The sequence below is a fragment of the Pinus tabuliformis genome, chromosome 2_2, assembly GCF_031772625.1.
Source record: "Pinus tabuliformis cultivar Carrire ecotype Pingquan chromosome 2_2, CPIR1, whole genome shotgun sequence".
Lineage (NCBI taxonomy): Eukaryota > Viridiplantae > Streptophyta > Pinopsida > Pinales > Pinaceae > Pinus > Pinus tabuliformis.
Genome location: NC_142300.1, coordinates 1,086,681,173 through 1,086,753,261, shown reverse-complemented (window position 1 = coordinate 1,086,753,261; position 72,089 = coordinate 1,086,681,173). Strand labels below are relative to the sequence as shown.

General features: G+C 37.2%; 2 pseudogenes; both read left to right on the top strand.

Annotated features, from left to right (window-relative positions):
• The first annotated feature begins 28,084 nt into the window (after positions 1 to 28,084).
• Positions 28,085 to 28,962, top strand: LOC149197166 (chaperonin 60 subunit alpha 1, chloroplastic pseudogene; annotated as a pseudogene).
• A 3,923-nt stretch (positions 28,963 to 32,885) lies between these two features.
• LOC149197165 (chaperonin 60 subunit alpha 1, chloroplastic pseudogene) lies at positions 32,886 to 33,500 on the top strand (annotated as a pseudogene).
• The last annotated feature ends 38,589 nt before the right edge of the window (positions 33,501 to 72,089 follow it).

Below are 72,089 nucleotides of genomic sequence, written 5' to 3'. Positions count from 1 at the left end.
ACACCCTCCTCCCACATCTACCCAAGTAATCGACCAAATACGTTAAACATGTGATGAGAGGCTAGTATGATCCAACTCAACTTTTAGGTCACCTAAAAGAAGTGGAATTGACAAAACACAACCAAACAGACCATCCACACATCCTACAAAACCTCGAGGAGCTACCCCACTTTTTCAGGTGACCAAACCTTGAGGAAACTCAACAATTCGAGGACCTAGAGCCCCAATCGCTCCCATGAAACTCCCTACGTGCAACTATAGCCTTTTTATACAAGCATTATGCCAATGAATATGATATTTAAGGCTAAATTCGAGGGCTACAACCCATTCATTGCCTAGAACTTCATGGAATTTACAGGAATGAAAAGAAACATAGAGACATTGATGCCAATACAAATTCTTGAACAAAGACTTGTCTTGAACCCTACAAGCCATGACAGAGATTTCATGAAACATATCAAAAATACACATTCTACAGGTCTTAATAATATATCTGAGCATAAGGGTATTATACTTATATGAGAATCGCTAACAAGCATTGATGCCTTATCCCATTAGCTGCATTATCATCTATTAGATGATAGATTCATTGCTCAATAATTTACAAATCAAAACATGATGAGAACCATACATTTTCACTATCATGAAACATATTCATAACCAGCATATTGATCTAGGTGGATTTCTGACACCAGTGGCATGGAAAAGGCTCAAAATTCAAAGTGGTGGCAATGTGATTAACTTAACATCATATTGAAGTGCTCGTCACCCTGATTCTAATGGTGTGAACGACACTCCAATTTGAGTCCAGATGAAGGAGATATAGGCAGTCAAAGTTGGGTCGCCTTTTTGCTCACTCGGCAGGATTAACAAAAACACAATTTGAACTTTTCCGGCGGATTGAATCCGGCCAACTCCGGTTAGATTCTGTGCGAAATTGTTGCCTGGTTAAAATGACTCGTTCGGTCAAAAATCCTATTTTTAGAAAAGGGCATATGGTTTCATATAACAAAAAAATATTAAAAAAGGAGTGGCGAGCCACCAATCCCACCACCCCAGCTCGTACGATGTCTAGTAGAGATGTGGGCCACTACCCCTGACCCCTCCCACAAAACCACCCCAAACCCCCGACTCTTCCCACAGGACTGTTGAAAACAAAATAACAACGAAGGCTTTTGGGTGGGACGACCCTTGGGGCCCGGACCTAATCCCGATATCTTAAGACCACATCCTTAAATGCAACAGAGCCAGTAGAGGAGGGGTGGGAGGGCCTCCCAAGGTGGGCCCAGCCCGACCCTTGTTAAAAATAAAGATTTGGTATGTAAAAAAAGGAGGAGGCGGGGTTTGACCGCTCGACCTCCTCTGTACCAAATGGATATTATACCAACTCAGCGAACAGATTTCTTGTGGAATATGTTAACACATTTTTTTATTTAACACTCAATTCATCAGTGCAGTGAGGGCAGAGGAGGGAGTGCACACAGTTTGAGGCAGATTCTTGTAGGAGGATCGAATTTTCACTTTATCAAATTTTGACAAAATTTTTATGGTTCTAGCATTTCTCGACACCACGAACAAAATGGTGCTATCCATTTCTCCATCAGAGTTCTGCATTTTTCGGCCATTTCTCAGTATGGAGGTATAAAACTCCTTTTTTGCAACTGATGCTTGTACTATTCTTTCTCATGCCATTTAATGAATGAAGGCATCCCCATTGATCAAGCAGGGCTTGGAGACATAGTCCAAGTCATACGAACTCCATTATCAAGTTTCTTGTCTTCTTTCATGCTTTATGTGTTCCTCCTCTTCTCTCATGTGCACATTAAATTTATATGTTAAGCTACAATTTATGCATGTAATTCTTTAACACATCTATAAGAAAAAGATCTTAGATCAAGTGGTACCAGAGCAGGTCTTTTAGATGTGAATTGCATGTTTGTATGGTAACAAGAAATAGGCTCCGAAGAGGTGAAGGGAAACTAAAGTCTTTTGATCCCGAAGCGAGGCATGCACATCGAAGGAGAAACATGGAAGATGAAGAGGCTCGTCATGAAGAGGAGCGCAATTTCTGCAAAACCTTCTATACAATGGCAGAAAATGTTGATCATTTGCTTTCAAGGTTGGAGAAAGAAGAAGAGAGAAATCTATAAGAACAAGGTTCAGTGCATGGAAATGGTGGAGAAGAACCCCTTCCTTCTCCTTCCACAAGTGAAAGTTCTTCTTCCTCTCACGACAATCATCATAAGAATTCAAGGGATGAATCTAAGAAACCTTTCCTTAAATTACATGTCAAATTTGATCTTCCCATGTTTAATGGTGAAAGTAATGCAGAAAATATTAATAATTGGATTAGGCATATTGAAATCTATTGTAGGATTTAGCAGATCAGAGAGGATGAGGCAAAGATTTAGTTGGCCTCTCTTCGGCTGAGTAGCACCACTCTCATTTGGTGGGAGAGAAAATTGCGAAGCAGTACAAGAGTATGGGTAATATTCTTTCCTCGTGGCCTAGTTTCATTTTTGCATTAAAGGAACAATTTTATCCCTTGGGTTACAAACAAAAAACCTTAATGGATTGGAAATACTGAAGGCAAGGTAGAGGTCAAGATGTTCAAAGATTTACAGAGGAATTTAGAAAACAGACACTTAATTTGGGCATTTCACTTGACTCATGTGAAGTAGTAACTAAGTATATTGGATTATTGCATAGTTAACTTAGAGATTCATTATTATTGTTTGAACCAACTACTATTGACTTAGAGAATGTAAAGGTCATTCATGTTGAGAACAGGGGCAAAAATGAAAGAGATGATCATTTCAAGAAACTGCCTTTCAAACCTCCAAATGGAAAACACAAAATGAGAGGAAAAGGAAAGGATAAGAGGATGACATAAACCAAGAAAGATGAAGGAGAAAGATCTTATTGTGCTCACTGCAAAAAGGAACTTCATGATGATGATCATTGTTGGAAAATGTACCTAGAAAAGACACCAAAGAAGTATGGAGGAAAAGGGAAGCAGAAGAGAGTGGAAACTATGTAGCAAGACCTTGGATCTAACTCCGGATATGAGGCATTGATCACAATAGTAGGAACAAAAGGTACTCTTACACCTCATGTTAATTCTGAATTAGATGAAGGCATTGGTTCAACAGATGAGTCTCTTCCTAATGAACGAAAGAGAATTGAGATATTTCATATTAGAGTTATCATAAATCATACAAAAGTGGAAACTCTATTTGATACCGGATCCAAAGCAAACTTAATTTTGAAGTCCTTGGTAAAGAAGCTAGGCTTGGAAACCAAACCGCATCCAAGACCTTACCCACTTGGATGGATACATGATAAAGAAAAACTAAATGTAACTACGTAGTGTAAGGTTAAATTTGTGATCGCTTCTAAGTTAGTGGATGAGGTAAAACTTCCATTGGATATATGTAGCATGGTGTTAGGGAGTCCATATCTATATGATAGAAAGGAAAACTTCTTCTGTCATGAAAACAAATACCAAATCACAAAATATGGGGTAGAATATATTTTAAGGGCTGCATGCTTATGGATGTAAGGGGGAAAGATGTAGTATTATATCATGTTTTCCAGGGTTTTGATCATGTGCATAAAAAGGAATTGCGTGAATTAATTTCTAACTATGGTGAGATGTTTCAGGAACCAAGGGGATTACCTCCGAAGAGGGAAATCCATCATGAGATCCATCTGCAGCATGAGGGCTCCTTCACCAAATATTCGCATGTACATGATGTCGACCATTGAGATGGAGGAGATTAGAAAGAGGTGCAAGAACTATTGAACCAATGGGTTATCAGAATGAGCACTTGTCCATGTGGCTCACCGATTGTCTTAGTGCTAAAGAAATATGGCACATGGAGGATGTGCATGGATTATCGAGCACTAAACAAAATCACAGTGCAAAATCGTTACCCTCTTCCCTGCATTGATGCCTTACTAGATCAGTTAAAGAATGCTATCTATTTCAAAAAATTGGATTTACCTAGTCGTTATCACCAGGTCTGAATTGTAGAGCAAGATGTGTGGAAAACCACCTTCAAGATCAAACACAGGTTTTTCGAGTGGATGGTGATGCCATTCAGACTTTGAAACACTCTGACCACTTTCATGAGGGTCATGAATGATCTATTTAGGCCTTCCATTGATGAATTTTCTCTTGTATATCTAGATGATATTCTTGTCTTTAGTAAAAGTTGGAACAAACATGTATGCCATGTGAAGAAGGTGCTTGATCTATTGAAAATGATGAACTCTATGTAAAATTGTCAAAGTGTGAGTTTGGCAAAACCTCTTTGGTTTACCTAGGTCATATTGTTGGTCATGGTCAGTTAAAAATTGATCCTTCTAAACTTGAAGCAATTGTAAATTTACCTAAGCCTACTAGTGTAACCGAGGTTCGCAACTTTTTGGGTGCAGTACAGTATTGGAGGAGATTTATTGCCAATTTCTCTATTATTGCAGCACCTTTACCTACATTGGCAAGTGTAATGTCAGTCTTTTAATGGGGAGGAAAGCAACAGAAGTCCTTCAGAACATTGAAAGAAAATATCAGCACCGCACTAGTCTTGGCCTTACCAGATCTCTAACAGGCATTCAAGATCGAGACAAACACCAACGAATGTGACACGAGAGTTGTACTAATGCAGCGAAAGAAGACAATTTATTACCATTCAGAGAAGTTCTCTCAGGCTATGATAAACTATCCCAGTTATGACAAGGAGTTATATGCCTTGGTCAAGAGTGTGAAAAAGTGGAAACATTACTTGAAAGGCAAAGAGACGATTATCCATACAGATCATCAGCCCTTGTAGTATCTTTAGTCACAGACCAAGTTGCAGCAATCTCATCATTTGAGGTGGATGGGTTTTCTTCAGCAGTTTCATCTGGTAGTAAAGTATAAGAAGGGCACTAGCAACAAAGTGGTTGATATTCCATCTCTCCCTCCTATTTCTGCTTCTATTATTTTGCATAATGCTTCATTATATTTTGAAAGTTATGCTGAACAATATGCTAACAATGATGACTTTATGGAGATCTATGCAAAACTAACCCATGGTTCACAGCTGGACAACTATCACTTGCAAGGGAAACTGTTGTATCACCTTAGAAATTTGTGCATACCCATAGGAGAAGGGTTAAATGTAATCGAGGAGGCCCACACCTCCATTGTGTCTGGTCATTTTGGTGTTGAAAAAACATTGTGTCATGTATAAAGATTTTGTTTTTGGGGTCATATGAGGAAAGTTGTGACTCGATATATAAAGGGGTGTGTGATGTCTTCTCTTTCAAAGCCCTCTAATAGAAAACTCGGGCTCTACACACCACTCCCTATTCCAAGTCGTCCATGGGAAAGTGTGTAAATGGATTTTGTAGTATGTTTTCCTTTGTCTAGAAAAAGTCACGACTAATTGTATGTCGTCGTTGACTGTTTTAGTAAGGTGTGTATTTTAATGCCTTGTAAAAAGTAGATCACTACAGAGTAGACTACTTATCTTTTCTTTCAGCATGTTTGGGTCCATTTTGGGTTGCCCACATCTATTGTGTGAGATCGAGACTCTCGTCTTCTTAGAGAGTTTTGGACCAGCTTATGGAAGACGATGGACACCAAGTTGAAAATAAGCACGACATTTCATACACGGACTGACGGATAGACAACGGTTGTCAACCGCACCGTGGTACACATGTTCCGAGGCTATTGTGGAAAACATCCTAAGTTGTGCGATGGGCATCTTCCATATGTGCAGCATTCCTGCAATCGAGCAGTACACTCATCTACGCATCATTCAACATTTGAGACATGTTTTGGCTACCTACCAAAAGATGCTTTTGATATGGTCTTTGGAAGGGAGGATGACTGCAGTGGATGTGATGACAAGGACAAAGCACAATGATTCATTCAGCGGATCCAGTTGATTCACCAAGCAGTACAGGAGCAGTTGGAGAAAAGTCAAGCTCGGTAGAAGGCTTGACATGAAAAGCACCAAGTCGACCATCAATTTCAAGTGGTCGACAAAGTGTGGTTCCACATCAGTAAAGAAAGGATCAAGGGAGAAGGGAAGAAGTTGCGACCAATCTAGTATGGTGGATTCACCATCTTGGAAAAGATTGGAAATAATTCATTTCATCTCGATTTGTCGATATATATGCAAATGTACTCTATAGTGAATATGGAAAACTTAAAGTTGTATGAGCCACCATTGATTATGGACACTGAAGAGGTGGGCACGTTTCGTACAGTTGACGAATTCGCACCAGAATATCTTGATGAGTTACCTAAAGACATCATCCTTGATAGAAGAACCAGGACTTTGTGACTGGGAGATGTGGAATACCTTAGAGTTGGTTTCAAGGGGATGCACCCTAGCAAGGAAAAATGGTTGGAAAAAGAAAGAGAGAGGGAAAAATTCCCTCACTTGCCAATTGACTGATAAAGCTTTTTGCAGTCCAAAATCTCCTCAATGGGTAGGATTGATTTAGGTGGATCTCTAGACACCAGTGGCAAGGAAAAGGCTCAAAATTCAAAGTGGTTGAAAGATGATTAATTTAACATTAAATCGAAGTGCTCGTCACCCTAATTCCAATGGTGTGAATGACACTCCAATCCGAGTCTGGATGAAGGAGATAGAGGCAATCAAAGTTGGGTTGAATTTTTGCTGACTCAGGAGGATTAACAAAAACACAATTTGAACTTTTTTGACAGACAAAATCTGGCCAACTCCGGCCAGATTTCGGGTGAAATTGTCGCCTCATTAAAATCACTCCTTCACTCAAAAAATCTGTTTTTTCAAAAAGGGCATATGGTTTCATATAACAAAAAAATTATTAAAAAAAGGGGTGGCAAGCCACCAACCCCGCCACCCCAACCCGTACCAACAACAATGTTTAGTAGAGGGGCGGGACACTACCCCCGACCCCTCCCACAAAACCACCCGCAACCATAACAATAATATATATAGGTGGAGGGCAGGCCACGGCTGCTGACCCCTCCCATGAGACCGTTGAAAATAAAATAACGGCGGATGTTTTTGGGTGGACCGACCCTTGGTGCCCGCACCCAATCTCAATAACCTAACACCACATCCTTAAATGCAACAGATCCAGTGGAGGTAGGGTGGGTGGGCCACCCAAGGTGGTCCGAGCTCGACCCTTTTTAAAAATAATGATTTTGTATGTAAAAAAAGGAGGAGGCGGGTTTGACCGCGCAACCTCCTCCATACAAAACGGATCTTAAACCAACTCAGCCAATGGATTTCTTGTGAAATACGTCAACACATTTTTTATTTAACACTCAATTCATCAGTGCACCTAGGGCAGAGGAGGGAGTGCACACAGTTCGAGGCTGATTTTTGTAGGAGGGTCGAATTTTCACTTTGTTAGATTTTGACAAATTTTATATGGTTTCAACATTTCTCGACAGTATGAACACAATGGCGTTGTCGATTTCTCTTTTAAATTTTTGCATTTTTCAACCATTTTTCAGTATGGCGGTATAAAACTCCTTTTTTGTAACTGATGCTTGTACTCTTCTTTCTCATGCCACTTAATGAATGAAGGCCTCCCCATTGATCGAGCGGGGCCCGGAGATGTAGTCCAAGTCGGACGAACTTCGTTATCAAGTTTCTTGTCTTCTTTAATGCTTTATGTAAAAGCCAACCCAGTATGGGACTACCATGTTCCACCCTACCATAGAATAGCTCAACCAAGTCTCTCTTCATCCAATCACCTCTATGCTATATTCCAAGCATGAGTGTGGGACTCAAACCAAAAGAACCAACTAGGGATTCTCAAGGTTAAACCAACTCACCCTCAACAATAGAACCAAACTTCACGACAATCCTCATCCAATCACTAGGCCATAAATAAGCATGGATGCCACCAGATTTCTCCACCTATGCCATGATGAATTTTCATATATTCTAGTCTCTAGGCTTTACCACAATCCATAGTCAAATCTAGGGATCACTATGCCATAATAGAGACACCACCCTCCAGGTTTTACCTCATATCCCACCCTTTACCGACAATGATTTTCAGACCTAATCAAGGGAAACCAACTTTAGAATTTATTGTATATCCATCAATTCACCAGTGGAGCATTCTTAGTCCCACCGAGGCACACAATATTTGGCTTTACCACAACCTATAGTATGGTTCAGGGGTAAATAGGTCATTGGATTTACTGCAATCCAAATTCTTATTTAGGGATCACTAAGCCATATGTTCTTTCATTCAGGGATCCACCTCAACCAGCATCGAATCCATCTGACAATCCAGCTCAACCAAAACATGAGAAATCCATCACACCATGGCTAATCGAAAATGGCAAGTCAAGGTTAAGGAACACTATCACACTTGGACAAACCCATGCCCATGACAAAAAGAGAACCAAGAACACACATGCATAACCATGCATACCAAATCTAGTACGGAAATCAGACATGCAAATCAACACCTTCAAAAAAACTCGTTGTAGTTGCTTGATCCAACTCTTCATCGCTTGATAATTTCTTCTTCTTTTCCTTATTTTCCCTTCTTAGTCCAATGTTGAAGTGCTCCAAGAAAACTCTATGTCTAAGAGTGTGAGAGAGAGAATAGAGAGAGAACTGCAAACCTGAAGTGACCAAAAGTTATAAATTGATCCTGAGAAAACCTTTTATTAATGTGGCATCTATTTTTCTTCATTTTCCTCCTCACATGCAACTTGTCACCTTTCACCTTCCCTTTCTCCTAATCTCCATTGTTTTCACAAATAAATTGCCAAAATTCCATTTTTCCTTTCCAAAGCCTTTGCCAATTTAAGCCATAATAAACCAAATGAACGTCCACACTAGGATGTCTTGCCAAACACTCATCTTGGAATAAGTGTTCCATAACCGTGGTTGTTATTTTTCCTTTATTAAATTTTATTACATGGTATTTTCACTAGGACTGTTATAGAACCCTCCCCCTTGGGGGAACACCGTCCTCAGTTTTCAATGACACCTATCACCAACAAGACTGTTGAAGGAGAAACATACTACCCATGGAGCTTTATAACTTATCTCCTTCTAGTATTTACAATGATCAGTCTACTCAAAAGAAAACCAACACGACAACCATAATGAAATGACCCTCATACTGCTTATTGTAGCTTTATAACACAACGCATGGTGGTATTTACATCCATATGTAGATAAACCAAAAAATCGCACCAACACATATACCAAAACATTATCTCAACCAGCGAATAAAGAAGTATACATATCCCACATTAGACATTCCATCTCCCATGTAGCTTCATCGGGACCAAATTGCTTCCACTACACTTTACCATGCTTGATTGCACCGTTTTGGAGCATGAACACCTTTCTCTATAATATACACTGAGGTTTTGGCTGGAATTCTCCATTTTGGCTCCACCAACAATCTAGACGAGCCAATCACATTATCAACATCTTTAACACACTTCTTAAGTAATGACACATGGAAAACATCATGGACTTTCACTATCGGAGGCAGTGCAAGTCGATATTCTAATGGTCCAATCCTTTCAAGAATCTTGAAAGGTCCACAAAACTAAGGTACTAGCTTGGCACATGATCCAATCCCCGGGGAGTTCTTCTTTGGCTTGATGCACAAGTACACATGTTCCCCAACCTGAAACTCCTTAAACAACCTATTTCGATATGCATAAATTTTATACCTCTCATGTGTTGCCTTCAGATTCCTCCTCATTACCTTCATTTCCTATTCCATTTCTTCTAATATTTATCGTCCAATCAATACCCTGTTGATCGGTTCACTCTAACTAATAGGAGTCTTATAACTTTTCCCATACAATGCCTCAAATGGAGTCATCCTCAGTGATTCCTGGTAACCATTATTCTAAACAAACTCAACCAACGGAAGGTAATCCTCCCATCTTCTTTGTTGATGCGTCACATACATCCTCAACATTTCCTCCAATATCATGTTGACCCTCTCTATTTGATAATCTGTTTGCACATGATAAGTTGTACTGAAGGCCAACTTTGTACCTAAACCTCCAAACAACTCCATAAAAAACTTGGAAGTGAAATTTTCATCCATGTTTGACATAATCTTGTTCAGAACACCATGCAATCTAACAACATCTATGATGAACATGTGTGCCACATCACTAGATTAGTATGTAGTCTTGACTAGAATGAAGTGTGCTACAGTATTCAACCTTTCCACCACAACCATGATGGAGTCACTTTTTCTAGATGTCCTAAGCAAATGTATAATGAAATCCATGGAAATAACCTCCTAGTTCCATTCTAGAACCATAATTGGTTGTAGTAGTCCACCTCGATGCCTACACTTTTCCTTTACCAGATGACAGTCCAAACATATAGCCACAAACCCTGCCACATCCTTCTTTAGGTTTGGCCAATAATAAAACTTCTTTACTAATGTCAATGCTTTTTGGTAGCTTGGGTGACTTGAATACAATTTTGTATGAAACTCCCTCAAGGTAATATTCTTGATCTCACTGTTGTTTGGAAGATATATCGTGTCCCTAAATCTAATCAATTCATCTGCTGAGAGATGATATTTTGCATCCTATGCACCTATACCTATTCTCCATTGTAACTTGTGCATAAGCTATCTATACCTATCATTTTGCTGATCTACCTGTAAAATTTGATGCTGTAAGTCCGTCCCATATTAACTCATAGTTGCAATGTGATTTACCTCTATTTACATGCGAAGAGATCTACAATGTTTTTCTCTTTACCCTTGATGTACTTGATCTCAAAGTAAAACTCATTGACCATGGCCAACCATCTAGATTTCCTGCCATTCATATTTGGCTGGTCAAACAAGTATCTCAACCCATTGTGATCACTCATCAACACAAACCTATTGCCAAGACGATATGACCTCCACATCTTGAAGGCATGGATGACCGATTTCAACTCAAGAACATGCGTCAGATAGTTCTACTCATGCTCATTAAGTTTCTGCGACTCATAAAATACTACACGTTCCTCTTGCATAAGGACTCCACCAAGTCGTATCTTACAAGAATGTGTACACACTACAAACTCTTTGTTTGAGTCCGGAATCTTTAATACTAGATTGTTTGTCAACAATTGCTTTAACTGCTAAAACCTTATTTCACATTCCTCTTTCCATTCAAATTTCTTACCTTTCCACTGGACTGACGTAATAGGATATGCAATTCTAGAGAAGTTCCTAATGAACCTCCTATAATAGCCTGCTAGCCCGATGAATGATCTCAGCTTATCCACATTTCTAGGGGCTACCCACTCCATGATAGCTCTTATCTTCTATGGATCTATTGTTAAACCTTCCTTGGATATCACATGCCCTAGGTAATGTACCTCTATATGAAAGCAACTACATTTACTAAGCTTAGCATACAACTAATTCTCTCTAAATAGTCTCAACATTGTTGCTAAATTGTCGGGATCCTATTCCTCATTCATAGAATATATCAAATTGTCATCAATGAATACAATAACAAACGTTTCTAGATAAGGAAGCAACACACTATTCATCAAGCCCATAAAGGTAGCTTGAGCATTAGTAAAATGAAATGGAACCACAACAAACTCATAATGCCCATACCTGGTCCAAAAATTTGTCTTGTAAATTTCCTCTTCCTTGTTGCATACTTGATGATATCTGGATCTCAAATCAATATTTGAGAACATTGTTGTTCCCTTTAATTGATTAAATAAGTCATCAATCCTCTGTAACAAGTACTTATTCTTGATGGTCACCTTGTTCAAATTCATGTAACCAATTCATAACCTGAGAGTACCATCTTTATTCTTCACAAACAACACTGGTGCACCCCACGGTGACACGCTTGGCCTAATGTATGCCTTGTCAAGAATTTCCTTCAACTGAAACTTCAACTCTAATAACTTTGGATCTCTAATCATGTATGGTGCCTCTCTTTCTTCTTATAGTGCAAGATTCTCTACTCCCCATTGTCATCCAAGCACTAAATGGCTATGTCATAAAAATCTACTTTGGTCCTATCAAGATATAGCTAGTCCATATCCAAAATCATACTATGTGACCCCAATTGTAATACATTCAAATGTGCTAGAGTAGGCATACCATTCAACTCAAATGCACAAATTCTTACCCAATGATGTAATCTCTTCTTAGTACCTATAGCCAACTTCACTAACCAAGATTCTACATCGACTTCTATATTCAAACCACACTTATCCAACAAGAGAGCGTTAACATAACTATAGTTAGATCCAGGGTCATTAAAAATAGAAACAACTTGAACACAAAGCTTAACGTCCGTCTCAATGATAGATGCATGATGTTATGCTGCCTATTATCTAGTGATGTATAGATATGAGGAATTCGCTGGCCAACATCCCCAATAATATGCATCTCTTGTGGGCTATATATTTGAGGCCTACCACCCTAATTTTGTTGATAATCCCTATTAAGACTCTCCTTACCACATGTACAACACTCCAAACATCCTACACCAGCACCTTTATAATGTTGATGTGTCCCATGTCCCTATATGGCGGCATTGAACTTCTTATGTGGTGCAACATTCTCTTTCTGTTATACATGATGAGGCCTTTTTATTTTCAGCTTCCATTTACCTTTACTTTTATCTTTCCCTTTCCATCCTTGTTGAGATTCTGTCTTAGGCTTTGATTATTCATAAATCATTTAGTTTCCCTATAAATTCCTCAAGTCACTAAGACTCATCATACTCAATTCCATCTCTAAATTCTAATGGAAATCCATTGAAAAATATCTAAAATTTATCCTTTTCATCTTTAAGATATAGTGCATACCTCAATATCTACAAGAACTTGGATATATGCTCTTAATTTGTCATCAATCCCATTTTGAGGTCATATAATTCCTTGCCTTTGTTGTCGTGGTATCTTTCTGACAATCACTTCTTTCTTAAGAGTCTCATGAATTCACACCACCTCAAATCCTCTGTCTTGCTATCTCTGACCCATTTTACATCTTCTTACTAGATATTCGCTTTCCCTTTAAGGTTGAAGATAACTATTATGGCCTTCATATTCTTTATGTACTCATGCATTTCAAATAACTTATTCATGCCAGGTAACCAAGCCCATGAATTGTTACGCTTATTCAAATCTCTATCAAAAGTAGGTGGCTTCACCTTCTTAAACTCATCTTGCAAGTATCCCCTATCACTCCTCTTGTAAGGGTGATAATGATGACGATCATGATACCTGTCAGAACGAGAACTAGAATAGTAACCCTATCGATCACCTTTCCTATCCAGAGTATCCAAGAATCTATCATGTATGTTCGTGTCATGTCTGTCTAAATTGTGACTACCATGAGAACTACTTCCATGTGCCCCATTAGTCTCATTCTCATGTCCATAGCTGATCTATATTGGTCCCTGTCTCTGCAATTCTAACAAACTCTGAAGAATTAATGCATTGATTTCTGCTTGTCTCTCCTATGCCTCCATGATTCTATCATTATCCTCTTTAGAACTCCTTATTTCTTCCTTCAAACTCCTCAATGTGTCTGTTAAGTCAGAAGAGTGTCGAACACCATGATGCTCATCTAATTAATAGGAAGAATGTTTGTATTCTACAATCTTGCTAGTCATCTTGATTTCTTTCTACAAGACATACTATGTCAGCTAAATCGAATCATAAAAAACCAATGGACCATAGTATAAATTAGGGAGCATATTGCATTTACAAGACTGAAAAACTTAGCACAATAGATATATAAACATAATAATAACATCATATAGATATCATCCTAACCTTATTCCATACATTAATGCATGACAATATCAACCACATATCATGAAATCATGCATGGAAAATATAACCATGTCATTGTATGCATAAGAGCATATGTATGACATGCACACATACACATTACATGCAAACATTGACATGCATATCGAGTGCATAACTGACATAAAACCATGATAAACACATCCAACAACAATCCAATTAACTTTTCACATGGAAACACCACTCCGACCATAACCAATACCATGCATGCACAGCGAGTACATAGACCATAAACATGAGAACACATATGAAACCAACATGAATGCATTACCAACACACTTCCCATCTAGTCGAAGGGGTGAACCATGCTATGATACCACTCTATAACACCCTCCTCCCGCATCTACCCAAGTAACCGATCAACTGGTGTGAACATGTGATGAGAGGCTACTATGATCTAATTCAACCTCCTAGATCACCCTAAGGAAGTGGAACAAAAAAAACACAACAAAACCCACAATCCACACATCCTACAAACCTCCAAGAGCTACCCCACCTTTCCAGGTCATCGACTCTTGAGGAAACTGTGTAGTTCAAGGACCTAGAGCCCTACTTGCTCCCTTCCAAGCCGTGAAAGTGATTGAGGGTCCCAGTCACTCCCATGAGTATACTTGAGTGAAACTGTAGCCTTCATCTATTAGTGCTATACCAATGACTATGATATTCAAGGCTAAATTCTAAAACCAGGACATAGTTAATGACAAAAACTTCATGGAATTTATAGAAATGGAAAGAAACATAGAGACAATGATGCCAATATAAATTATTCAACAAATACTTGACTACACCCCTACTATCAATGACAGGCATTTCCTCAAACATGTCACAAATATGCATTCTATAGGTCTTAATCACATACCTAAGAATAGGGGTATTATACTAGAATCGGTGCGAAGCATTGACGTCTGATCACATTAGTTATATTATCATCTATTAGTTCATAGATTCATTTCTCAATAATTTACAAATCAAAACATGATACAAACCATACATTTTCATTTTCATGAAACATATTCATAACCAACATATAAACAATAGAAATAACGAGTATATAATAGCCACAAGTTCCACATATGAACCAATACATTTTCTCATAAAATAGAAAGGAAAGGAACCCTTATTAATGATTGCAAAATCCAGCCCAATATGGGACTACGACATCACACCCGATGGTAGATTAGCTGAGCCAAGTCTCTATTCATCCAGTCACCTCCATGGCATATTCCAAGCATGAATGTGGGACTCAAAACAAAAGAACCAACCAGGGATTCTCGAGGTCAAGCCACCTCTCCCTCATCAATAAAATCAGGCTTTACTACAATCCTCACTAGATCACTAGGCAATAAACAAACATCAATGCCACTAGATTTCTCCACCTACACCATGAGGAATTTTCTTGTCTAGTGGTCTCTGGGCTTTACCACAATCCACAGTCCGAACCAGGGACCAGGAGGCTATAATCAAGAAGCCACCCGCTAGGATTTACCATATATCTTGCCATTCACCGACAAGGATCCCTAGGACCTATTAAGGGAAGCCACCTCTAGGATTTACCATATATCCCTCCCTTCACTAGTCGAGGATTCCTAGGCCCATCAGGGCACACAATACCTAGCTTTATCGTAACCCACAGTCTGGTTCAAAGGTCACTAGGCCAATGGCTTTTCCACAATTAGTAGTCTAGTTAGGGATCACTTGGCCATGTGTTATTTCATTCAGAGATCCACCTCACTTAGCTTCAAGTCCGTCCCACAATCTAGCTCAACAAAAACATGAGAACCCCGCCACACCATGTATATTCATAAATGGGAAGGGAAGGCTTAGGAACACTATCACACCTCGCAAAACCCATGCCCATGACATAAAGAGAACCAAGAACAGACATTCATATCCATGCATCCCAAATATAGCAAGGAAGTCACACGTGCAAATTGATACATGCGGGTAAACCCGATGTACCTGCTTGATCCTGTTCTTCCTTTCTTGATATTTTCTTCCACTTTTCCTTCTTTTCACTTGTTGATCCAATGTTAAAGTGCTCCAATAAAACTCCAATTTTCCAATAGTGTGTGAGAGAGAATAGAGAGAGAACTCCAAAACTAAAGTGAACAAAATCTATGAACTGATCCTCATAAGCCTTTTTATTAATGTGGCCTCTATTTTTCTTGATTTTCCATTATTTTCCTTCATTTTTCTCCTCACATGCAAGTTGTGACCTTTCACCTTCCTTTTCTCCTAATTTCCATTATTTTTCATAAATAAATTTCCAAAATTCCATTTGTCCTTTTCCAAATCCTTTTCCATTTCCTTTGCCAATTTCCTTTGCCATACTAAACCAAATGAACACCAAACTAGGATTCCTTTCCAAACATTCATCTTGCAATAATTTTCCCATAATAGTGGCTATTATTTTTCCTTTATTAACTTTTATTACATGGAATTTTCACCATGGTTGTTACATGAAAATAGCTCTCCCTAGAGATTCACTCGGTATATCAACAAACTTATCTTCTGTGGGAACAAAATGTAGTTGGAGCGCTTCATGATACACACAATCTATAATGAAATTACATCTCATATCTATGTGTTTCGACTTGTCATGAAACAATGGATTCTCAAATAACTTGATGTAACTATGATTATCGAAATAGACATTGGTCACCTGCACCCTCTGCATGAAAAACCTCACCAGTAGCTTCGGAAGCCAATACCTTCACAGGGGGTTGTGCTAGCTTCCATATACTCAGATTCTATAGAGCTCAGGGTTACTGACATCTTGGATTTCAGAGATGTGTGGTTTGTGCTTTTTGAATTTTTGACCGGAGAATCCACAGTTGTAGAATTTATACACCATCGTTTCGAATCCCAAATGGGATCCATCATCAGGGAACAGAGAAAGATGATAAGAGAAAGATGATAAAAAGAAGAGCCAAATGAAGGAAATAAATACTCATGAGGGATGAATGTTAAAGGAACAGCACAGGTCAGCCAGAGAGATTAATAATGAAACCTAATTTTAATTTTAATTTTAAATTAATATCATTCAATTAATATCTATAAAATAAAAACTTTAAACTAAAATCTAAATTAATATTAATATTAAAAACATTAAAAACCTAAAATCTATAATGATAATGATATTTAAAACTAAAATATAAGTTAATATTGATAACATAAATCCTAATATATAACATTAAAATTTTTATATAACTTTATAATTGTGAAACATGATTAATATATAACTTAATAATTGTATAACCTGAAATCTATATAATCTATATAACTTAAAAAATATATAATAGAATTAAAATTAATAAAGCCTAATATCTATATTAGACTCTAAAACTAATATAAATATTAATATCATAATACTTTATATAAAAATTTTTATATTAATATTAATATCTAAAAACTAATATATATATTAGTATTGATATTATAAATCCTAATAACTATATAAAATTAATATAATATTAATATTTATATAATCTAACATCTATATAATATTAATATAATATTTATATTTATATAACTTAATGACAAAATAACTTAATGCTTTTTATAAAACTTGAGCCCTATATAACTAAAATTTATTTTTTTTTCTTTTTTTTTTTTTTTCTTTTTTTTTTTTTTTTAACCTAAAAAAAAAACTATATAACTAATGTATATAATAGTATTAATAAAACCTAATATCTATAACAATAAATTAATATTAATATAAACTAAGCTTTATATTCATTCTATATTAAATTTTAAATACACTCTATATTTAAAATCTAAACTATATTAAAACTACATTAATGTCTAAAAAATCCATGCTTGTAGTTATTTAATAATTAGAGCTTTTATGGAATATAAATAACTTAATGACAAACTTAATATTAAAATCAAAACTATGTTAATATCTATAATAATATGTAAACTTATGTTAATATCTATATTAATAACTATCTTACCTGATCGACAACTTACCTGGGGCCGGGCTGACGTTTCTTGATTTCACTGATGAGGGGAAGCCAGCTTCCGCTAATCTCCAAACCGCTGTCTCTGTTCAGATTACAAGGATGCTTCAAGATTTCGAGGGCTTCTCTAATTTTCCGTTTCTGATGCTGCTCTTCTCTCGCGATAATTGATGCGCTTTCTAAGCAGATGTGGTGTTTAGTCTTCGAGGAGTGCTCTGCCAAGGCCGAGGTACGTGATCTTCCATTCCTGATGTCAGCGCCATGTTCTTTCAGTCTTGTCTGGAGGGAGCGACCAGTTTCACCTATGTAGCTTTTCCCACACGAACAGTCTATTTTATAGACTCCTTTAAGCTACTGCTTGTCAATATCATCTTTAACAGATTTTAAACTTTGTCTGATGGTACCAGGAGCTGAGAATTGAGTTAGAATGTTTTTCTTTCTTAGGATCTTTGCCATTTTATCTGTGACCCCATGGATATAAGGTAGAAAAACCTTACCACCATGAGGTTGATCCTCCTCTTTAGGTTTGGGAGATGACAACCTCTTTTCAGCTTTCTTTATGACATTTTTAATTTCATGATCCTTGTAGCCTATATTCTTGAAAGTTGAAACTAAATGCCTTTATTAATTTTAATTCTATTATATATTTTTTAAGTTATATAGATTATATAGATTTCAGGTTATACAATTATTAAGTTATATATTAATCATGTTTCACAATTATAAAGTTATATAAAAATTTTAATGTTATATATTAGGATTTATGTTATCAATATTAACTTATATTTTAGTTTTAAATATCATTATCATTATAGATTTTAGGTTTTTAATGTTTTTAATATTAATATTAATTTAGATTTTAGTTTAAAGTTTTTATTTTATAGATATTAATTGAATGATATTAATTTAAAATTAAAATTAAAATTAGGTTTCATTATTAATCTCTCTGGCCGACCTGTGCTGTTCCTTTAACATTCATCCCTCATGAGTATTTATTTCCTTCATCTGGCTCTTCTTTTTATCATCTTTCTCTTATCATCTTTCTCTGTTCCCTGATGATGGATCCCATTTGGGATTCGAAACGTTGGTGTATAAATACTGATATCTTCTTGTTACTGCACCAAAAAACCATCCCTGATCCAACACTACAACAGTACCCATACGTACTTGTCCTGTCTACTAGACTTCCTTCCCAATCTGCATCTGTGTACCCACATAGTATGATTTCATCCTCTCGGTTATATCTCAAATCTTACTCTGTCATTCCACACAAATATCTAGAAATGTTCCTCGTTGTTTTCTAATGCACTCTCTTTTGTTCCACCATAAACTCACTGAGAGTGCTTACTACAAAGCAATATGAGGACTAGTGTTGACCATATACATGAAATAACCAATGAATTGTCTATACAAGGTGGGGTCAACATCATTGTCTTTTGATGTGTCTATCTTGTTCCAGTTGGTGATCATGGGAATAAACATGGGTCTACAATCGTACATCCTAAATATCTTAAGAATATCTATAGCACATATCCCTTAACTAAGAAAGATCCCCCAATCCTTTTGTCACACTTCCAATCCTAGGAAATAATGCATCAACCCCAAGTATTTCATGTAAAACTTTCATGCCAAGTTCTTCTTGTAGTCTTCTATGAGCCACGATGATCCTATCTAGAAGCAATCATCCACATACAGAACTATGATGAGTGTCTCCTTCTCTTCCATTAAATAGTAAAGGTTGGGATCTGTGTCACTCTTAAGGAATCCCATCTACTCCAAGTAGTTGTCAATCTAACCATACCACGACTTGGGAACCTACTTAAAATTGTATAGATTTTTCTCCATCCTCCACACATGTGTGTCCCTCTGATGAGTCTCAAATCCCTCTGATTGTTCTATGTACATCTCCTCCTCTATCTTTCTATTCAAGAATGTTTTATTGATGTCGATCTCGTGAATATGTCATCCCATTTGAGTTTCTAGGGATATAATTGACCAGATCGAAGACTATTTGGAAACATGGGTAAAGGTCTCCTCATAATCTATCCCTTCTTCCTATGCACACCCCTTTGCCATGAATCTAGCCTTGTACTTCTTGAGACTACCATCTGCAGCATATTTGATCTTGTAGATCCAATGAGAACCTACAAATGACCATTCATTAGGCCTCAACACCTCCTCAAAAACATCATTCATCATGATATAACTGTACTCCTCTACCATGGCATCTAACGAGACTTGATATTATGCAGCCTCCTAAAAGCTGGAAGGGTTTGCAACATGAGCCCGAATTGCTTAGCACCTGTCATGTTGTATATGCTCTCCCTCTTTCATCCTAGGAGCTCCAGTGAACTCCTTCACATCTCTCAATGTTTGAAGAACTTCTATGTTGGTTCGACCGCTAGTGATGGGAGGTTCAAACCACTCCTCTCCATCTTGTCTCTGCTGCTCCATCTATTGTGAACTCACTGGATCCCCTACACCTAAGGAAATTGTAGTCTCGGTCACTGTACTAGATCCCTGTGACAGTACTACTGGAGGTCCCACTTGCTACCCCTACTCGTGGACCAATAGAACTTTTGTTGGTTCATCTTGATCTCCTGCTAACATCTCATGATACTTATTTAAGGCTTTGTCCTCCATGAACTTCACCTCATTTCTCACTATGATCTTCCTGTTGCTATGAACATATATCTTATATTCTTTTGAGGTTTTGATATTTCCAACAAGAAACTCCTTCTTTGCCATCTAATATTACTTGGTACGCTTCTTACCTCCACATGGAAATAAGATATGTTGCCAAAGATCCTAAATTTACTTACCTCGGGATCATTTCCTGAGAAGACCTCTTCCAGCATTATCTTCCCCAAATTCCTTATGAGGAACCTTGTACTGAATATACAATATTTTGTTACATTGCCTCTCCCCATTGAAACCTAGGAAAATCCTGGTAATATAGCATCACTTTTGCAACCTCGACTATACACTTGTTCTTCCTCTCTCCTACTCCATTCTACTATGGATTTTTTGGAGTTTTCCACTCTCTTGTGATGCCTTCCTTTGCATATAAATATGTGAAATCTTTATATTTGTACTCTCCACCATTATCTGAGTGAAGCACTTTAAACTTCTTCGTTGCCACATTCTCCACCAAAGCCTCATACTCCTTGAAGTGATCAGAGACCTCATCCTTGGACCTCAAGAGGGAGATCAGGGATTTCTTGGAATGGTCATCAATAAAGGTGATTAAATACTCGGCCCCACTCAGATCTCTAGTAGACATAGGGCCAAGAATGTTATGCAACTAGCTCACAAAACAGAGGAAAAGATAGATCAACGACTTGAAAAATAGCCTCTTCAATGGGGAAACCTCCTTTACATCACATAAATGAAGAATTATTGGATGATTGAAATGAAAAAACCTCATTTCTATATATAAGACTCTAAGGGGATAAAAAATAATCAGAGCCTACATAACAATAATAATGCAAGGGCACAATAATAAGAATAGTGGGCTTCTATGGGCCATAATAATAACAATATGGGGACTACGTGGGCACAACAATACCAGTAATGGGGCTACAATAACAATAAAAATAAGGGGATAGACTAGTATTATAGGGACCTAACATGCCCCTCTCCATCAAAAAAGTGTTTTCCTCAATTCTTGAGTAGTTTTGGATGCTTTTGTATAAAATTCTCATCCTTCCATGTGGAATATGCAATTAGTAAGTTCTTCCACAGGATGAGATACTTTAAAATTGATCGATTTTGTATCTGTCAAGTTCTTGTTTCTGTGGATTCTTCAGGTTCCAATATGATTTTTCCTTCCTCTTCAAGTTCTAGCAATATTGTTCGATTTGGGATCTTGTCACCTATAACCTTCTTAAGATTGAAAAATGGAAAACTAGGTGCACTCGGGAAGATGCAGGAAGATTCAATTTGTATGCCATAGTATCAATCTTTTACAACACCTTATAAGGACCATAGTACTTTGGTAATAATTTATTATCCTTCTTATCTTTCTTTAGGGACATTTGTTTGTATCATTGTAACCGTTAAATACCCAGTTTCCTACACCAAAAAATATTTTTTTGTGAGGTTGATCTTCATGTTGCTTCATTCGATTCCACACCAATGTGATGTTATCCTTTAGGAGTTTGAGAACTTTTTGTTGATACTCGATGTGATATTCCAGTGCTTGAACCTTATAATTTTCTCTGAAATATGATGTCATGCATGGTGGATGATGTCCATAAAGTGTCGTAAATGGTGTCATTTTTTCTACAGTATGGAAGGAAGTGCTATACAACGATTCAACAAGTAGTAACCACTTGAAGGGTAGTGTTTTTTTATAAGATACAAAGAAATGAAGATATCCTTCCAAACATGTGCTCTCTATCTCAATTTTCCTATCATATTAAGGATGATGAGATGAGCTATGAGCTAATTGAATACCAAGACAAGAAAATAATTTTGTCCAAAAAATTCCAATGAAAATGGGATCTCTCTCACATATCATAATCTTTGGTTTTTCATGTAGCTTTTGAATTGTTTCCCTAAATGCAATAGCAACTATACTGGCTTTAAATGGATGATAAAATGCACAAAAGCATGCATACTTGGTAAGTCTATCTACCACCACCATGATGACACTCTTTCCTTTGGACTTGAGTAAACCTGTGATAAAATCCACCTAAAACTCCTCCCAACATTGACTTGGAATGGATAAAGGTTCTAACAGACTCGGGGTCTTAATTGTGTCAACTTTATTTTGTTGGATAACCAAACACTCAACCACAAAGTTTTGAATATTAGATTTAAGGTTATCCCAAAAAAATTCCTTCTTGACTGTGTGGTAAGTTTTTTGAAAATATTGAGTTTCCTCATAAGGGAGAGGTGTGTAATTCCAAAAGAATCTTTTGTTTGAGTTGGGAATCTCACAAATATATAAGTGATCTTTGTACTATATTGAATCATATTTCCAGCTAAACGTATGAGATATGTTGGGATCTTGCAGCAACTTTTGAATGAGTGTCCACACATCTTCGTCATTCTTCCATTCATCCCTTGCTTCAGTTATTCAATTTGGTTGGATCATATAAATGTAACAAAGAAATGCTTTCACATCCTCATCCTTTCTTGAGAGTGCATCTACAACACCAATTGTCTTCCCTTTTTTGTAGATGATTTCAAAGTCATAACCCAAAAACTTTGTGACTCATTATTTCTTATCTTCTAAAGATAATCTTTGTTCCAAAAATTATTTAAGATTATCATGATTTGTTTTTACTTTGAAGTGTCTTCCCATTAGGTAAGGTCACCATTTCTTTAGTGTGTGTAGCATTGCCAAAATTCCCTTCTCATAAATAGGTTTGTGTAAATACTTTCCTTTGATTGGAAGAGCTTCAAAATAAATGGGTTTTCCTTATTTCATTAAAACAACACCAGTTCCATTTCCTAAGGCATCATATTCCACAACAAATTTTTTGGTGAAGTCTGGTGTAGCTAGGACCGGTGCTTGGCACATTTCCTATTTATGATTTTCAAATGCCTTAGTTGCTTCCAGAGTTCAATATAATGCATATTTCTTTAGTAATGTTGTTAGAGGTGCTTCTATTCTCCCATAATTATGAACAACCTTGTGATAATACCCTATCAACCAAATAAATCCTTGCATACAGTTTATGGTTACAGGGATTTTCCATTCCTTCATGGCTATAATTTTGTTAGGGTCTACCTTAACACCCTCATGAGATACAATAATACCTAGATATTCAACCTCCTATACTCCAAAGAAACATTAGGATATTTTTTCATATAATTTTTTCTCCTCCAATAGTTTGACCACCCCATGAACATGTTGAACATGATCCTTGCAAGACTTTCTGTAGATTAGTATATCATCAAAAAATACTAACACAAATTTTGTAAGGGAGGGTTTGAAAATGTTATTCATTAAACCTTGAAATGTAGAAGTTGCATTGGTAAGGACAAAAGGCATGACCAAAAATTCATAATGATTCTCATGAGTTCTAAATGTTGTTTTCAGAATGTTGTAGGTCTTAATTCTAATTTGATGATATCCTAAATGAAGATCCAACTTGGTGAAGTAAATTTCTCCATGAAACTCATCCAATCATTCAACATTGACATGAATGGCGAAGTTATCTTTAATATTGCGCTTATTCAGCTCCCTATAATCCAAACACATCCGGCATGATCCATCCCTCTTGTGTACCAATACTACTAGAGCAGAGAAAGAACTTTGACTAGGTTGAATTATACCGACCTCTAGCATTTATGCAACCATACATTCAATTTCACTCTTTTGGTCATAGGGATATCTGTAAGGCCTCATGTTTGAAAGAACACTTCCTAGAATCAAATGAATAGCATGAGCATGATCATGAATAGGTAGGAGGCATTTGTGAGTCTCAAATACCTTGGAATGATTGTCCGGGACTTTTTGGAGATCTCGAGAAATAGATGATTTTGATATTTGATCCTCTAGTGAGCATAATTGTCCAATTACACCCCATTTTTATTTATTTAGGATATTTGTCATGCCATTAGATCGGATTATCTTTCCATGTTTCCCTATGATACCGCTTAATTAAACTTCCCTTCCTTCCCCAAAAAAATTCAAGAAAAGTTCTTGAAAATTAAAAGTTATCGTAGCAGAAGATTGTAACCATTGGACTACTAGTAAAACATCAGCACCACCGATTGGAATGGAAATAATTGTACTATTCAATACATATTACCCAATGGTTAGCTTGGTATTATGGCACTTTGTAGAGAAATTTATCGTTCCTCCATTTGCATCCATCAGTTGACACTCTAGTGGTGGATATAGGAAGCAAATCAATTCCTTGTCTATCTTACAATGAATAAAATTATGGGTACTACTCGAATCAATCACCGCTATTAATTTTTTCTTCTTTATATGTCCTTGTATATTGAGAGTTTGAGGAGTGCTAATTCCTACCAATGGATTACAAGATAGGGTCAGATTCATTTATTCTTTCTCTACGGTTGGTTCTTTGTGTATATCCTCTTATTTTCAAGTTTCTTGTTCCTTTTCTTCCTCCTTTTAACAATCTATGTAAAATAATTTCTTATCAACACAGTTATGACCTTTATTTTATTTTCTATCACAACTTTAATAAATCCCTTTTTCAATTTTTTTTTTCTAATTGTTGTGGTACTAACCATGTGGGTTGTGGAAGCCTAGGAAGAGCAACACTTCCATCTTTATAGTTATGAGTGGTAGGCTTCCTTTTTGCCGTTTTTTTTCTTTCAATTATTCTTTTTGCAGCTTGAATTCCTTCTCTAATGATTTAGTTTCCAAAAGGAGAACCTTATGTTGGATGTTATCTTTTAAAGTCCTTATCAAGACATCAATCCTATGGTCCTATAAAGTATCATTTACCCTTATATTCAATTTTTGGAAGTCTTCAATGTGCTCTGCCATTGAACCCTTTTGTTTGAGATTTATCAATTAGATAAAGAAGGTGTTTATCTTTGTATCCTCATAATGTGTTATCATTTCCTCCATAAAAAAATGACCAAGTGACAAGTGGTTTACAGGAATAAAGCTATTATTACAATACAAACTAATTGGGTTCTAAATATAAAGTTGCAATGTGTACCTTTTTTATGTGTTGCACATTATGGAGATAAAAATATTGTTCCATCTGTAGTATCCATGTTACGAGATGCTTGCCATAAAATTTCCTCATATCTACCTTTGGAATATGGTGGGGCTTCAATCCAACGTTATATTCTATGAAATCATGATTAACATTTGTTTTGTTTTCATCATGAGTTTCATCTAATATCTTTTCACCATTAGGAAGAATTTCTTGTAGCAACTTTGTCAAAGCTTCCTTCAAACATTCCATGTATGTTTTTAAACCATTCTTCAAATCTTCCATGTCTGATTTTAAACCATTCTTTAAACCATCCATCTTAGCTTCCATTTTATTTTTGGTTACTCTTTGCAAGAGAAAAAATTGTTGCACTTGGTCTTGTAATTTTCATATATCATGTTGCATTTCTTGCTCTTCTGCATGTTTCATAGTAGAACTTTCTAGTTTCTTACTAGGTATTTCCATTTTCTTGCTTCAAGTCATTTTGGAATCAATCAATGATATTTATGCTTGAATATGCCCTTTGAATCACTTCAAAATATTTTTTCAAACTAAACTTATTCAAATTCTAAAAAATACACACCTTTTTCTTGCTTTGTAGTGATTGACATTTAATGTATTGTATCTCTGTAATTTCAAATCTCCAAGGTCTGAAATTTTGTCTTGGAGTAGCCCTCTAATTCTTCTTTCTAACACTACAACTTAGACCAAGATTAGAGTCTTCAAGAAAGAGTTATGTATGATCTCCCATGATGACCTCATTATAGACTATTTTATTATAAAGAACTTATATAGAGTGCCATGTGTCACAGTTTTGACCTTCATCCCTGAAATTTCTACACAAAAGCTTAAAGTACGTTCAATTTCAACCACGTTTTACAAAATTCAAATCTTATGCTTGAACGAAAGTTATGAGGATTTTCCCTAGCTCACTTTTTTGAGATTTATTTTTCATCTTGCGAAAACCCTATCTTTCCTGGATCATATCTCTCAAAATATAGCGAACCAAGATCTAAAATTGTTACGCAAATTTCACCAAGATTTCATCTCCATGTGATAATAATTTCATCTTCTAAAGATTTACAGGAAAAACACTATAGTGAAAACTCCTAGATGACCTCTTTAAAGAAGTGAAACCCTATAATCCAAAGCTTCGACAACAAATGTTATGTAACCAACTCACAAAAGAGAAGAAAAGATATATCAATGACTTGAAAAATAGCCTCTTTAAGGGGGAAACCTCCATTACATCACATAAATGAACAATTCTTACATGATTCAAATGAAAAAGCCTGATTTCTATATATATGAGTGTAAGGGGTCACAAAATAATAAGAACCTACAAAACAATAATAATATAAGGGCACAATAATAACAATAGTGGGCTTCTATGGGGCACAATAATAATAATATGGGGAATACATGGGCACAACAATAAAAATAAGGGGGTTACACTAAATGTAACAATAATGGGCTACACTAGTATTATAATGACCAAACAAAAAATGTTTCAATGTATGAGTCCTAGCACTCCATCTCCTTTGCTCTCACTTCTTGGGAATGTTTCCTTAGCATATTTCCCAACTACTCACCATGTTCACACATCATCATGTTCTCTGCCAAGTTATGGAACATCCCTCATTGCCTGCGTGAGCATTTTAAATGATCCATGATGTAAATGTCCCATTGATCCAGGAGCATAGACTCGGAAAAATTCTTCGTATTTATTTAAACTAAGGGGTCTCATGTTTTTGAGAAAATATTATATTTATGTAAATATTAATAGGCTTTTGAGCGATTAAATTATATTTTAATATGAGAGAATTTGGTCAGCAGAGGATGTAGTGGAGGATGTAAAGGGATGAGAGATTTTTCTAAATATTAATTTAGAAATTAGTTTCATTAACTTTGGGTGAGAGAGGATCCTTAGGGATTCCAGAGTGATTTTAGGATTTTGTTGAGATATTTGAGGACTTTGTTGAGTGATTAAAGGGATTTGAACCTAAATCAGTTCAATTCAATTTGTATAGATTAATGAGCTTAGAAGGAAAAAATAGATCAGGTAGATTACAATAGGTTTTGGGTGGAGCGTAAGCTCAGAATGTGGGTGAACTGTATAGGTTGATAGGGGTCATTTTTACTGTGTAGTTGGGCCAAAGGCCGAGAGTTGTTCTGCTGTTTATTGTGATTTTAATAAATATTGAATGCACCATTATACAACGAATTGTGAAGTTCGGTCATTGTTCCTTTCTGCGAAACTGTTTGAAATGATGGTAGTCTGTGTGTTCTTAAGAAAATTATATGAATTCTGTGTTTTATTCAGTCTCGACACTGACACATTTTGTGAGTGTGGAAAAGTCATTAACATACAAATTGTGAGTGAGTGAATTCTTATTGGAATAGGGTGATAGCACAGAGTGATACGAAGATCATCAATGCGGAAATTGCTTCAGAATCTTGATCAAAGGAAAATAAACGGTGTTTGTTGTATCGATTCTGTGTAATTGTCATCGGAGCGGGAGAAATTTCATATCCCATCATATTGCAATAAAACCGGAGGCGAAGATTATAATCAGTTTTGGAGTGAATCGGTTCCAGAATTATGGCATCGGCGATATGAACTATGCGAGACTTGCATGACATATCATTCCGGCAAGTGGTGATCCCAAATAGAAATTCCATCGGCGTTATGGTAATAAATCGAAATTTGAAGAGTTTTCCAAGAGCGATTTAAACCCACCAATTTATCATACAGCTGTGCGGATAAAACAGGGGAGAGTTGTGGTGTTTATATATAAATCAACCTGTTATAAAGGTGTTTTAACGCTAATGTAATTGGCTGAGGACACTTATTTGCATAAGTTAGCATTGAAGCTAGTTAACTCAGTACGTCGGATAAGAGAATAGCAAGGGGTTTACCGAAACAGTGCCGCTTGGCGAGGCCGATAGCATTGAATGTGAAGCAATGGGGAAGAAGAAGCCGGCTTGTTGTGAGAGCGACAGCAAGGGATATTGCCTTCGATCAGGTGTCCCGCGTTGCATTACAGATAGGCATTGACAAATTGGCTGATGCGGTTGGGGTTACGTTGGGACCTAGAGGTCGTAATGTTGTGTTAGATGAATTTGGAGTTCCAAAAGTTGTTAATGATGGAGTTACAATTGCTCGTGCTATTGAACTTCCTGATGCAACGGAAAATGCAGGAGCAGCTTTGATCCGGGAGGTTGCAAGTAAGACCAATGATTCAGCAGGTGATGGGACAACTACTGCATCTGTTTTAGCACGGGAAATTATAAAGGTGGGACTTTTGAATGTCAGTTCAGGAGCCAATCCAGTTTCCTTAAAAAAGGGAATTGATAAAACTGTGCAGGGCCTTGTTGAGGAGCTGAAAACAAAGTCTAGACCTGTAAAAGGACGGGAGGATATTAAAGCTGTGGCTTCAATATCGGCTGGAAATGATGATTTCGTAGGAACTATGATTGCTGATGCTTTAGATTAAGTTGAACCTGGTCGAAGATTAGATTGATAGCTGAAACGATGGTTTATTATGGCGTTGAATGGGTTGGCTGTTCAACCAATATCAAGTTTGTTTTAAAAAGGCAAGGGCGTGCTTAATTAACAGAAACAGAGTCGATTTGTTAAATTCTTGATATTTGAGTGGTGTTTGACAAACTTCTGCATGAAGTTTTGAAGCTTAGGTTTAATCCCATGGAAAATTGATTGTGGAGTGTATGGTTTCGTACCATTAGCAGGGAAAAGATTTCCATTCATGAAGGAACCTTTGTGTGAAGATTGTCGGGTTTATGATTTTATTGCATATGTTTAAATGCTTCCGCATATTGAAAGTGTTTGGGGAATAGCTGGAATGGGGAATTTCGGAGCTTGATATTGAAGATGCATTTGTATACGCATGAGATGTAAAAAGATTCTAGGTTTTGCAGGGTAACCTGCATCATTTTTGGTATCAGAGCCTGGCTCTGTTGAGATTGAAGAATGTTTGTTTTCTGAATGCAGACAGAAGGTTTTGTTGAAGAGCTGGAATAGCTCTGGGAGAGGATTCAAGTTTTTTTTAATTTAATTTAGTTAATTGCATGTGGTGAATGAATGTAGGATTGTGAAACTGATGAATATGGCAGCATAGGTATGCAAGTGCAGTTGAGGAAGGAAGCGAGATCAACAGGATCTTGAAAGGTGAGATTGTGTAGTTGATATTTAACTCTGGTTTGAAGACTATTTACAGAATTCGGTTGCAGGCATAGTGGAGAAATTTCAGCAGGAAGAAGCAGATCACAACTTGAGAGCAGTGATAGAATCCAACATAGGATTCTAGATGTGTGGAAGAAACTAAAGATTCAACGGAGGTTGAATGAAAAGGACAAGTGTGTTCTTAAGAGTTGCAGGTGAGAAAAGCCTAAAGGAGTAGTGGAGAATGCTCGAAAGGTTCCAGCAAAGGACCAGGTGATTACCAAAAGACCATATCCGGAGGAAGGGATTGGTGAGGTAAGTGGCATCAGAGAGGTTATTGTTGTAGAGGCTTGATGCAACTCATGAGTGAGAAACTCATGGCGAAGGAAATGACTACTGAAAGTCATAAAGGAGAAAGCAGAGGCTCGGAGGGAAACCACATTAGAAGGAGGGAGAAAGATGCTAAGGTAAATGGCATATTGAAGCAGTGGACTAATGAAGAGTACGAGAAAGAGAAAGCTGAGATCACAATTCTTCTTGAGTTATTGATGGAGTTGTTGTAGGAAAATATGAAAGGCTAGAGACATGGTTAGCTGATGAGGAAGAGAGTGAAGTGGCAAAGGATACAACAGAAAAGGGATCGATAGATAAACATGCAGTTAACAGAAGAGCTGAAGAAGCTCGAGCAGATGATGGATGTACAGTTGAGACTGAGACGGGAAGAACTCAGAGCAGCTGAGTTGGAAGAGGAGGTTTCCATTGATGAAACAGAGGAGGAGATCATTGATGATTTCTTGAGTAATTGGGTAGATCCAGACCGGCTGGATAATGTGAACTCTTGTATTTTTGTAGCTGATAATTTTGATGTGGTTACAGGGGCTGAGGAGGATGCGCAATATTGTGAAGCTGTCGCAAGTGTGGAAAGGAGTATTTCATGAGATAAGTACTCTGAAGAAGAAAGCAGTGATGCTTTTACTGTTACAGTACAGGAGGAAGTTCATATGAATGAAAAGGAGATTCAGCTGGAAGAGTTGGTATATGAACCGACAGTTAAAGTTGTTGAAACTTGTAGTTTTCAAACTGACAAGTTGTGTATGAATGCAGGGATGATACATGATGATGATCAATTGTTTTTATTAAGTGATGGACAGATAATTGAGTTTATTGCAGGAGTTCAGAATCAGAATTATGTTCTGATAACAGATGATGAGATGGTGACAACAAAAATCTTGGCTTGTGAAAGTATTGAAGATTGCACAGAAAGTTTCTCAAAGGAGATGATAGGTTTATGGCATGAGTTAAGGGTTCTGGAGCAGAGACTAGAAGCACAGAGGATAAGTGTTCAGAATATAAAAACAGAGATGAATGCAAATAAAGAGGTTCCAGAACATAAAGGTATTCTCAAAGAAGATGATGTCGAGGAGAGACTAACTGATAGTCTCAAGAATGATTAGGATCAGCATACTGAAGTGCTGGCAGTGGGAAGTAAGGCACTAAGGCCTTATGATTTTTATTTTAACAAGTGTTTTGTGAATGTAGGTATTGTTGCAGGTACTGGAGAATATTTGACTCAGTCAAGCAGTCAAATGAAGGAAGAAAAAGTTTTCTGTTCCAAAAGACAAGAGGGCATGGATGAACGGGTGGCAGTCAGAACAGAAACAAGCATAGAGGCAAGAAGTCAGCAAGTGACAGTACAAATAGAGAAAGTAAAAACTGAGCAAGCCGTCTTAGCTCAGCAGGCAGCAAGAAATCAGCAGTCTGAAGATTTATTAGACAATTAAAATGATTTAATCAGAAGAATCATGTTGAAAGTGTCTCAAAGGAAGACATCAGCAAGTAAGAGAAGCAGCAGCAGCAAAATGAAGACGGAGACAGGTTGTGAAAGTGCAACAAGTGGAGCAAGACAGCATAAGATATGGAGACCTGGAGAAAAGAAGCAAACAACAGATATAGATGATGAGTTACAAAACAAAATGTGGGATCCAGGCGGACAAAGATTTAAAACGCATGATCTGGAGATCATGATCATTTTCTACCTTGGGAGTCTGATGCAGGAGCATAGACTCGGAAAAATTCTTTGTATTTATTAAAACTAAGGGGTCTCATGTTTTTGAGAAAATATTAAATTTATGTAAATATTAATAGGCTTTTGAGTGATTAAATTATATTTTAATATGAGAGAATTTGGTCAGTGGAGGATGTAGTGGAGGATGTAAAGGGATGAGAGATTTTTCTAAATATTAATTTAGAAATTAGTTTCATTAATTTTGGGTGAGAGAGGATCCTTAGGGATTCCAGAGTGATTTTAGGATTTTGTTGAGATATTTGAGGACTTTGTTGAGTGATTAAAGGGATTTGAACCTAAATTGGTTCAATTCAATTTGTATAGATTAATGAGCTTAGAAGGCAAAAATAGATCAGGTAGATTAGAATAGGTTTTGTGTGGAGCGTAAGCTCAGAGTGTGGGTGAACTGTATCGGTTGACAGGGGTCATTTTTACTGTGTAATTGGGCCAAAGGCCGAGAGTTGTTCTGCTGTTTATTGTGATTTTAATAAATATTGAATGCACCATTATACAACGAATTGTGAAGTTTGGACATTGTTCTTTTCTGCGAAATTGTTTGAAATGATGGTAGTCTGTGTGTTCTTAAGAAAATTATATGAATTTTGTGTTTTATTCAGTCTCGGCATTGACACATTTTCTGAGTGTGGAAAAAACATTAACATGCAAATTGTGAGTGAGTGAATTCTTATTGGAACAGGGTGATAGCACAGAGTGATACGAAGGTCATCAATACGGCAATTGCTTCAGAATCTTGCTCAAAGGAAAATAAACGGTGTTTGTTGTATCGATTCTGTGTAATTGTCATTGGAGCGGGAGAAATTTCATATCCCATCATATTGCAATAAAACCGGAGGCGAAGATTATAATCAGTTTTGGAGTGAATCGGTTCCAGAATTGTGGCATCGGCGATATGAACTATGCGAAACTTGCGTGACATATCATTCCGGCAAGTGGTGATCCCAAATAGAAATTGCATCGGCGTTATGGTAAGAAATCGAAATTTGAAGAGTTTGCCAAGAGCGATTTAAACCCACCAATTTATCATACAGCTGTGCAGATAAAACAGGGGAGAGTTGCGGTGTTTATATATAGATCAACCTGTTATAAAGGCGTTTTAACGCTAATGTAATTGGCTGAGGACACTTATTTGCATAAGTTAGCATTGAAGCGAGTTAAATCAGTACGTCGGATAAGAGAATAGCAAGGGGTTTACCGAAACAGTGCCTGTTGGCGAGGCCGATAGCATTGAATGCGAAGCAATGGGGAAGAAGAAGCCGGCTTGTTGTGAGAGCGGCGGCAAAGGATATTGCCTTCGATCAGGTGTCCCGCGTTGCATTGCAGATAGGCATTGACAAATTGGCTGATGCGGTTGGGGTTACGTTGGGACCTAGAGGTCGTAATGTTGTGTTAGATGAATTTGGAGTTCCAAAAGTTGTTAATGATGGAGTTACAATTGCTCGTGCTATTGAACTTCCTGATGCAATGGAAAATGCAGGAGCAGCTTTGATCCGGGAGGTTGCAAGTAAGACCAATGATTCAGCAGGTGATGGGACAACTACTGCATCTGTTTTTGCACGGGAAATTATAAAGGTGGGACTTTTGAATGTTAGTTCAGGAGCCAATCCAGTTTCCTTAAAAAAGGGAATTCATAAAATTGTGCAAGGCCTTGTTGAGGAGCTGAAAACAAAGTCCATACCTGTAAAAGGACGGGAGGATATTAAAGTTGTGGCTTCAATATCGGGTGGAAATGATGATTTCGTAGGAACTATGATTGTTGATGCTTTAGATTAAGTTGAACCTGGTCGAAGATTAGATTGATAGCTGAAACGATGGTTTATTATGGCGTTGAATGGGTTGGCTATTCAACCAATATCAAGTTTGTTTTAAAAAGGCAAGGGCGTGCTTAATTAACAAAAACAGAGTCGATTTGTTAAATTCTTGATATTTGAGTGGTGTTTGACAAACTTCTGCATGAAGTTTTGAAGCTTAGGTTTAATCCCATGGAAAATTGATTGTGGAGTGTATGGTTTCGTACCATTAGCAGGGAAAAGATTTCCATTCATGAAGGAACCTTTGTGTGAAGATTGTCGGGTTTATGATTTTATTGCATATGTTTAAATGCTTCTGCATATTGAAAGTGTTTGGGGAATAGTTGGAATGGGGAATTTCAGAGCTTGATATTGAAGATGCATTTGTATACGCATGAGATTTAAAAAGATTCTTGGTTTTGCAGGGTAACCAAGCATCACCCATTATCCTATGTCATTAAAGAATCGAGCTGAAACCTGTACACCTTATTGCTTTGAACACCAATATTATTGACCCTCTTCCAACTAAGGTATTTAACAAACTTAGGTTCATGCCGAAATCCATTACATGCATTACATTTATAGCAGTCATACTTTCTCCTCACTCCCTCTGAAAATCAGTGGTACCTCTTCCTACTCAAGTGCACTTGGTCCTATTTCCAATTATAATATGGAAGTCCATCTCCTCTTTTTTATAGCTACAAAAATATTCTGTAACCTGTGTCATGTGAGTTGATGCTTTGATGTAGTAGACACCCTATGAATCTTAGCTATTGAAGTAAGCAAGTTTGTCATCCAACATGGAATACAATTCCGAAGCCCGTGAATATTAAATGTGTCCATGGACATAATGGATATTTCTTGAGAATTTACTCAAGACACCTTTAGTATTGCATGTGTGTTATTTCTCTTCCACTCGTCATTGATTCTACTATTGCAACTTGCTAGAAAATCGTAATGCATCGAGAAAAGGACTCTACTCTATAAAAATATTGAGCTAGTGCTCCCTTTGCCTATTGGAATCACTTCTATGGAATAGTTGAAATTTTTTGCCACTATGCAAATAAAAATTGAACCTTGTCTAGCAATTTGTACTAGGTGGATAGCCATTACAAAAACCCATAAAATTTCAGCCTATTTCTCCCTCTGAACAAAGAAAATTTCCACTTCCAACTATAAGCTTCATGTTCATCAATTATGTTGCCCCGCTTCCACCTCCTACTCAACATACTAGCTCAATGAATACTCGAAAATCGAACTTCCTAGATCACTAAGTATATGCACTTGTGTGTTCTCCATCCTCTTATAATCTCTAGTTGGGACTTCAATTTCTATAAATAATTTGTGGGGTTTGGATAACTCATGAGTTTTAGCCTCTCAACAAAGTCTCTAAACTAGAATAAGATATGATGCTACAAAAAAAATACTTGAGTCATGACCCATAAAAACCTAATATTTTAAGCTATAGCTCTCATACCACTTGAAACAAACCCCCTATAAATACACATTTTTTTAATTCAAAATAAAAATATTTGACATTATTGTTATTTTCTTTTACTTCTCAATGATATACCATGATAAATCTTCCTATCATTATTTGTTTCTATCTTGGAGGGCATATACAACATAGACCTTATCTGAAGATCCATGGCCTTATATGTTCATTCGTTAACTAGGCCTAAACTTCTATATGCCATTAATTAAATCGTAACATTATATTCCAAAATATTCCCCGAAAGTGGTGATTAAGTGTTATGTCATTGTTAGAGTTGTTCCGTGTATTCAAATATGTTACTAAATGGTCAAATATATAGCTAAGGATTAATTCCCTTTCACATATTCACTAATTAAAAACCCTTTCATATATTCACTAATTAAAAACTTTTGGTGCGCCTTATTCCATTTGGGCTTGGCAATTTCAACATAGACACTGCCTACATCATATACCTTCGAATGATTAGTTTGATCTTGGCGCTTATATACATACCATTAGATAAACAAATAAATGCCACCTTATATTACTGAAGGTCAACAACACGCAATACTTCATACTCATATTATTCATGTGAAGGTTCTTATTAAAAAATTCCATAGCCTTGACAAGTTTCAATGTGGTATATTAAAATATGTTGGTTCTACACTTTTCTAGGAATGTGGCACGTACTCCCGCATCCCTATATCCATCCATGGTTTAAGTGCAACGGTTTAATCAAACCGTATCATCAACATTTGAGGTTGATCCATAACGATCTATGATTTACAATATTTTATGGCTTTACATCATTTCCAATGTTTCATTGGTCTCGCTTTGTCATTCAATAGAATGAAAAATGTCTGTGGAATCACCTCATCTCTAACTAAAGGTAATTTTGTTTTATAATGTTTTTATTCAACTCAATGGGAATTTCCTCTCGTCTATAATAAGTTATTATAGCTATTTCTTTATCTCGCGTTTTAATTTTCCCTTATGGAAAATTTATCTGGTAAATTTACAGTGCTAGAAAAATCTCCTTTTCTTCTACAAGTGAATTTTTATTCATTCCTGAACATTTTATCTGATTTTTTCATTAAATTTCATTCTATTAAAATTATGGATATGTTTTTATAAATGGAAACCCAAACCCTACATGGGTTTTCCCTAAAAGTAAGACCAGGTTCACTCTACATTTCCACCATCGTCATGAAAATAGTTAGATAAGATTGGCCATATATCTTTTATTTGGTAGCTATTTTCTATATAATTATGTAGAACATTCCTTATGGTTTTAACCCCATATATATATATGAATGACTCATATCATTTTATTTCATGGTTCTTCAAATCTGAAATATGTTTTTTATAGGGTTAAAAACCTTAATAAATTTTAATGGATTGTTTATAGATATTAGAACATTTCATATTTCCAAATCTGGTCGAGAGATATAAAATCACATTTTACTTATATATAATTATTTGTCTTGGAGAGATAATAGAGTGCTCTTATTTATACGGGTCTCTTTCACGTGATTTCCCTTCATGTTTCTCTCTATTTTCTTTGCTCAGTACTCTGTTTATACTTCTATTAATAAAGATTATTTGAAATCTATATTTCTTTTATATTAATAATTAATTACATTTTTATTAAAAATTTTGAAAGTTTTTTTTTGAGATTATAATTTGGAGCTTTTCTATAGTTTATAGGATATTCAACTTATTCGTTCTCAGCTAGATGGTCATGAACCCCAAGTTATTTCTCTACTTGTGCCTAATGTTAAATACCCTAGTTCAAATATTTGTTTTGTAATTTAATTACTAGGTTATTTCTGAAGAGATACTTCCTAATGGAAGTTTTAATGCCATAGGATTTTATTCCTGACATGTAATTATTTAAGAAAGAGTAATTATGACCCAAGAATATAATTATTGTATATTGTTTTTGATATATAAGATAGTAATCTTTGCATAATTATTGTATATTGTTTTTGACAAATAAGATAGTAAACATTGACTAGTTATTGTGACTATAGTTATCCTTTTTTTTTCATAGGATTCATTATATGTTAACATTTTCAGTTATGTTCAATAATTTTTTTTCCATTAATTTGATGCCTAGTGATTTGTATTTTATGAACAGAGGAACTAATTTACTTGAATGAGACATATATTTTTTTGTGTGTCCTTGAGATATTATTTTAGGATTATTAGTGTTAGAACTAATCTAGACACTATTTACTTTGTGGGATGTATTTAAAGTTTATTTGTGCTCATTCTTTATTTACACTTTTATATTAATTTAGTTTAGTCTCAAACTTTGCCATAACACTCAGTTAACTTCACAAAGATTAACTTAGGTAATGAATTCCTCATAATCTCTTTTATTAAGGATTACATCCTCAACAATTATGATTATGTCTATGTTTACCACTAGAACTTAAGGTCTTTTCAACCTCAAAATAATTATGTATTTTTTATGATTCTTCTTTTAGAAAAATAGTATCTTTTCATGTTGTACCTTATTTTCATGCTTTATTTAATTAATTTGTTACATAGCTAAATATTTTCAATTAGATTTTTTCTTTAATCCTTGTACTTATATACTTAGGACTAAAAATACTATCATAACCCATGATACTAACAACATAATATAACAAGGGAATTAACCTTCTACTAATTACTAGAACTTAGATTATTATTCATCAAATTTTGATTAATTACTTTGGTAAAATATAATTAATTACTTCTTTAAAATAGATGTTTTTGAAATGTAAGTGTGTGTAGTCAAGAAAGTCAAATTTTCTTCTTTTACCCCATCACATATTCTATAATTTCACTATACATAATTGCATAAAATAACTAAAGTAAAATCATTATTTCATAATATGAAAGTTCAACTGTCTTTCCTTTATATATATTTTATGGTATAATTTTTTTATATTACTCACTAACCATATATTGTGGTATACATAATACTCAATCTCATTTATAAGAGACTAGAATGATTTTCTTTGTCTGGAAGAGAAATTTATAGACCTATACTTTCATCTCTTTCAACTTTACTGATCTTACCATCAATAGCTTTATGAGAAAATTTATGACAAGTATATAATTTACCATAAAATAAATTTTGGTAATTGAAATAGTGTATATGTTGAGTTGCAGTGGATTTTATTGTCTACCTTATTGATAGATAGGTCTACATTGAGGTATAGTTGTGGCCTTGACAAGGTTAATACCTTTGTGATTTTCCTTCATATTTTTAACCCTTTCATCTATATTAGCTCTTCCTTAAGTGATTCTTCATAGCTCCCATCTTCTTTGTTTTTTGGGGACTTAGTGCTTGATTGTCCTTATGAGGTCTACTAAGGCTCTTTATATGTGAGAACAAATTTATTGTTTGATGGTCTTAAGGAGTTGAGAAGATCATTTATGAATATTTAGTAAATCTAAGATCCAAATCTATCTTGGCCTTTTTCTCCCCAAATGTATTCTTAACAAGACAACTTTCTTGTCTAACTATTGGTTGTTCCTTTCCCATTCGTATACTTGATTCATAACCAACTCCTCCTTTCTCCTAACTTCTTTAGGATGATTTTTCAGAAACATGATATCTCCATCATCTACATTTGAGCTTTTATTTCTCTAGTTCCTTAATAGTTATAACTTCAAAGTCTCATTTTCATCTTTTAATTTGTCATGACTTCTTTGTTTCTATTTTAATTGTTGCACTATGACATCTTTGATTCTAACATATTCTTCCAATTTTACTTTCCCAAAGTTAAATATTCATTATTAGAATTATACATACTTTCCTCAACACTTAAAAGTTGTTTCTCCAATTGCTTGTTTTTTTGGGCCTTATTTAACTACTCTAGTGCACTAATTAACTTTGATTGGAGGTCCACCACTTCTTCTTCATATTTTGATCTATTCTCTAACTTTTCCTCGGAATCTATTGCCATAAGTAGGCATTTATCATACTCTCCTTCAAATGATCCTTCACTATTAAACTCACATGAGTAGTTTTCTTCTCTAGAGTGGAAGATCTTATTTCTCACAGTCATTTTTGAGCTTTGTCTTTACCTTTTAGCTCTTCCTCCCTTTTTCGTTTCTTAGATTTAGTATATGTGAATTTTTTTGCCAAAGTGTATTACACTACCATTTTCAAAATATTTAAAAAGAAACTTACCTTTATACTTGTCCAATCTTCTCTAAGATTTCTTACAAATTGAGCCGTGTCCTTATCTAAGTCACAACTAAAAAAATATTGGTGTCCTTTGTTTTCTTTGGACTTCTTCAAGGATTTGAATATTTCTTCCTTTGTTTATGACTTCTCAGTTCCAATTAGCATCTCATAGCGAGTGACCCTTCCATGTAGTTGCTACATTGTCCTATTTCTCCACTTCCACATATCTTCTATAAACCAAATCATAACTTTAAATCTCATTTGAAGAGATCTTAGTACTTTTGGATAACTACCTCCTCCTTAATGTTTTCATTAGTACCTCAAATAGTTTTTGCCACTTCATCTATTATAAGGAAGTATTCAACAAATTTCTTAGTCATTCATTCTAAGACTTTAAAATTTCATTCTATTCGTTTGGAGTTTGGATTGTTTTACCATTTCATCTCTTTCATAGAAATTTTTCATCTTATCCCAAGATTCTTTAGCTAACTTGTTGTGCATCACTTTGACAAGCTTAGATTGGATAAGGCTATCCACAATTGAATTCTTGGCCTTCACATTATTGTTATAAACTCTACTTTCATTAGGATATATGGGTGGAGTCCCTAGAACTATGTATTTAAATTCCAGACAGGTCCATACTTTGTGCCAAGGGACATGATGTATTTTTCATTTCTGAATATCTAGAATAAATAGTTGACTATATCAAATATATGTACTCATATTAAATAGATATCCTGATTTTGGGAACTTTCCATGATTCCTTATGAGTTTTCCTGACTTTCCATGATTCTCTATGAATCTATCTTTGAGTGGTTAAATTGTAACTGAATGAGCCCACTTTGATACCAATTTTTAGAAATTAGGAATTCTTAAATGGAGAATAAGTAAGTAATCATAAAATTTTACACTAGTTTATACAATCATTTAGCCATTCCCAAATTATATATAGAGAAAGAATTCAAATCATATGGCTACACAATATTTTAACATGAAAACCCTTATCAAAAGATGTTTAAGCATGTTTTCAGACTCCAATTACATAAATGTTTGGAACCATTCAGTTATAGGAAACCCCAACCTCCTTAGATCATTACAAACCAACTTGATCTAAAACCAACTTACTAGAGGAAGGGACCTTAAGTTTGTATATGCACCAAATTGCTTTAGCCAATGAAATCTATATTTCATTCTTTTTCCGACTAAAACCCCCTAATAATGTTTTCAATTGGTTTCAGATTAATTTCAGTTCTCTCTTGCAGCCACATCTGCCTTTGCAACTCTCCCTTGCTTCATAATGCTCTCACCTCTCCTATAGGAACACATAAATATGTAGTCCGTACCACCACGCTTCTGTAAAAACTGTGCCATCGGGATCAACTGCTATAATATGAACTCACACACTCATCGCTCACACTCTGGCTACACAAATAACATACAACATTCATATATAGTGGCATGTTCCCTAAGCAAATTGCACTGCTCGATATCTGGACTTTGAATAAACCCTTTCTACACACAATATGTACTCCATTACTCTTCTCTACCCATTACTCTTCTTTACCTCGAGGAGATACATCATCTTAGTTTACTGAAAATATATTTATTATTCATTAAATTTCTTGCAGTTTTGAATCCGAGATGAGCGATATTTCTCTAGGCAGCCATTTTTGAATATCTAAGTTACTGGTCTACATAACGCCTAGGAGAAGCATTCCCATTACTCTTCTTTACCTCGAGGAGATACATCATCTTAGTTTACTGAAAATATATTTATTATTCATTAAATTTCTTGCAGTTTTGAATCCGACATGAGTGATATTTCTCTAGGCAGCCATTTTTGAATATCTAAGTTACTGGTCTACATAACGTCTAGGAGAAGCATAAGAGAAATAGAATAATGAATAAGAGAGTGTTCAATATAATGTGCTGACAATGAGACAATAAAACATTATTGGAGGTGAAATCAAATTATTTGATATTTTAATTAAATTTTGTTATTTTTTTTATTTGATTAAATATTTTTTTTATTATAAATTGATAACTTATAAAATGTTTATAATTTTAAATAGCTTAATATATATAATTATTAAATCTATATTTTAATTAAATATATTAATATATTTAAATAATTTAAATGTATTAATATATTTAATAATAGTTTAACAAATTGTTTGCTTTAGGTAAATCAATTAATGAAATGATTAATATGTTTAAATATTTATTGAGAAATATATTTATATTGAAAGTATTAACAAATATGTTTAATTATTAATTTGATTATATGTTTTATAGATATATTTAATTAATTTTTAATTTGAATATATTAATATATTTAATATCAATTTCACTATATTGATATACAAAATATCAATTAAACACATTTAAAATAATATATTTTAATTAATTTTTCTTATTTATGTTATTCTTAAATTAATATTATTCAGGGAATTTAATGTATATTAAGGGATAGGGTGGTGGAGATGGTTAAGGAAAGAGGATTAGTCACAAGTTGAAGATTGCAACTTTGTGAGAGCAGGGGATCCAAATTATGTTGACTTCAATTCCTTACTCTGTATTGAGATTGATGGGGCTTTTCATGATTTCTAGGGCTTCAAGGCTCTTTCTTTTATGATAATGGTTCTCCTTGGAGATATATTAAACACTCTACCTATTTATTACTCCATTTCTCTTCTGAATCTTCACCTCTAACTTTGTCCTCAAGATGGGTCTCGATCTAGACTAGAAACATGGATATTCAAAAGTGACTTGTTGGACACCTAATCCTCTATGGATTGGTGTAGAATGTGAACAACAATGAGAGTCCAAGAGACCTTGGGATGTGGAACCCAACGGTCACACCATGTACTATAAATGTATATAATTGTCAATAATAGATGCACTCTCATGTTTATAATTCATGTTTTGTTGTTGCCATGTATGTGTTTAACATGGTATGAGAGTGAGCTCTATTTATAGTATTCCTGGCTTTGTAACTCCCTCTTGCCTATGTTCTGCCTATTTTTCAGAATTGACACCTCTACCATACCTTGAAACCTAAACCCATCTTACCTACACTGTGAGATGTGTTTTCCATTCCGCCGTTGTGTGTCGAGTCTCCAATCTCAGATGCATTTTCTATTGTGGTTGGAGTAGTCTGAGGGGGTGTTCTCCACACATAGTTCTTGGCCTCCAGGTCTCCATAGCAATGTCCACAACGTCCAGTAGGACTCCATGCCTCTACATTAAATCTCATGAAAACTGTGCACTAGTGACCACGCTTCCCCCGAACATTTCAACTTCCATAGGCCCTTCGACTATCCCTCATTTGATTCCTGTATAGAAACATGACGAGCATGAAGCCGAAGCATGGTGATACCTCTCGTGTAGTAAGTTGTTCTGCATGCTATCTTTCTTCCACGTGTTAAACATTCCCACAAAGATTAACAAGGGTATTGTTGAAATTATAACAACTATGGATCTTATTAAGAAGGGAGACAAGGTCAGTTCTTCTGTGGGAGGTTTTCTTACCAAGCTTGGCATTAGGCCATTTTCATGTGGATTGGTTGTGAAGACTGTATACGACGATGTATTGGTATTTGATCCTGAGGTTCTTAATCTCACAGAGGATGATTTAATAGAGAAATTTAGTGCTGGTATTTCTACTGTGACAGCTCTTTCTCTCATTAGAGAAATTTGAGCCTCTCCACATACTTCCCCTCCCTCTCTCGTATGCTATCCTCCATATATGTTTCTCTTGCAACATGGCCTCTGCACATATGGCCTCTCCTCACTATTATATATCCACTGCCTACATTGAATTCCATTGAGGGCCGGTTCTATCAATAAATTATTGAGGAATTGTTTCTTCTGTGAGGTTCTTTGTTTTCAGAGCAACTCGGTGCCACAAGACACATGGAGGAGTAGAGCGAATGGAGCCATAGTTGAGTCTGAGCTTTTGGGGGCTTCATTGGTGTGGAGTACTTGTTCCACCTCAAGTGCGCTTTGTGACTAAAATATTTCATCCAAATGTCCATTTCAAGATAGGAGAAATATGTCTTGACATCTTGAAAATTGCCTGGAGCCCAACATGGACTCTGCAATTTGTTTGTCGTGAAATAATTGCTTTAGTGGCACATCTAGAACCTAATAGCCCCTTAAATTGTGACTGTGGCAACCTTCTACGATCTGGTGATGATCGAGGGTATCAGTCAATGGCCAGAATGTATAGACGGTTAGCATCCATGGCTAACAAGGGTAATCATTGAATTATAATTTGAGAATGGTACCTTGCTATCAACATAACTTGGGTGCAACCATGTAGGAGGATCGATCTGATTACCTCGAAGGAGAGTACACGATATAGGAGGAGTCAGAGAGTCAGCATAGCAAAAGGAAGTGGAGAATGTATGTGGGCAAGCTAGACCTGGGCATGTTTAGCATGTCAGCTCTGCCACATTGCTAAAGCCTATAAGTGCTGCATTTTCCATCTCTCACAGTATACCACACTACCATTACATTGAATCCCACTCCATTTTCTAGTGGTCACCTCAAGGATGATAAGGTTTATAGCAAAGTAGTCTTTCTTCGAAATCTTTGTGATGAGTTGTGTTGTGATCCATACAAAGCTAGCAAAGTGCATAAAGATATATATAGGAAAAAACTCCAACAATGTGTTGCTGATGGTAATTTAAGTAAAGAAGATGTAGCTGCATTACTGCGTTTGAGAGTGTTTCTCTGCATTCCACAACAGACAGTTGATACTACACATGCAAATATCTATGGTTGTTTCTTTCACAATGTTGAGGATGTGTTTATTTATGAGCAGAATAAGTGTTGTAGCAGTGTGGCAGTGAAGGAGGAAGAGTCATTCTTTTGTGCACCCAATTATCACTTGCGTTCTCCTACAGTTCCAGATTTGTGTGTGCCTCTTGGATCGCTTTTTGTATGCATGTAGCCACCTATACATCAGAGACCGAGTTGATTTCTTACACCTGTAGCAGCTTTTTTGAGAGAAAGACGAGTTGTTCTCATCTCTGTAGCAGGCTAGCAGCCTATCACTACAGATCTGCATTTCCTATTCCTATAGCAGCTCATTCTTGGAAGGGGACAGACTGATGTGATTCCTATAGCAGCTTGTTTGGAGTGCCAAGTTGGGTTCAAGCCGAGATCAGCCCATTCAATCTTTGTCCATTGGGATAAATTACCGCGTGTATTCTCTGCATTAGTATTGTAAAAGTTTCATGTTTCTCTTTGTGCTCGTTTGAAACATTGAAGGTTGCGAACTCAGTTTTATTTATTTTAGATTCTTGTTGATGAACTGAGTTGACCTATTGAAATTTAAAAATGACTCAAATTGGAAATTTATTAGAGATCTTAAGAACTCTAATTATGTCAACTAATTAAACCACAATCAACATTAGCAAGGAAACTCCTTTTGGCATTCAAACATTCTTGCAACATACACAAGAGAAGATTGATTTTTTGCAGCTTGAATCTGAGCTTCAGCAAGATGAGTTACAACAACATAAGCATCATGACATTCATCAGCAACCAGCAAGTGGTCAAATCAATAAAATTGAGTAAACTCCCATGATCAACAAATCAATAATGTTGATCTAGCACCCACTAAAGGCGCGAAATTGCTTGCAGAAGTAGAAGTTCAGTTTGCATTTCCCAAGCCCATCATGAGACCTTGGAAAGAGCTTGTCCACAACATGCATGGAAAAGGTCTTGGATATGATAAGGAGGTGTCCTTTAATATTCGAGATTACTCAAAGCCCATCCAGTTTCAGGGTGTTGGATTTCTTCATGACAGTTCACCTTCACTTGTTCCAGATTTTTCTCCTCTTCCACAACAACAAATTGTTAAAAGCCAACATTGTGATCGAGTTGGCCATGTGAAAGACCACTATTTTGATCTTCATCCACGTAAGCATTGTCATAAAACCAGTCATTCTTCAAACCTATGCTTTAGAAACAAACATCCTGCAAGAACAAAGATTCATCTTGGATGGATCGCTTCTTGGCAATGGGCTTCAAATTCAGAGTTGTAGCCAAAGACAAAGATGCCCCTAAGCATGCCTTTAGTTGGTGATGCTTCTCCAAGGAACTGGGACACTTCATCTAGCAAAATAATTCAGCTTCTTGCAAGTTTTGGAAGAGTTCGAGGAATTGCATTAAGCATTCTAGAGTTGTTGGTCATCCTTAAACTATCACAGGTTGAGACCTCCCTTTCTAGGTTGATTTTCTCCCTTTTAGGTGGGGTGAGACTTCCCTTTCATGGTTGAAGGTTTCCGTCTTCAAAACATGAGGAGCTGGAGCACTTCCTCTAGCAGAAGACATGAGCATCATGCCAGACTTGGAAGAGTTCTCGGAACTACACTAAGCATTCTAGTGTTAGTGATCATCCTTAAACCACCCCCCTTATACCAACATTTCAAAGAGCACATTTATCCTAGTGCTGCCATGCATGTTTTTTTGCACATTTTGTATTAAAACTCTCTTCTTAGACTCATAAATACCGCTTCGAATTAAGGGAGGGAATTTTGGACACCTAATCCTCTATGGGTTGGTATAGAATGTGAACAGCCATGAGAGTCTGAGAGACCTTGGGATGTTGAACCCAACAATCACACCATTTACTATAAATGTATATCATTGTCAAGTATAGATGCACTCTCATGTTTATCATTCATCTTCTGTTGCTGCCATGTATGTGCTTAACATGACTATTGTGGAGCAATATTTGGCAACTCGTATTTTTGTAGTTTATATGTTTTTCTCCTTGTTCTAACCTGTATGTGTTCACTTCATCCATTAATTTCTACCAATTGTGCCTTACTGTTCTCATTGACCCCTCCTACATGATTAACAAAATAATATTCTAGCTTCCTCACTTATGTTATCATATCCTTGGGCCACTATCTATCGCTTATCCTGATCAAATGACATCCACCAATTGAGTAGTCCTTTCGTGTCAAGCCATGCAATCCTTCCTTTTTATTTTTATAAAAGAATTTGGTGCCAAATCCCAACTATCCATATTTTTAAAGCATTAGCACCTTTTCTCCATGAGACAACACCACATAACCAAGCCCTTATAGCTGAGGTGCTTAAGTTCATATCCTCGCTCGAACGATTTATAGTTTGTGTGCTATGTACCTATGTTCTTGTTCATAGGCATCATATGCTAGAGGGCTAGAATGATACTCTTACTAGGCCACTGCACCATCACTTGTCCCATTGTACAATAGAGCCATATGGGACACAAATTTATGACAGAATAACCATTTAGTGAAAGCATTTGTTTCATGGATCCTATCAATTGTAGGATCACACCAGCATGCCATAACATGGATTTATCCATATGTGCATTTTTTCCCAAGGAATGGAAAATGTTCGCATCAACCTCTATTTCTTTTGTCATCCCTCTGTTAGGATATTCTGACACATAGGATATAGTTAAGTTCAACTTGGTCTAGTATAGAGTTAGGTAAAGTCTCTTTCTTTACCGTTGTACATTTTGTAACTTACAATCCGACGGTCACGATATGTAGTGATCCGACGGTTCACTCTCACCTCGGTATTACCGACACTTGATCCGTGGCTTGACACCCGATTGGTCCATGAGTTCTATTTAAAGCGCATGGAGGGTCATTGTTCGGGTAATCCGTGCATGAGAGAAGCTTATGTAAATTTTCATTCTTTGATTAATAAATTGCCTGTAGTACCCACGTTGGGACAGGCCGTGGACTGTTTCCCTCCTTGCACTTTGAGGGTTTTAACCACGTCAAAAATACTGGTGTATTGATTTGAGATCTTGTTGTGAGCGGTGTCCTTTTGGTGTTCTTTCTCAAGAACTTAACCTGTAAATTCCTACATGGTATCAGAGCTATTTGAGGGCCGCGTCCGTTGGTGATCCAAATCTGAAGCCGGTAGAACTGCATGCGGCTGTCGTTTCCTAGATCTGCTGTTTCTGACTGCTTTCGGGCCGAGAGGACTGCTCTGTTGCGTTTGGAGCATCTGTTCCAGTGAGGAACCCCTTTCGTTTCACGCGAAAAGGTTTCCGGTAGTCCTAGCTGCGTCATTTTTCAGATCTGGAGGTATACAGTGTTTTTTGCAGTTTACTGTTATTTTCTCTCTGCTTATTTCGGTTTCGGTTTATTTAGCCTTTTTTTTTAACCGGATCTATACCTTTCATTTCTGCGTATGCTCTTTGCCCTGCGACTCTGTGCGATCTGGGCAAATCAGAAACAGAAAGGAAGGATTTTTCTCATGCGTATGCTCTTTTCCCTGCACCTTAGTGTGATCTCGGAAAATCAGAAACATTGAGAAAAATATTTAGTTTTTTGGCTAAAGCTAACTTTGAGATTTTTTTTTTTAAATTTCTAGTTTTTTGGCTAAAGCTAACTTCGAGCCGTAAGGTTCGTTTTTCTTTGCATATTCGTGTTGGGTTTTGTGTTTTGTGTTTTGTAGGGAAAAAGAGCTTTCTCAAGGCAAGCACGCAAACCAAGGCCCCCCCCCCCCCCTCTCTCTCTCTCTATCTCTCAAATTTTTTGTATAGATCAACTGGTTCAAAGCTATTTTTAGAGAGTAGAGGTCTCTCTCTCAAATTTTTTGTATAGATCAATTGGTTCAAAGCTATTTTTAGAGAGTAGAGGTCTTGGGTTCAAGTCTCCATTTTGTGGGGGCGGATTTTTTCATTCCCGCACATTCGCGCACTTTGCCGGCAACGTCAACAATTTTTTTTCAAAAAGCCATAACTTCTTCATCCGGAAGCCTTTTTCAGAGCCGTTTTTTTTAAAACCACCTATTTTTTCGAGATCTATCCATTGGAACACTTACTTTCAGCATCTTCAGCTTCAGTTTTTTTTTAAAATGGAAAGTCCATGCCAAGTCATTCTTGACAGCACTAACTACTTCCAATGGGTAGCCTACATGGAAGATTTACTTAGAAGTAAAGGTCTCTTCAGAATAGCCACAGACCAAGAGAAGAAACCAAAAGATGAAGACAAGGCTGCAAAATGGGAAAATAGACAAGATCAAGCACGTGGTTTGATAGGGATGTCTATTTCTCCTGATCTTAGATTCCACATTGCAGAACTTGAGACTCCTCATGAAGCATTAGAAAAACTCGCTAAAGTTTTTGGGATTAAAAATGAAATTAGAGCCCATCAACTTGAAAATGAGTTGCTTACTTTGGATCCTAATAATTTTTCTTGCATTGAAGATTTCTTGTCCAAATTCAAGACCCTTAGATATCTCTTGGAAGGTGTTAAAGTTAAGAAAGAAGATGGTAACCTTATTTATTCCATCCTTACTAAGTTGGGACCAGCCTACTCTTTATTTGTTTCCACTTTCCATTCTACAAAGGAAGCTTTCATTTGTCAAGGAAAAGACTACAAGGCCCCTTCCTTTGACTCCTTTTGTGATTCCTTAATAAGAGAACAAGAAAAACTCTTACACCTTGGTCTTCTTAATCTTGGAAACTCTTCCACGAAAGCGTTAGCCGCCCAGCAGCAACCAAATTCAAAGAATCCTAAGAAGTCATATCCTCAAAAGAATGGTCCTAAACCAACTCAGCCTCAAAATGAAAGATCATTTCAGCAAAATGATAAGACCAATAAAAACAAATGGAAGAAGACTGATAGACATTGTAACTTTTGTAATCGAGATGGCCACTTAGAATCTAAATGCTTTAAGAAGATGGAAGCCTTGGAAGCCGCAATGAAGAAACATAACATCCATGTGGAGCCTACTTCAACTTCAACTTCCGGAATGGCACTTTCTGCATGTCGTTGTCAATCATCTCAGTCTGGTTATGCATTAAATGTATCTTCTTCTTCTTCTCATTCTCATGAGTGGCTCATTGATTCTGGAGCCTCTTATCACATGGCCAAAAACCAAGCCATGTTTTCTTCTTTAAATGATTGTAACACCAAAAATATATATGTTGGTGATGATAGATCTCTTAATGTTGTAGGGACTGGAACTGTTCATCTAGACAATGGTCAGTTTAATGATGTATTATGTGTTCCAACCTTATCCTGCAACCTTCTATCTGTCTATCAGATAACTCATTCAGGTGAAGGTAAAATTGTTGAATTTTCACCTCATGATGTTGTAATCAAGGATCTAAAAGATCCTAAACAGATTCTAGCTACTGGTCTTGCTGATGATTCCATAAGGTTGTATAAGTTTCACAACTTTGGGTCATCCAATCTTCCCTCAGTATTTTTGCTCATAATGATGAAGTGAGCAAACTTTGGCATGAGCGATTTGGTCACTTAAACTATCGCTCCCTTCAGCATCTATGTAAAGAAAATATGGTGACAGGTCTTCCTATGGTATCTTGCAGAGATGGTGTTTGTTCCGGATGTGTACTCGGAAAACATCATCGGGACAGTTTTGACAAACGTGCCTCTTGGCACGCCTCAGCCCCTTTACAGCTTGTGCACAGTGATTTATGTGGTCCTCTTCCTGTTGCTTCATTCTCTGGCTGCAAGTACTTCTTAACTTTCATTGATGATTTCTCCAGACGCACTTGGGTATACTTCTTAAAACTCAAGAGCGAAGTATTTAACACATTTTTGGCCTTCAAAGCCTTTGTTGAAAAACAATCTGGACATCAAATTCTTAAGCTAAGAACTGATAATGGTGGAGAATATGTTAAAAACACATTCATCAACTTTTGCACTGAAAATGGAATTCAAATGCAACATATTGTTCCATACACTCCACAACAAAATGGTGTAGCTGAAAGGAAAAATCGCACCTTAAAGGAAATGGCTAATTGTATGCTGCAATCTAAAGGACTCAGTCTTAGTTTTTGGGCCGAAGCAATTAATTGTGAAAATTATATAATCAATCACACTCCTACTAAGGTTCTAGAGAATATCACTCCAGAAGAAGCTTGGAGTTCCATTAAACCAGATGTAAGTCACTTTCGTGTTTTTGGAAGTGAAGCATGGGCCCATATTCCAGATGAAAAGCATAAAGCTTTAGAACCTAAGAGTGAGAAATGTACTTTTGTTGGATATTCTGAAGATGTAAAAGGTTATAGACTTATTCCATTTAAGTCCAAAAATGTTATCATTAGAAGAGATGTAAAATTTGATGAAAATAAATCGGCCTGCGAGCCTAGTCTGGCGGATGTGCCACCTCTTCCTATCTCTTCTGCTTTTGACAACATTTCTTCTTCAGATGATGAAAGTGAGGATGATAATCCTCCCCCACCTTCTCAGGATCCTCAACTTCCAAGATGGGTCCGTGCTACTCGGGATGCAGCAGGTGATCTTGCCGGTGATCCTACAGATCAGCGACGTACACGTTCTCAGTTTGAAAGAGCCTCTTCTTTACTGGCTCAAGCTCCAGTAAATCATGATCCTGACACTTTTGCAGAAGCTTCAGGCCATCCACATTGGGAAGCAGCTATGAATGAAGAATATCATTCATTATTGACAAATGATACATGGGATCTTGTTCCTCTACCAAAGGGACGCAAACTTGTTAGATGTAAATGGGTTTACAGAACCAAGTATGGACCAGATGGGAAAATTGATAAACATAAAGCTCGTCTTGTTGCTAAGGGCTTTTCACAGGTTGAAGGCATTGACTACACTGAAACCTTCTCCCCTGTTGCCAAAATGAACTCTATCCGCCTTGTTCTTTCCTTGCTGCCTCTTTAAAATGGGAAGTCCATCAGATGGATGTTAAATCTGCCTTCTTGCATGGGGACTTGCAGGAAGAAATCTATATGGAACAACCCATTGGCTTCATACAAACAGACTCCAGCCTTGTTTGTCGACTTAAGAAATCCCTTTATGGTCTCAAGCAAGCTCCTCGGGCTTGGTATGCCAAAATGGATAGCTTTCTTTTAGAATCTGGCTTTTCTAGGTGTCATTCTGACAATACTGTCTACACCAAGAAAGTGGGCAACTCTCTTATCATCCTTGTTCTTTATGTTGATGATCTTATTCTTACTGGTAGTGATCCCAACCTTATAAACCATGTGAAGTCGAGCCTTAAAAAGAAATTTGAAATGACAGACTTAGGACACTTACACTATTTTCTCGGTCTTCAAGTCTTGCAATCCCAGGAGGGTATTTTCCTTTCCCAGTCCAAGTATGCTTGTGATATTCTTCGTCATTTTCACATGGAAGACTGTAAGCCAGCCCCTTCTCCCTTTCAGTCTGGAGTCAAACTTTCAGTCTCTTGTACTTCTCCTGAAGTTGATGCTACCTTATACCGTCAACTTGTCGGAAAACTCTTGTATTTAACCCATACTCGTCCTGATCTTTCCTTTGATGTTGGCCTTGTTGCTCGTTTTATGCAAAACCCCCGTGAAAGTCATTGGAAAGCAGCTAAAAGAATACTTCGTTATGTTCGAGGTACAGTACAGTTTGGGATTCATTACAGTGCCAAAGCAGCTCCTCTATTAGTTGGTTTCACTGATTCTGATTGGGCTGGTGACCCTGATGATCGGAAGTCTACTGCCGGTTATGTCTTCACTCTTGGTTCAGGACCTATTACATGGGCTTGTAAGAAACAGGCTGCCATTTCTCTTTCGTCAGCAGAAGCAGAGTATCGTGGTGCCATGGAAGCTAGTAAGGAAGCCTTGTGGCTTCGTCAGATCCTATCAGAGTTTGGCTTTGAGCAGCAGCATCCAACCACACTTTGGTGTGATAATCAAAGTGCCATTCAGCTATGCAAAGATCCAGTCCAGCATCAGCGCAGCAAACACATTGAACTACACATGCACTTCATCAGAAAGCTCATTCATGACCATGTTCTTGAAGTGCAATATTGTCCAACAGATGATCAGGTTGCAGACATCTTCACAAAGGCTCTCACAGAGGCGAAGTTCACTAAACTTCGATATATGCTTGGAGTTCAGGAAGTTGTCACTAAGGGGGGATAGGCTCTAGTGCCTCCTTCCTTCTCCTATTGTGTCATATTTGTAAATCCTTCAATCCTATCCCAAGTTGTTCTTAAGGGGGGATGTTAGGATATTCCGACACATAGGATATAGTTAAGTTCAACTTGGTCTAGTATAGAGTTAGGTATAGAGTTAGGTAAAGTGTCTTTCTTTACCGTTGTACATTTTGTAACTTACAATCCGACGGTCACGATATGTAGTGATCCGATGGTTCACTCTCACCTCGGTATTACCGACACTTGATCCGTGGCTTGACACCCGATTGGTCCATGAGTTCTATTTAAAGCGCATGGAGGGTCATTGTTCGGGTAATCCGTGCATGAGAGAAGCTTATGTAAATTTTCATTCTTTGATTAATAAATTGCCTGTAGTACCCACGTTGGGACAGGCCATGGACTGTTTCCCTCCTTGCACTTTGAGGGTTTTAACCACGTCAAAAATACTGGTGTATTGATTTGAGATCTGGTTGTGAGCGGTGTCCTTTTGGTGTTCTTTCTGAGGAACTTACCCTGTAAATTCCTACACCCTCCTTATCTTTGACATTTTAATTTGTTTCTTCATTGGATTGAGAATTTTTAACGTAGGAAATTACTCATAAACACGGTCCTTATTACAGACTTTGAGTACATGGAACATCACTTGCAACCTCACTTACTAACCTCATCGTTGACATATTTCATCTTTTTATTTGGCCAAATAAACCCTGGTATTTTGTGTCTTGTCACTCTATCATTGATCCATGTTGTCAACTCGCTGCAACAACATGGACTCTACCATGTCATCAACCACCTACCTTCCTATGTTTTGTGTCATTTTTCTTTGTCATGCCATACCATTTTTCAAACATCATATCCAATAGAGGAAATTGGTGGCACTAATGGCCATTTGACTATATTCTCACATGAATAATGGCCATTTCATGGAATCTTTCAACCTGTGTTGAACCGTGAGCCTTAAAACCCTACTAGAATTCAAACTACCATAATTTACGATCCCTTAGTAGTTTTCTAAGCTATCATATATCGTTGGAAACTTTACTCTTAGATCCATCCAGCTATACACCTTATAGGAGTATATGAGCTAATCCTCTACATCAAAAATTAATTCAACAAACATGGGTATCATCTATCCAATCACCAATCGTAGTCATAATGTTTTTAAATATTCCTCACTTATACTCTTACTATGATGGTTTTCAACTAAATAAGTCAAATACCATCTTGATCCTCCTAAACTTGATATTTATGTTGAGATCAATAGCCACAATGTGCTCAAGAATCTCCAATGCCAATTAATAACAACACTCTGGGCAACAAACATCTAGGGTAAAATACACATAGCCTAAAATATGTAGAGCTTCCATCACTCATATTTACTGACTAGAATATTATAGAGCCATAAAATATCTTGAGGGAACAATTAGAGAGAAGTGAAATTATTTTTCTTGAGTTATAGAGGGGATAAATACTATGATATGATATCATTGAGTAGACTATGACATAATGAGAACTTGAATATCTATGAGATATTAGAGTCATCCTAAAAACCTATCCTTATGGATTCATAACATGTTCATGGGGTGACCTACTACTAAAAAAATTTGGAGTATTAATGTCATTAATAGGGTTGGAGAATCTGTGTATGTTTCCAGCCAATGTCATTGATTTTAAATGCATGTGTTTTTTGTGTATTGTATTCATGTTGACTTCTTTTGTGCTTGTTTTTTATGAATACTAAGTATATTTCTTTGATTTTTTTTCATCTCATGAGAGATTTGTGTGGATGGTAGTTGATCCAGGTGGATCTTTAGATACAATGGCATGGAAAAACTATGAAATTAAAGTGCTCAGAAAAAAGTCGACCCTGGATCAGAGTATAGATCTCGTCTTTCTCATCATGGAGGTGTGAACGGTTCGTCAAATTGAGTCCGGATGATGAAGTTATCAAGAAAAGAGTTGTCTTGGTTCCTTTGAAAAAAGTAGGCTCTTCTCATAAAAATGGACTTAAATCCTTATAAGGCAAATCACAATGGCAAAAATGCAAAGGGCGGACTTAAGGCAGGCCTTTGGCACCCCCGATCAGTGATCTTCGATTAATTAGAGTCGAGGGTAGGCAGTCGGCGATGTCAGAGAGTTAAGTCATGCGATCAATGATCAAATCGGTGGTTGGCTTCGGGATATGCCAATGTATCAGTGAAGGACCCCGAGCTGTAGCGATAGCGATATACGATGCGATCTCAGCCATTCGATTGGAACAGATTATTGGTCTAGATCTAATCGGCTTATCAGCAATCGGTGGATCGACGATCGGCAATTGGTGATCCCCTGATATACAGAGCCAATGACCTCAGCGGTATGCGAATTGCGATATAGCGTGGACCCGGTGGGTTTATGGACCCGATGTGATGAAAATTTGAAATCTGGTTTATTGGATTTTTCAATGTTTTTCTATGTATTTTGGTTTCCACGTCGATTTGTCTGTTTTAACAGAATAAGGCTATTCTGAGGATTTTGTTGCACCAGCCAATGCTTCTATGCAAATGTCTTCTATTCTGAACAAAACTGACATCCGATTTTTAGGCGCGGCTTTGATCCAAACATGTTATAACACAAGCCGGTGATAGAGAGAAGAGGGAGGAGCGTGGAAAGGCTGTGTAACAGTGAGCGAGAGAAGTATGACAGGAAGCCCAAGAGGCTACATGGAAAGGCTCCAAGGAAGAGGCCCGAGAGCCTGAGTGCCATAGAGAGCTTGAAATCCAGAGCAGTGCTTGAACTCCATAGAGCCACAAAGCTTGATCAATCCAGAGCGCAGATAGTCATAGAGTCATAATGCTTGAAATTCAGGTAGATTGTAGAGCTGCAGTGATAAGCTAGAATGTTATAGGGCCAAATAGCCATAAATCTGTAGAGTGATAAGTCCAGAGAAGTTATTCTTTTTTTATCAATTATTCTCTTTGATTGATTCTGCTTCTTTTGATTGATTATTCTCTTTTATCGATTCTCCTTCTTTTGATCGATTCTTCTTTCAACGATTCCTCTTGCAATCGATGTGTCAGCAAGCTTCGGCTAGCTTCAACATTTTATTGATAGCTATGTGTCAGATGTCCACATTCTTATGCGAGCATCCATCTTCTTTCATCGATGCCATGAGATTGATGGTCTGAGTAGCTTCAGCAGTAAGACATCGACTTATTCAAATGGCCCATGGTGTGAGGTATATGGTGATTGTCCATGTACTTCTTCTTTTACATTATGCTGCATGGATCCTTGATTGATATTGATGCAGGATTTTGTTTATTCCATGTTTTCATGATTCCTTGATGATTTAATGCGAAATCTCCTATATGATGTACTTGTTGTCATAAATCTTCATGTTATGCTTTGAGATCCCTTATTGTATGTTGTTGGGATACTCTTGTTTATTACATGTCGTCATGAATGTGTTTTGTTTTGATATCCCTTTTGTGCTATGTTGGCAGGATGCTCACTATTCATGTTTTTGTATCATACTGAAAGGAGTTTTTTGATTGAGAATTCTCGTTGTGGAATATCTCTTAGAGCCACTCCTGCGTGAGGGCATTCTTCCTTATATGATCGAGACATCATCTCTTATGTACATCACCTTTATTGACAACACTTAATGTAGCGGCCTACACCATCTTGACACCGAGGCCCAGAGGCATAGTCCATCCTGGACGAACTCCGTTATCAACGACTTTTGTTTCTATGTGCTGATGATTGTTATGTTCCTCTTCTTTTCCGCATGCAGATGTATTCATTTATGTTACTTTAAAAAGAAATTTTAACACATCATGGAAGTAAAAGGTCTTTGAAGGGTCCTTATTCACACCCAAACCCGGATTAGTAGTTAATTAATGTTTTTGTTATAATTAATGCATAAATTTTGTTATGTTGCATGCTTCTTATTTAAATAAATTTCTATTAAAATTAATAAATTAGTTTAAGAATATATGTTTTTGGGGTACTTGTAAGATTTTTGGGTACTTATATTTTAGGTAGATTATAATTTTTTATTAGACAAGAACTAAATTATAGCATGGTCTAGTGTGGAGCTTGGTGTGATAATTATGGTAACACTATAAAGGTTTTATGTTATAGATCTGAACCAAAAATATATAATAAACAACAAATATACCCAAGAAATAGCAAGATCTGAAAATAGATAAATGCTTCTTTATTGATCAAACCCTTAAGGTAGGGAAACACGATACATTCACTCCTTAAGGAAGGAGAACACTCCACAAGCCATATGCATGTTCATACAATATTCCTTGACTTATCTCAATGGGGAGTCTCTAGCCTCTATATAGGCCTCATACATACAATACCATGGGTCATTACCATGGTTCCCTCAATACCATCTATCTAATACCATGGGCCTATTACATTATTTCTAACTACTTGTGGTTCCTTACATGATACGGGTTAACCACCTTATTTATTACTATGGCCCATCCCATTATTACATTATTCCCTTGGGTACCTCCCTCTATACCCCATATTATCCCCCTAGGTATACTACATTCCAACCCCCTTAACATGTTTCATCCCCGAAACATACGAAGAACACAAATAATCAGATCTACTCAAAAGAGTAGTCCACTGGTACCATGCACGTGCATCTAGGCATCCAAGAGAAAGGTGAACCCTCGATCTAGCTGGTGACTTGCTCACTTGAGATGGAAGTTGACCCTGACAGCTCTTCTGTGTTGATGTGTAGTAGGTGGCTCGTCGCCCCTCTCTATCTGTCATGCAGGGGTTGTTGTCCTTGTGGCTAATCCATTGTTATCTTGTTTGTTGTTTGCTTGTGGGGTGATGTGGGTGGTGATATGCTGAAGTTTTAACCAACGATGTCTTCTTCTTTAATTCACAACCTAATGGAGCCTAATTGGTAGTTGGTACATGTTCTGGTGCCTATTGCTGTTTCTTATCTTCCAATATTAATTCAACCACTCAGTACTCATCTGATGTATTAGTACCTGTAATATATTCTGCTTCAGCCTCCTTGGATTCTCCCTATTTTTCTGGTACTTGGTTTGATGTGTGTGTTTAGTTATTGACCATTAAAGGCTCATCATCTGATGTGTTAGTGTCATTAGAGCCTTGTGCTTCTGCCTCCATAATCTTTGCTTGGGTGTTAATAGAAATGTCTTGCAATGTTAGTTTCTTCTTTTTATACTAGAGTTTCATGAATTTCTTCTACACATTAATATTCACAGTACCCATAGATTCCATCCAAGGATATCCCAACACAACATCCATGTTATCCATATCTGAAGTATAAAAATCAAAATGCAACACATACTTATCCATAGAAAGCTTCAAATATTTATAAACTTTAACATCCTCATTATCAACCTGTGTGTTTTCAATGTGTTTTGCTGGAACTTGCAATTTTTTTGCCAAATTAACACTGATAAAATTATGCTTGCAACTAGGATTTATAGACAAAATGATATTCTCCTTCTGAATCAATCCATGAACCTACAATAGGGAGATACCAGTAGGAAATAGCCCTACATGTTTCTTATAATCTTGTTTTCTGGCATGAGACCATCTTTCTAGAGGGAATTTTTCAAATTCTTCATCGGGCAGGGTGGAACACTTCTTTTGGTTAAGTAATTCCCACCATGTGGTCGCCTCATCTTTAAATTTAGCCACTACCCAAAATATCCATTGTTTTGTCCATAATGACTTTTTTGTTTTTATGTGTTCTTCAATAGTAGGACCATTATCTTTTCGTGTTAAATCTGGAATCGCCATGAAGAGTGTTTTGAAAAAAATTCACTTGGCGAAAATTTGAAATGGCCACAATTTAGTCAATATTGCTCAGAATCTCTATTATGACATGTTTTTTGAAATGAAACAACCCTTTTTCTTCTTCCCATGTGATAGAAATCCCGATCTAGGCACTCGGATTTCAGATTCGCACTGCACTTGTCCCGCCGTCACAAAAAATGTATAAAAAGGAGTTGTTATTAAATCAACGATATCTCCCTCATCCAGACTCCTATTCGACTGTTCTTTTTTTAAATTGAGTATTTTTTCACTAGAAAATCAAACCTACAATTAGAGTCTACAAGTGTTGCCATAGAACGTGATGCAGGAGCATCTGAGTACCTTAATAAAAAAAAAAACTAGCGAAAGAAGACACGTGGACAATGAGGGCAACTATGAACAAAATTCGTTTGGTAAACTAATTTCAGTTAAAACTGAATGCATGTATAACAAGATATTAAGAATTCATTAGTGAATCAAGAAATAGGAAAAAAAACTTGTGTGTGTGAGGAAGATAGAGTGTAAGGAGATACAATGTAGTTGCAGTAGAATACGGGATTAAGGCCGAGATGCCTTAAATTGTAAACGAGTCTTTATATAATGAAATGCGTCTTATGATAATTTGTGTTTGTGTATTTTTTTTGTTTGAATTTTTTCACCGGCATTTGGCAGACAAACCAGACCTCTCTGTGTCTGTGCTCCAATACATGATGAATGAATCTACACGTATTGAAGAAGAGAAAATGCATGCATCAATTGGGAAATTTGGTTTGACTGGAAAATGTCAGATTATGCCGATGCAGAATTTATGTGATGGGCAGAGGAGTCGCGTGATTTTTGCATGGCTTGCTTGGAGATTACCACATCTTCTATTGCTAGATGAACCAACTAATCATCTTGACATTGAAACCATTGATTCACTCGCAAAGGCACTGAATGAGTGGGATGGAGGACTTGTTTTGGTTAGCCATGATTTCAGGCTCATAAACAAAGTGGCCAAAGAGATATGGGTTTGTGAAAATAAGAAATTAATGAGATAGGGAGGTAATGGGTTTGAAACTCGCCGCGGGGCTTACGGCCCAGCAAATTTATCTTTGCCATAGGACTTGGGGTTTGCTTCTAGAAGTTTCTGCGCAGAAGGTGGCTGAGGCTTTTCTGGTCTCTGTTATTTTCTTGAGGAAGATAAGTGGCCATGGAGACCAGGGTTTTGAGAAATTGTTTATTGAATGTTAAATTTTATCCTCTCGTGTCTTTAAATTCATGAAATATCTGGAAGCTGTGTCTAAAGATATTTTTCTTTATCTGTTGTGTGATTTATGCTTCATGTCACAATTTGTCTGTGATGTTCTTGTGCCATCTGGGTTTGTCCTGGCGAGGGCCTTCCTTATTCCAAATAAGGCAGCTGAGATCAGAGTAGCATCGTGGATAGGCTTTGTGGGCCCATAACCCACAGGCCTGAAGAACGATTTTATTGGGGAATGGGATTTTGGTTCACATGAGAATCTCGTCCGCATCAAGTGGTATCAAAGCGAGAAAATATTTCCTGCGGAAAGGAGTTTTTGCATGTGAAGAAAGAAGAGGTACAATTTTGCTAAATTTGTAAGCTTCTAATTTTTTATTTTATTTTGTGAAGGTGAGAAGGTTGTAGCAAACCTAGAGCAGGAGTTCTCAATTGGTTCGAGAGGAGAGAACCATAGAGATGCCGAAAGACTAAGCTCAGGAGAGAAGCTTAGTAAGGTATCTGGTAGCAGGGAGGACTTACTATTGCAGAGGTTTGGTTGCAGTACACAGAAGACCATGAAGGCAGTTCCACTGAAGAATTGAAATAGTGAGTAGAATTTCTAAGGACAAGGAAACGCATATGACCAGGAGGTCATAAATTTTGTACTTGGGGAGTGTGGTGCACGAGCATCTGAGCACCTTAATGAAAAAAAACTAGCGAAAGAAGACACGTGGACAACCAGGGCAACCGTGAACAAAATGTAGTTAGTAAACTAATTTCAGTTAAAAATTCAGTTAAAACTAAACGCATGTATAACAAGATATTAAGAATTCATTAGTGAATCAAGAAACAGGAAAAAAAACCTGTGAGTGTGAGGAAGATAGAGTGTAAGGAGCTACAATTTAGTTGCAGTAGAATACGAGATTAGGGCTGAGATGCCTTAAATTGTAATCGAGTCTGTATATAATGAAATGGGTCTTATGATAATTTGTGTCTTTGTATTTTTTTTGTTTGAATTGTTTCACCAGCATTTGGCAGACAAGCTAGACCTGTCTGTGTCTGCGTTCCAATACATGATGAATGAATATATAGGTATTGAAGCAGCGAAAATGCGTGTGACAATTGGGAAGTTCGGTTTGACTAGAAAAGGTGAGATTATGCCGATGCATAATTTATGTTGATGGGAAGAGGAGTCACACGATTTTTTCATGGCCTGCTTGGAGATTACCACATCTTCTATTGCTAGATGAACCAACTAATCATCTTGACATTGAAACCATTAACTCACTCATAGAGGCACTGAATGAGTGGGATGGAGGACTTGTTTTGGTTAGCCATGATTTCAGGCTCATAAACCAAGTGGCCAAAGAGATATGGGTCTGTGAAAATAAGAAATTCACGAGATAGGGAGGTAATGTGTTCGAAACTCGCCAGGGGGCTTACGGCCCAACAAATCTATCTTTGCCATAGGACTTGGGGTTTTCTTCTAGAAGTTTCTGCACATAAGGTGGCTGAGGCTTTTCTGGTCTCTGTTATTTTCTTGAGGAAGATAAGTGGCCATAAAGACGAGGGTTTTGAGAAATCATTTATTGAATGTTAAATTTTATCCTCTTGTGTCTTTAAATTCATGAAATATCTGGAAGTTGTGTCTAAAGATGTTTTTCTTTATATGTTGTCTGATTTGTGCTTCATATCACAATGTGTCTGTGATGTTCTTGCACCATTGTGGTTTGTCCTAGCGAGGGCCTTCCTTATTTCAAATAAGGCGGCTGAGATGAGAATAGCATTGCGGATAGGCTTCGTGGGCCCATAACCCACAGGCCTGAACAATGATTTTATTTGGGAATGGGATTTTGGTTCACCCGAGAATCTCGTCCCCATCAAAACATACATATCTGAATTGCAAAATCGTCGCCTTGAAAAGTATCTCCAACACAGCTAATTTTTAAATCACCGATATCTCCCTCATCTGGACTTTGATTCAACTGATTTCTTTTTTCAAATTGGTTATTTTTTCACAAAAAAAGTAGATCTGCAATTAAGTTCTGTATATTTTGCACCAGAATGTATAGATATGATCTGCAAACTCATCGCCCCAAAAATGTCTGCAACACAGTTGATTTTTAAATCAGCGATATATCCCTTATCCGAACTCCGATTTAGCTGATGTTTTTTTCAATTTGGGTATTTGTTAGCCAAAAAATCAGATCTACAATTCGATTCTACAGATTTTGCATTGGAATGTACATATTTTATCTCCAAACTCGCCGCCCAAAAAATTCCTGCAAAAGGTAAAAAAAAAATACTCTGTTTTTCCCAAGAAATTGTTCTGATACCACTTGTTATAGATCTGATCGAAAAATATATGATAAATAATAAAGATACCCAAGAAATAACAAGATTTGAATATAGATAAATGCTTCTTTATTGATCAAACCCTTAAGGTAGGACAACACCATACATTCACTCCTTAAGGAAAGAGAACACTCCACAAGCCATATGCATGTTCATACAATATTCCTTGACATTTCTCAATAGGGAGTCTCTAGCCTCTATATAGGCCTCATACATATAATACCATGGGTCATTACCATGGTTCCCTCAATACCATCTATTTAATACCATGGGCTTATTATATTATTTCTAACTACTTGTGTCCCTTACATGATACAAGTTAACCACCTTATTTATTACTATGGCCCATCCCATTATTACATTATTCCCTTGGGTATCTCCCTCTGTACGCCATATTATCCCCCCTAGGTATACTACATTTTATCACTCTACTTACATTTGAAAATGTCATTGTGAATTTCATCTCAAAATACCATTGTGAATTTTTAAAATTCATTGTTAGAATGTTTCAATTATTGTTGAAATTGGTCGAAAATAATTAAATTAGAAAGAAATCCCAAATTTTGAGATGAATCAAATGCATATTGGAGAGGCAGCTCATTGTGATATGGGATAGGTGGGATGAAAATACAGTCCCAAATAATGTCACTCTATTTTGGTCACAAGGTATTGAACAAGTGAGTACAAGGTCAGAATAGGTCATGTCAAGGTTATTCCAAATATATCATAGCATTAAGGTGTAATATTTCATCTCTCGATGGGGGTGGGAAAACAAGTGGATAACTCGTCTCGGGGACCTCCACATGAGGCAAACGATAGGTAACTTCATAATGAAAAATGGGTAATGAAACAGTACGTCTATTGCCTGAAAAATCGAGGCATATTCATGGTTGATATTATGTAGAGAAGACCTAACGACAATGGTGATATGTCTAGGGCAGTGAATGTGGGTTGCATGGTGGTAGTTTGAAGCATCAATTTCGAAGTGAAATCGCCAGGGATATGGGGTAGTCCACATTACATAAAGATAACTAGTATTTCTGTAGTAGATTCCAAGATGGGTTCCCATGCCTTCATTTGGGACCATGGGGTGAAATTGTGCATTACTTTAACCGGTTGTTGGAATCATGGTTCTGATTGTGGAGCCTTAGCTACAGTCAATAGTTTGGTGTTCCTTCCAGTAGGCTCCTTGCGACTGACAGGGCTTCCCCACTTATGATATGTCTATGTTAGTTTGGTTCTCGGCGGGTTAGATTCCTAGCTGTTGTTGCTTCACCTTATGGGCCAAAGGAATTGACATTGTGAAATTTATTGGGTGTGGGATTCTATTGTTATGGTTACTGTTGGGTATTCATGGGCTATGGTGGGTAGGCCTTAACGCTAGGACCTCAGGAGGTAAATTCCATTCATCTTAAGAGATTTTTCTTCTTTTGTCTCTCATTATTCTTGTTATTCTAAGATTTTTTTAGTCTACCCTTCTTTTGGCCCCACCTTCCTTTGGTCTCCACCTTAGTGTTGTTGTCAAGTTTCTTTAGTGATGCTTGTGTTCTGCTGTTGTCGGTGTGTAGGCATGGGGAATTTGATGGTCAATATTATTGAAGTTGGGCCTCTCCTCCTCAAGTGGCATTCCTATCTTGGGGTTGTTCGTTAGTCAAGCCACCGATACTTAGTGTGAGTCTTGTCTTACCTTTGGGTGTAGTTCACTGTCTGTGGTGGGTGCTTGGGTCTCTTAATCATGTCTCAATGGGAAACTCCTTCTAGGTTGTTAGGTTCCATAGTGTGCACATGTTCAGAGTTTGTAGTGTGATTCTAGTTATGCCTTATTAGATATGTAAGCCTCACCCCATAGGAGGAAAACAAGGCCCTATAGTGCCCCAACCCTCCACTGTTGACTTGGAAAGTGAGGAGAATGAGGGGTAGGTGGCCTATGCTTTTGGGTTCTAGGTTTAACTGATGTACGAGATACATTGGAATAAATTTTTGAGCAACTCCAAGGAGTAGAGGCCAATATGGACATCCTCAAGGAGCATCAATTTGAAGAAAAAAATGAATTGGTGGCATAAATGAACCATATCAAATTCAGTTAATGGGATTGGAGAAAGTCCTCCTGAGCTTCCTGAGTAGAACATATTCACTTCAACATGCATGAGAGATCTGACCTATTTTCAGCAGCTCTTATGCTTCCTCCTCCACCACCTTCATGATATGATGATTTTGGATTATCTATTTGTTTTGTCTTTTTTTTCCTTTGTAAAGTTAATTAGCCTACCAGAAATAATGGTTTCATAGTGAAGCTAGGTGAGCTGTGAAGACACATTTTGTATTGTGTTTCTAAGATACTATAAAAAAGAACTTTTGATTGACAAAAAGAAAGATTTAAACTTTCATGGAAAAAATAAATATACCTATGAAAAAGATAAATACATTCTAATCCTGAACTTGATGATTTAGATTAGCTATGGATTTGGCCAAGAATAATCTAAGTTAAAATGAGTTTGAGAAGGGTTAATTTTCATATACCTCCAAAAAAGAAGCTTTTTACCATGGACTAAAAGAAGCTTTCAAAGTTCACAAAAAATGAATCTTCTCATAGTCTATTGAAAGTTTTTTTTATAGTTCACCAAAAATTTAGTTTTTCATACTCTAGCAAAATAAATTTTCACAATTCATCAATTAGACATTTTATAAAATTTGAGGAATTGTAATTTCATTTAAGTTTTTCCAAAGAGAACCTTTTTTAGTTCATTTAATTTAATTTTGTAGTTCATTTAATTTAATTTTGTAGTTTAATATTGTCAATGAAAGAATAATTCATAGTGTTTTGATGGAGTTAGATATTCTGGAAAGCACCAAAATAAGAAGTTGTGAAACTCTTGAAGGGAGGAATTGAGTGATAGAATAATTCTACATTTTGTTGAGAGAGACTATGACATGGATAAATTAGGGGATCACAATTCCATTGTAATTTCCACGTCCATGACACATCAGCCAATTACCACATTAGCAAAATCATGTTTTAAAAATATCAACTTTGGACCCAAAAAAATTGTTTCAGTGATAATGGGGCAAAAGAGCTCTAAATGTGCTGAAATTCTTGGGTTAATTCCAAGTGATAAGGAATATAAAATATTTAGTGATGGCCAATGGTAAATTCTACTCTAATTTTGTGAAAAATGAAAAAAATGTAATTTTTGACGAATAAGATGGTACTCCTATGAAGAGGTATACTCATGAAAATTGCATAGAAAAAATAAGTATACACAATGATACTTAGTTGGTATTTGGAATAGACACACAAGAGTAGGCCCAAATACACTATTCTAATTTTTAGATGTTTTCAAGATTTAAGGAGGGAAAAAGAGTTCTTAGATTTTTTGAAGATTTCTACAGGAAAAAAAGTGACCTTATATTAGGAAAAAACAAAAATATTTAGTGACATCTTAACTATTCATTAATATAGTTTTTTTTGGGTGAAATTTTCCATAAAATGCTATATTTGAGACCTAACATGTTTTGCTAAAGCTTTGAGGTTTGCAAAAAATGCATAAGGACATAATTTTACAAATCCACATTAACATATAAAATATTTTTGGTTGTTGACACATTTTCATCTACAAATACCACATGTTAGTCTTCTTAGAGTCGGTCTGGTCAGCCCTCCGTTAGAGATCAATGCTCTTTGTGCATTTCAATTTTAGGTGTCCCACTCCATTCACTCAGCTGAATTTAGCTAGGGACATGCCATGATCTGACGGAGAAAGTCATCCTACTCATTTACCGTCATGTTTTCCCCTACTAGTTCAGGTCTTGGTCCATAATCACTGAAATTCATGATACTCAAGGTCTGGTCATATTACAGGACAAAGTCATTTTTATTGTTGGGTCTAGGAAATCATCAATGTGGTCTTTGAAAAACATGTCCAGAACAAGCCATGCAGTCCAGAGGGAGACCTTATACAGCTATGGTTCTGAAAGCTCCATTATCACTTGAAGACACATCGACTCTTCTTCAAAACATTGTTTTGAAGAAAAGTCAAACAAGGTCAACTATGACAAAATTTTCAAAAAATGCACAAGTTTATTTTTCAGATGCAGTCATGGTTTCTATGGCCAAATGCCCAGCCACACAGTTCTCACAAAGAAATGCCAAAAATCCCATCATGAGAGCCAAAATTTCAAAGAAAAAAATGAAAAGCAGAATGTTTTAAAGTCAATGAAGAAAGTGCAAAACACAAACATTAGAATGTTGGTTTTCAAAGAAGAAAAAATCGAACCCAGCTCTCCCAAGCCTATATATACTTATTTTTGCCCAAAACAAAAACAATTTGTGCTTTGGCAAGCCCGGAGAGAAATTAAAAAGGTGAGAGAGCAAATTCATGAGGGTTTGAGTGAAGGAGAGCCGGTTTCCAAAGGGCACGACAGATGCACCAAGGCGCGCGGCACACAAAGAGGGCGCGACGCACTGGTAGCCAGCCCAAAGTGCAAAATCAACAAGGGCGCGGTGCACTTAGGGTGCGCGGTGCACCGGGCTTGGCGAGTGATGCACACAGCTAGGGAGTTCAAAACACGCAAATTTGTTTTATATCCCGGTTGAAGGCTAGCAAGAAAGAGGTAGGCTCGAATGAAACCTCTTCTCTGTTAATTTGGTCAATGGTTTAGTGTTTCTAAGATGTTGAATGATATCCAAAGCACATTGGCCATCCATGAAAATAATCATCAAAGCAAAAATGATAAACGGGGTTGCAAATTTGTGAAGACGCCACCAAGGTTTTGCTCCCCTCCCCTTGTCCCCTCACTCCTCATCATTTCACCTCCATTCCACCTTGTCTCCTAAGGGAACCCCCTAGAAATCTCCACTAAGACCCTACCCCTAGTGTTCCAAGCAAATTAGTGTCATTTGACAGTGCGCGGTGCACACACAAGGTGGCACGGCACGCCCAGGGCACGTGGTACACTCAGGGAGCGCAACGCACTGGGAGCCTAGCCACAATGTTAATATTTCAATGGCACAACGCATAGCCGGTGCATGACACATTGGGAAAAGCACGCAGTGCACAGACCTGTGAGCCTAAAAAAACAAAAACACCGAATCGCATAAATCTTTATAAATGGCTCCCAAAATTGCAAAGGTGGCCCTAGATACCTTCACCATTGATCCTTATCTCAAAGAAAAAAATTATTTTGGTGACCACGAAATCAAAGGAAAAATTTCTATTAAGTAAACCCAAAAATGATATAAAGAACATCAAGAAATCTAGGGTTTTGCTACAATGACATTATCGCTAAAATATGCTCCTACTCTACCTCTATCAACTAATTCCCTTGTAGTAGTGTCCCCTAATAGTTACCCTAGATACATTGTAATCATATCCATTCATCCCCTTTATTCCTATAACTAAAGATATCAAACCCTACCCCATCAAAACCATACCCCAAACGCTCCCAAAACCCTGATAAATCTCTCCTTTAAACCCCTATTCCCCTTTTTCATCATTTCCCTCCTAACACTCCCCTGTTTTGTTGTCACCTTGGTGATAGATTTTCAGAGCATCTATCAGTTTCATTGGATTCAGAGGGCAGCATAAAACTCAGGGTACAAGCAACAGTAATGGCATCAGAAAATTCATCAGAGTATGAGGAGGGGACGCACAGTGACACATCTTCAGGAGAGAGGGCCCGTAGGAGACATCACCATAGTGGCAGACATCTCATAGACGAGCCAAACACCCTCATAGAGCTACAGGCATGCCCACTTGCCATGTCTTGTTTCTAGCACTTGGCATGTTATGAATTTTGCCAAAGGGTGGCAAATGTCAGAGTACATCATGAGGCTGCCCGCCTTTTTGCACTACATCTATAGGGGGGTGAATCCATATTGGCTGCGGTCCCTTTCACCTTGACACCAGAGGCAATATCAGTGGCAACAGGGATACCAAACATTGGGGAGCAGTGGCATAAGAAGAAGAAGGTGGAGAGGCATCACTATGAGCCTTACATCAAGAACGGCTGCTTGAGCTAGCTCACCAGAGTTTTTCCATTTAGATTTTTGAGGGATGAGTATGCCACACTCATGAAATTGATCATGAAGTATTTCAGTTGCGAGGGGAGGTTTTCTCACCTTTTTGCCTATCACATCCACTTGCTCATGCTTTTCACCACGGTGCGTTTGATGAGCATCCCATTTTTCATCTGCAACAACATTGGGAAGATGAAATACTTCATGGAGCGCAAGACCACACGACAACAGCTAAATAGTGTCTATCATTTTGCTCTCATCCAGATTTTGTTGGACCATCAGTTGCGATTGCAGGGTATTGCTTGGGAGGACTTCATCTCCTGTGATTTCTTCAGCGCTCCACCGGTGATATCAGAGGTAGAACATGAGGTGGGAGGTCCTTCACATTAGTTTGAGCATGAGATGGGAGGTCCTTCACATCAGTTTGAGCATGAGATGGGAAGTCCTTCACATCAGTTTGAGTGCCATGAGACTGCCACCATGCCAGTATACATCACATACCAGAAGGGCAGTAGACCATTGTTCGCAACAGAAAAGCGAGTGTTATATCCACCTGGGGTGGAAGGGGCCTCACTTCTGACATTAGCACCAAAGGAGCAGGGTAAGGGCAAGGAGCCAGTGCAGGAGGAAAGACCATCAGGTGAGCACGAGACCGAGTTTTTTCTCCTCCAGGATGATGAGACAGATGAAGAACCTACCAATGCTGAGCTGGGAGAGAACATTCAGGAGCAACAGTCTATGATTGAGAACCTATCCATGGACTTGGATAGGGCCAAGTGCAAAGTGTTGTATCTAGAGTAGAGGAACAAGCAACTTGAGGATTGGCTAGCTGAGATAGAGTTGCAAATGGTCAAGGAAAACCGATGACACATCCTGGCAGCACAAGGCATACCTATGGAGTAAAGAGACGAAGACTGGGAGTATGTGCTAGAGAAAGTGAACGTTCACTTGGAGCAGTGGTTGGATAAAGAAAACAGGGAGAAAGACATGCTGAGGCGCATGACTCATCACTACCAGGCCCGAAACATGAGTTCCAAAGCAAGAATCAGGAGCCTAAAGGCAAAATTGAGCAAAGCGACAAAAGAGGCAAAGGAGGCAAAGGAGGCAAAGGAGCACGATCAGCTTCGAATCTTGGCTGAGGCTTCTTTGGCACAACATAGCACTTCATAGGAAACCTCCAGCCCAAATTGCAAAAAATTTGGGCAAATTTTGGTCACCGGAAAATTTTTTGGACACAAAACAGGAAATTCCTCCCGGTGCGCCGCGCCACTGGCGCGACGCTAAAATTCTAGGGCTCTAATATAGGAACGACTTGCATATTTGGATACACCATCGAAAATTATGTCTACTGGTGTCCAGGCAAGAAATTTTGACAAGTTTTGGGTCTCCTAAAGCTAAAAAAAAAAACCCCAAAAATGGCCTCTCTGCCACTTTTTTGACACACAAAAATCAGTCTTGGGAGAATGAAGATTTGGAGGGGCAAATGAGCACCAAATTTAGAAATTCCAATGGGGTTAGAAAGTAGACAGGTCAGGCTTTCCAACAATCCCACTTGGGCACATTTTGGACACATGAAAGTGCCCCAAAATAGGCTCCAAATTGGCGCAATGCACAGAGAATTTGGCGCGGCGCACATGGGAAAAAAATTGCCAATTTGCTCCTCTTTTGCGAAATTTCGAGTCGCGACTTCTCCAAGTGGGCCTGGTCATCTACACTTCGTTTTTTTGGCACCAAATGTGGCATTCAAAGAGTTTTCTCTCCAGATGGGGATCTATCCAAGTGGAAAGAGAATGAAAAGCGTCATCCCAGCCAAATGCCATGCTTGAGAACGCTGCACCTTTAGCTGATGGTTGGCTTTGCATCTCCTTTTCGTAATGATTTGAGTAACTTACCAACCCCTGGGTGTTCTATCTCTTCCTCACACATTCTATATATGGTATGCAAGTTATTTGCAAAGGGTTGGCCGGCTTGTAACTTCTGGGAGTGGGAAAGAAACTCTGTTTCTGCACTGTGTATTTTGACAGAGAATTAATGAAAGGCAGCGGCTCTGTTTCATGAGTCTTGTGGTTGTGAGTGTAGAAAATGTGTTCTTATGTTCCATATGTGTCTTCTTATGTTTCATAATTCATTTCATGTTTCATTTGAGTGAAATTTTATAAGTGAGATTAGGTAGAATTAAATTTATATTGCTCTGCTTGTGGGAAAATTTCATGTGCAGTGTTACTCTTCTGTTGAAAATGATTCATGTGACCATGCGCTTTTCACTCTCTTCAGTAATATTTCCATTCTACGTTACCTTAAGCCGACATTGCTGCGCTTGCCACTTACCTTGCCTCACGGAATAATCAGTGCCTTCATATTCGATTCTCTGTTCTTTGTTGAGCGCCAGTCCCATATACATACCACAACCTCTGTCACTTCATAAAATCTTTTCCAAAATCCCTTTTCACTTACTAGCCTAAGGTAAATATTGCATTGTAAGTCATCTCAGACCATTTTGCCTATCCATTCGCTGAGTGTGACTCGGAGAGAGCCCTCTCCTGCTCTGGTAGGGCTAGCTACCAGACTGAGCGTGGTTTGTGGTTACCCTAATTTTTTCCTTCCTTCAGCCTAAGGCAGATTTAGGTGCTAACATAGTGGCGACCATACTGGGGACAAGTTGAAAATCAAATCCCCTTGTTTCATAAGAATTCTAGGCTTCCAGATGATGAGCTTAGGATTGGAAAGGCTAAGTAAGTTGGTTGTGTCCCGTAATTTATTCCAATAGCACACTGGCTTCGAGATGATATACCAGACAAAATCCAGACCCGGATCCTCCTCATATTTACGAAAATCCCAATTTGATCCCAAGACTCCTTCGTTAAGAAAGCACCATAACTCCCATGTTCAAATCCCATTCATGTCCCGACATTTTTGAGTATCTTGAAGAGCTTGAGTTTGACGAACAATTTGAGATATCTTTGTTTGAGTCTAAATCTGAAAGGGCTATTGATTACACCCTCCCAAATCCGCAATTTCTTGTAGACCTTGAAACAGAAAGAGCTAATAGATTAATCAATAATTACATAGCAACACAGCCCCAAACTCCAAGTGCAAGCTCCTTGCAAACTGTGCACACTCCTCCAACGCCTCCAAGGCCAAATCCACCAAGAATGATGGCTGCCCATTTTTCTCCTCTTGTTCTGCGCCAAGTCCTAGATGACATGCCAAATGACTATCAAAGTAAAATCCCGTTTTTTGATGGCACTGCTAACAGTATTACAGCTAAGCAACATGTGGATAAAATGGCAAATTTCTATGAACTTCATGAGATCGATGTGGAGAACGTGGCAATGAGGCTCTTTGTGCAAACATTTGCAGGTGACGTGATGAAATGGTTCAGAGGTTTGACGATTGCAAGTATCACTACCTTGGAGGAACTACAAAGACAGTTCTTGAACCGGTGGGAAGTGAAAAAGAATCCCCTTCAAATTATGGCCGAGTATGAACAAATCAAGCGGAATGCTTGTGAGTCGATCCAAGATTATTATGTTAGATTTAATGCAGTCTACAAACGAAATCCTAGACCATCTAAAGGCACCTGTGGGACTAGCTATGATGAAGTTTCCGGATGGTTTTGATGCTGACATGGCGTACCAATTAAGAGAGAGAACCGGCTACAATGGAAGACATGCAGAAAATAGTGGTCAGCGTTGAGGCAAATATGCTATCCAAAAGAGGAAGAGTGAAAGTAGAGAAGAAAACCACGGTGAAAGAAGAATCTTCTTCAATGGATTAGTTGCTCAAAAAGGTAGAATAGATGCTTGAGAGGGTAAAACTTGACAAGCCAGAGCCACAAGTTAGGAATCCTAACTTTCGTGGCCAACAACAGCCACAATATAGGATAATACAAAGAGATCAACGAACTTAAGAGCAAACAGCACAGTCGCCGGTACAAACACCTTTGCAGCAGAATTTTGTGCATGGACCGGAGTCAGATGAGGACGGGAATGTAATAGGCAAGGAAAACCATCTCTTTAGTCTAGATGAGCTGCCTACTTACATCACCGAAGAAGAAGAGTGTGTAGTAAATTTAGCTACACACCAAGACACCAATTTTATTCTAGCTAACGAAACCGTGTTGGAAGAAGAGTCAGAAGAATATCAAAGGGGGTATATGAATGCTTTCACCACACAACAGCAACAATATTCCCTTAGAAACAGAGATGTACCGGCCAAACAAATTAAGAAGAAGAAGGCGGATTAAACAACAAAGGAGGATCCATCAATTACACAAAGAAAGGGAAAGGAGGTGGTTGTTCCGAAGAGCAGCAAATGAAAATGAGTAGAACAATCACAGCAACTAGCCACATCAAAGGAGAAGGAAAGGAAAGAGATCCCGGTCAAAGACGTAGAAAGAACTCCCGCTTTCAGCCTAGAGAATGAGATTTCTAAGCTAAAGGTATCAATACCTTTGACTGAAATCATGAAGAACAACAGCTATAGAGGGCAAATTTCTAAAATGTTGAATTTGGACCCAATGTCCAACATGGTAAATGTAGAAGATGATCAGCCTGAAATGATTTTTGGGCCAGCAAT